We start from the raw sequence: 72089 nt of genomic DNA on the forward strand, positions 1-72089 counted from the left end.
GCACCCAGAGGGCAACAAAGAGAAAACAGTTCCCAAGATAGCATTATCTCAATATTGGAAAGAAGGCAAGAATGAAACACACACACACACACACACACACACCACAAAGTGATAAGATAGGTAAGTAGAAAAACATCCGACACAAAAGGTATGAGATGACATCACAGAGTCCATAGATAGATGTAATAACACTGAACTCAAGCATTAAAAGACAGAGGTTAGCAGACTGGCTTAGAAAACGTAACCAATCAATCTGCTGTCTACAGGAGACAAATTCCAAGTTACAGACAAAAACTGGTTGAGAATTAAAGGTAGAGAAAAATATAACAAACAAATGGCAATGCAAAAGAAGAAGGAGTAGCAATCTCAATCTCTGATATCATTGTACAAGTCATAACAAGGGAGAAAGAAGGGCACTATATAATGCTCAAGGAAACAGTAGACCAAGAACCTGTGAGCATAATAAATATATGTGTGCCCAACTAGAGACCCACAAATTCTTACATCAGACACTCCAAAAGATGAAAAAAGAAATCACAGGCTTAACAATTATAGTAGGTGACTTTAATACACCACTCTCTGAATAACACAGATCACAGGGGAAGGAACTTAACGAGGAAGCTAAGGTTTAAACAACACAATTGGACAACTTGACCTGATAGATATTTTCAGAGCTTTCCACTCCAATGCAAAAAAAACAAAATCACATTTTTTCAATCCCACATGGCATATAGTTGAAGATAGACCACATGCTGGGGCACAAATCAAACCTGAATAAATTCAAACATAGAGATTTTACGAACTTCTCTCTCTGACCACTATGCCATAAGGCTAGAAATCAACAAAAGGATGGTGAAGAAAACAAGGGCAAACAATTTGAAGATGAATAACTCTCTATTACAAAGGTAGTGGGTATTGGCCTAGATCTAGATGAAATCAGGAAGTTTCCAGAAGCCAATAAGAATGAAAATACCACGTACCCAAACCTTTCCTTTATTTGTTTGGTGCTTCCTTCCTCCTACTATCATGACCTCAATTCTACCTTTAAAATAGTATTAGACCAGAACACGCACACTGCTACAGACAAGAGCCTGCAACACATGGAATCCAGGATAGATAAATGCTACAGGACCAACAATGAGAGTAGCGATATCAGTCAGATTAGGAGAGGGTGGGAAGAGAAAAAGGGAATGGACCACAAGGATCAACCTATCACCTCTTCTCAGGGGGATAGACAATGGAAAAGTGGGTGAGGGGCAAGGGAGGATGATCTAAGATATGAAAATAATAATCTATAACTTATCAATGGTTCGTGAGGGAGGGCAGACAGGAGAAGGAAGGGGAAGAAAGGAGGAGCTGATACCAGGGGCTCAAGTGGGAAGAGAATGCTTTGAAATGATGATGGCAGCGTATGCGCAAATGTGCTTGACACACTGGATGAATGTATGGATGGTGATAAAAGATGTAAGAGCCTCCAATAAAAGTATTTAAAAAATTCAAAGAACTTTTGCTTTCAGAAAGACAACATTGAAAAAAACTAAAAGACAAGCTTCAAATTTTGGGAAGAAAATATTTGCAAAATACATATCAGATAGAGAACCTCTTGTATCCAGAATATAATAACAACTTTATGTCAATAAATAGATGGAAAAGGACCCAGTAAAACAGTGCAGTATATTGGATTCAATTTTCCCATATGTAACACTCACACACATGTACAGAAAGATAGCCTATAAGCACAGAAACAAAGACTAGAGCACCACTAATCACCAGTGTCATGGAAATAAAAGCAAGGATGAGATATTACTATAAATTCTCAGATTGTCAAAAATTTTAAATGCTGATAACACCATACCTAAGCAAGACTATGGAGCAACTGGAATTGTCTCATGCTACAAAAAGAAATATAAAGTATTGTCATTTTGGCAAACATTCTCAACAACAGCAATAAAGTAAATAAATACATTTCAAGAGTCTATTGAAAATATTAAATACTCACTTGGAAAATAACCCAAACTTTCCACTCACTTTTAATAACCCAGGACAGATCAAACTACTTCTATATAAACATTTATAATAATATTTCTAAAACACATATTTAATGCCCCCATTTTTAAAAGAGAAAAGTGAAGTGAAGAATATTCATATACAAGGGGGATTAAAATTTCATGGGAACAAACCATTAACTCTTAATTCAATTTTTCACAAATTCTTTGAAGCCCCCTCATGATAGAACACCATCTCCATTAAGAAAGAAAACTACTGATATGCTAAAACATAGAAAAAATTTTAAGACTATTATGTTAAGTACAAGTAGTTAAGCAAAAGTTTAAAATACTCTATTTTTCTGCAAAATCTAATCTGAATTATGGATCACTGAACAGGTCACTGATGACCTATAAAGTCAGATCGAGGAAGAGTTGGCTTGCATATGTTCATAGGGAAAAAAAAACTTTTCAGGAGTAAAAGAAAAGTTTCACACTCTGATTGTGATAACAGTTTTATATTTACAATTGTAGTATCGAAATGATCAAATTATACATTCTAAATTTGTGGTTTGACATATAGTTTTAAAAAGCTGTACTAATTTAAAATAAACCTTGAATGCAACAGATTTATCAACAAAATTAGAAAATGTTTAGGAAACAAACAAATGTTATAAATATACTATACTTAAGGAACATACACAAAGGGATGAAATGGATCATTTAGACATCAAAATATTTCCAACATGAACATTTTACTGGAAAGCTATAAATGCAGACTAGATACTGAAGTCACCACTCCGCTGTCAGTGTGTTGTGTTGTGGTGTTTTGCCTGTGGCTGTAAGGCTAAAAGCTATGCCTGAAGTATTTCAAATGCCAGCAGAGCTCCCAATGACAGACAGACTTCAGTGGAGCTTTAACACTGCGACAGATTAAAAGAGAGAAGAGGAAGTCCATTTCTGAAACCCTTATGAACAGCAGTGAAACATTGCTGAAATAATGTTGGGAAAGGAATCAATTCTTCAGGTTAGAAGGCACCCAAAATATGACTGAGAAAGAGCTCTTTCCTCAAAGTAGAGTTGACCTTAAAGCTGGAGCAAAACTTTCAAGAGTTTCATTTGCTGATAGGCATCACTCAAACTGATAAGGAACAGCTACACACATGCAAACTGGCATTGAATTGTTTTCAATTCATAGCACCCCATAGGACAGGAGACCATGGGAAACCTGGAAGAGAAGGTGTGAGGCCAAAATCTCCATGCTCATATTCATGGAGTTTGGTTTGGAAGGCTGACTTGTGAGATAAAGATAACTCTCAGTACACATTCTCCAAACTAAAAATCATTCCCACATTATCCCTCCACAATAGTGCTACGTTAACAATGCCTCTTACGAACACATGGCTGCTAGCTATGCAGCCAGAGGTTACCTGTCTTTGAGAGCAAACAAGTTCGATTGACCTCCCCAATCAAAGGACATCGACTCCTGATGCCTCCCTCAAATACTGGCCATGGGTTGTTCTCCCGTGAACTCAGAGGCATTCAAAGGTTAAGCCACTCCCCTCTCTGTTTTGTATGTACCTAATAGGGGGCTTGTAAGCCCCAAGACTATATAAACCCATTGGAAAATACATTTGCTCTCTTGTTCCTGACTTCTGAAAAGGTGACCCTCTCTCCCTGCTGTCATCCTTTTTCCATAACTGCACTGGACACCTCAGGACCCATTCAGCCATGAAGCTGGACCCACAGATAGAACTGTCCCTATGGGTTCATTGGCTGTAACTTTACAGATGTAGAAGCCCTCATCTTTCTCCTGAGGAGTGGCCGGTAATTTTGAACTGCTAACCCACTATGTTACCAGAGTTTCTCAGCTGGAACACAAAACATACAAAATATGAATCTTGAAAAATATGAGCCTATCAAAAATGAAGTATAACATACAACAATTGAAATCTTAGGCATCAAGGAGCTAATGCACTAGTATTTGGCCATCTTAAATCAAACAATAATATGGTTTACTAAGCTAGTTGCGGTAGTTGACTTTTGTGTCAAATTAGCTTGATCAGGATTCATGGTGCTTAGCTAGTTAGGGCCTAGTTAATCCCCTATGATTTGCCCTACCAGTATAATTAAGTCCATGAAAGTATCTTCTGTGGAAAGCAAAGCAATTGTAAGAGTATTGGACAGGTCAGAGCCCTGATGCTATTGAAATCAAGTTTCCTCATGGGTGTGGTCTTGTTAAGTGTCATTCAGACCAGTCCAACCCACAGAGGCCCTATGCATCACACAAAGAAAACTGCATCTTCACACTTGTTCCCATGCATGAGCTCACTCACGCAGCAGTACATCGACAAAGAGATGTCAGAAATTCCAGCTGGATTCAAAAGAAGTGACATGAGGAACATCGTTTTTTGACATCAGATAGACCTTTGTCAAAAGCAGAGAATAACAGAATGCTGTGTACTTGTGTTATATTGACTATGGAAAGTTATTTGTCTGTGGATAAAATCCCCAAATTCCAAATGGGGCTTCCAGAACAATTCATTGTTATCTTGTACAACCTATAAGCTGACCTATAAGTAGTTGTTTGAACAGAACAAAGGGATGGTGCATGGTTTAAAATCAGGAAAGGTGTGTGGTAGTGTTGCACCCTTTCACCATCTTTATTTAATCTATATGCAAATGCAAATAATCAGGAAAGCAGGATTGTATGAAGAATGTGTATCAGGATCAGAGGAAGCTTTATTAACTACCTTTGATATGCTGATTATACAACCTTCCTTCATGAGAGGTGAAAGAATGTGAAGTAGTTGCTTATGAAAATAAAGGACTGCATCTTTCAAGATGGATTACATCTCAATGTAGAGAAAACAAAAACCTCACACCCCAACCAACAGTATCATGCTAAGCTAAGAAATGGTTGAAGCTGTCAACGATTTCGTTTTATTTGGATTCACAAACAATACTTATGGAAGCATCAGTTAAGACATCAAATGATGTACTGTATTTGGCAGATCTGCTACACAAGAACTCTTTAAAGTGTTAATGAGCAAAGATATTACTTTGAGGAACTTAAGTCATGGCATCTTTAATCTGCTCCCATGCATTTGACAGCTGGATGATGAATATGGAAGATGAGAGAGAATATATTGCATTTTAATTACAGTTTGGGTGAAGAATATTGAAAGCACCATAGACTGTGAGAAGAAACAAATCTGACTGGCTGGAAGGACAGCCAGAATGCTCCTAAGACACCAGTAAGATGAGACTCCGTTTGTCTCATGCACTTTGGACAGGTATCAGGAGAGCCCGCCTCCTGGACAAGAACTTTGTCCTTGGAAAATGGGGCATCAGTGAAAAAGAGGAAGCCCCTTCAATGAGAGTGATTGACACAATGACTGGAATATTGGTCTCAAACAGAACAACAATGGGGAAGACAGTGCAAGACTGAATAATGTTTCTTTCAGCAATATACAGCATTGCTACGTGTCAGAACTGGTTCAGCGGCTCCTGCGAACAAAACATAGTGAAGTCAAGAGCTCAGTGAACTTAATAATTCCCACTCACTAACATTGAGTCCATTCTGACTCATAGTAACCCTGTAGGAGAGGGTAGAATTTTCCCCGTGGGTTGCTGAGACTGTAACTGTATGGGAATGGAATGCCTCCTCCCTTCTGCAGAGGCACTGGTGCTTTTAAATGATGTGATGAGCAGCTCCGTGCATAACCACAATACCACCAGGGCTCCCAACCTGGGGAATTAGTAACAGAAAATAGTTCATGTAAAAAGGGGGACATTCTTTAAATAATTCTCAGTAACTGATGGAAATATGGATAAACATGGGAAAATATACATGCATAGAATATCAAAATGAAAGACAGAAAAATGATTGGGAAATACAATTGCTAAAAATATTCCAAATTGCTAAAAATATTCCAAATATGGTTGAAAAGTGTAAGCCTATCAGTTTAAGAAGTTAAATAAATCTAAAGCAGAATAAGTACACAAATACTAAAAATGTTATCATATAATAGGTGAAAAAAACTGATAAAAATACTTAAAATAGAAAATAATGGATGTATTAGGTAAAAGGAAAGAATAATTTGCATTACAGATGTTTTCACAAAAAAATTAAGCCAGAAGAGAATGACATCTTTATATATTAAATAAATAAGCAACTAATAAACTAATAGCTCAGTATACAATTTAATATTTGATGAAATTATTCCTCTAACACAAAGATATAAAAGTAAAAATGAAAATGTAAGGCATTTTCCCAAACAAAAGCTGAGAGGATTTTGGAGATCAGAACTCTTTTTTGTTGTTGTTGAGTCAAGGATTTTAAAACTCCACATCAATGCTCATGGATGCAAGAGTCAAGAAATTGCGTACTGCCTTGGGAAAGTGTGTTCTCAGAACTCTTCAGAGTATTGACAAGTCACAACGCCAACTCACGAACTAAAGCATGCCTCACCCAAGCCATAGTATTTCCTTTCCTTTCTTCTTTTACATTTTTATCGTGAATGGCATGAAGGTTTATAGAATTCACTTTTACAATCAACAATTCCTATAAATGTTGTATAATGTCATTGATTGTAATCATTACAATGTCATAGTACTTATCTTGCTTCCCCTGTCTTTCTTGCTTCTTCCGTTCCTCTTTCTCTTGCACCCTTTCCTGACTCTTGAACTTTGTCCTTGGGCAGATGCTTCCCTTTTGCTTCCAAATGATTGATTCTTCTTAGATGTAGATACCTCTGCAGTGTTATTGGTCCCCTAATAGGCCTGTCTATTCTTTGAGTGAACATTGAGCCACAGTTCCAGTCCTGATGGATGACAGAGGTCTCAGGAGGATTCACCAGTCTCTGTCCACTTTTTAAACCTGGTCTCATTTATGACTTTGAATTTTGCTCCTGGTAGTTGGACAACATCTAATCTTTTTGTTTCAGGTTCATTGAAGCTGAGATTCTGGTATCCCATTAGTTGATTGGACTAATTTTATTCATCTTTGCTCTGGGAGAGACCAATGGTTACATCTTAGATTGTTGCTTACAAACTTTTAAGACTCTACTCACCAAAATAGGATTTACAATACTGTCTTTGTGTACTATAACAATTGACCTTGGCGTTCCTTGAAACTATGATCCTGATCCCCCCTAATGTAGCAACTCATTCTTTTTAGGTGTTGAGTTATAACTGAATCTATTTCATAACGTTGCCCCCTGTATGTTCTACTATATTTCTGGGTATATTTGTAGCACAAGTAAATACATATGTAGAAATATTCTATCAGAAACAAAATGATTCTAACAAAAAAGTTGTAAATATGCACTGAATGCAGAGTCTGGGAATGATAAATATTTGAGTAAATACAAAGAATCTTTCAAAGATAATTTTTAAAATGTTTTATTAGGGGCTCCTACAACTCTTATCACAATCCATACATACATCAATCGTGTAAAGCACATCTATACATTCATTGCTCTCATAATTTTCAAAGCATTTGCTCTCCACTTAAGCCCTTGACATCAGGTTCTCTTTTTGCCCCTCCCTCCCCGTTCCCCCCTCCCTCATGAGCCCTTAATAATTTATAAATTATTATTTTGTCATATCTTGCCCGGTCCGACATCTCCCTTCACCCCCTTTTCTGTTGTCCATCCCCCAGGGAGGAGGTCACATGTAGAACCTTGTAATCGGTTCCCTCTTTCCAATCCACTCTCCCTTTACCCTCCCAGTATCGCCACTCACACCACTAGTCCTGGAAGTGTTATTCGCCCTGGATTCCCTGTGCCTCCAGCTCCTATCTGCACCAGTGTACATCCTCTGGTCTAGCCAGATTTGCAAGGTAGAACTCAGATCATGATAGTGGGGCGGGGGAGAAGGGGAAAGGAAGCATTTAGGAACTGGAGGAAAGCTGTATTCTACATCAGTGCTACATCGCACCCTGACTGACTCATCTCCTCCCCTAGACCCCTCTGCAAGGGGATATCCAGTGGCCGACAAATGGGCTTTGGGTCTCCACTCTGCACTTCCCCCTTCATTCACAATGGTAAGATTTTTTTGTTCTGATGATGCCTTATACCTGATCCCTTTGACACCTGTGATCACACAGGCTGGTGTGCTTCTTCCATGTGGGCTTTGTTGCTTCTGAGCTAGATGGCCGCTTGTTTACCTTCAAGCCTTTAAGACCCAAGACACTATACCTTTGATAGCCAGGTACCATCAGCTTCCTTCGTCACATTTGCTTATACACCCGTTTGTCCTCAGTAATCATTTCCTGGAGGTGTGCACCCAATATGATTTTTTGTTCTTTGATGCCTGATAACTGATCCCTTCAGAACCTCGTGATCACACAGGCTGGTGTGTTCTTCCATGGGGGCTTTGTTGCTTCTGAGCTAGATGGCCGCTTGTTTATCTTCAAGCCTTTAAGACCCCAGACGCTACATCTTTTGATAGCCGGGCACCATCAGCTTTCTTCACCACATTTGCTTGGGCTTTTTTTCTGTTGTTATTTTGTCTGTTTGGAGGGCTAGGTGAACGGCAGTCAGGAAAGCTGTTTCAGGGTATTAAGAATTGCAGGAATCACAGGGCAGCTGTCAGCATTGGGCTTAGTTGCTGCAGCCTGGAGAGGGTAACTGTGTTGGTTGTGTGGTTGTTCAGTGCCGTTGAGTTGGCTCACACTCCAGCAACCCTGTGTACACTTGAACTACACACTGCCCGCTGCTGCACCAGCCTCACCCTTGTTCGCATGTGTGAGCCCCTGTGGGAGCCGCTGCATCAAGGGTCTTCTGAGTAAATCTGAATTCAAGTACAATAGTCTACACCCACCTGAGGAGTCCTGACAACCTCACACTGACTTAAAAACTTAAAAAAAAAAGAAAAGACTTTCATCTCTCCCATCATTCAATTATCTCTTCAAATGTCTCTCATTCGAGGAATTTTTCTGAAAAAAAGGAGCTGTGGTGGCATCGTGATTGTGAGTTGAGCTGCAAACTGCAAGATTAGCGGTTCAAAACCACCAGCTGTTCCTCGGGAGAAAGACGGGCTCTGTGCTCCTGTGAAGCGTGACAGGCTTGGAAACCCACAGGGGCAATTCCACTCTGTACTATAGGGTCGCCATGAGCTGGCATCAACTCAAGGACAGTGAGGCAGTGAGTCTGCTTATTTTTATTATTATTATTTTGGATTTGAGACCAAAAATCTGGAAAATATACTCCAGAATTTTCTTTCCTATGGTTGAAAGGCAGTTTAGATGTCCAGGTATGATACCAAATATCAACAAATTGTAGCATGCACAATTTATTCTTTCAGATATTCACATTCTTCTGTTCCTATTTAAATTCCAAGCCAAAGCAACTGCTTGGAAGATGTATGCATTTATTATGTAATTTACATGATCTTATATAGGAATTTGTATGATGTAAATATGCTTCTCACAAAGAGGTATACCCATTCATCTCCAAAAAAAGGAGACATAGCATGACATAATTTGCTTTAGATAGTTTTTTTTAAAAGATTGAATTGGAAAATGTGCTAATGACATCTAACCTTGCTCCCAATAGTAGGTTAAGAAAAGGGAGAAAATGATTAACACACAAGTATTAATATACACGATAAAGCAATGAAAATATCCACAGTTACTGAATTCTCCTTTCTCTAATTAAAACAAAAGTTATTGATATTTATGATTTGTTTTCTTCCAACCATTCAATATTCCTTTCAACTTAGTTATCACATCTAATTTTGAAGGCTCTGACCAATTAGTGAAGTGTTCTAATTAGTGAGCCAATCTAATTTACTCATCTATCTGAATCATTAAAAGACACTCTTAAGATTCTTCTGGATTCCAGAGTTTTACATTCTGCCCTAGTAACCTGTCAGAAACACTGCTTTCCATTAGTAATAAGTTATTTTTCTGTCTGTTAAATAAGTTGTCACCCAACTAAGGTCAACTCATGGTAACCTCATGTGTGTCAGAGTAGAACACGGCTGCACAGGATTTTCAGTGGCTGAATTCTCAGGAAGAGTTCTCCAGACCTTTCTTCTGAGGTGTCTGTGGGTGGACTCAAACTTCCAAAGGTTGTTGACTCTTCATTCCACTCTGAGAGTCCTTTCTGCCTGGATTGGTGAATACTGAATATGCTGTGGACTTCCAGAAAACAAAACAAAAAGCCAAATTTGTCTTGGAAGACTGTGTTAGTCTAGGTACTTTTGAGAAACAAATACACAGAAATGTATGTATAAGAGAGAGTTTTATAGAAAGGTTAAGTGCGCATCAAGAAAATATCCCAACCCAGTGCGGCCCAAGCGACAAGTCCCAATATTAACCCATATGTTCGGCACCAATCCACAAAGTCCTCCTCCATCTCACAAAACACACGCAATGATGCTGACTGCATGAAGAAGGCCTAGACAGTGAACGTGTAAACACCTCAGCGCTGGCAGGGGTCTCCACACGGGTGCTCCAGCACCCAGGGCTGCATCGGGGTAGGTCTATGTGGCTTCTCCTCAGGGATGTATAACAGGAAGTAAGCCTTGCCAGCTGAAGCAGGGAACTGGCTAAGGCAGTTGCACGCTGGTCTGATAATCAGAGAGCAAGGGACCAGAGAACTCAAAAGGCGAGGTTCACCGAACCATTTATCCCCCCATCCTTCAATTAACCCCACATGTGCTTATTGGTCAGGTTGGCACAATAAACTAACGACCTCAAAGACGAACAGTCAGAATGATTCTTAGAAGGGGAGATGGATACTGCACTTTTTTGGAGGGACTTTAGACAAATTGTCAGGAAGAACCCACTGCTGGGAAAGCATATTATGCTTAATGAGGGGGGGGGGAATAAGACCCTCCAGGAGATGGAATGGGCAATGGCCACAAGAATAGGCTCAAATAGAACAATGATTATGGGGACGGCATAAGACTGCGCAGTGTCGTCTGTAGGGCTGCTGGGATTCATAATCTACTACCTATACCTGACAACACTGACAACAGGCTATAAGGTAAACGAAAATGTTGAAGAATCACCATCAATTGCTTGTTAAATGTGTTCACTGGTTGAGGCTATACTCTTTGTGGGGAAAGACACCTCCAAATCACAAAGCCCAAAGTTATTTGAGTGAATCATTGAGGGCAATAAAGAAAGGAAACAGTAATATTCTCCTCATGTATTGATTCCCAGATTCTTACATCTGCATCCTTGAAGAGTGGGTATAATGCATTGGGTGCTGTTTCAGACAATATGTTGTCAGACAGGGAGTCCTATACCTGAACCTCCAATAGATTATTGCACTGTTCTTTCAGGCTACCTCCTTCTGAGTGAAGAGGTAAATATAGGAATATCAGCTTGCTGGTATTAATTACTTAATCATCATGATTTCCTCACTCATTTGTGGGGTGCTTCTGTTGAAGACCAAGCCCCCAGGTATGCACAGATCAATGTCTGCATTTGCTCTTCAGCTCCACCATGGTATTGTTTACTGCCATCCACTCAATATCAACTCGTTGTGACCCCAAAAATGATAGAGAAAACGTGGCCTGATCCTGTGCCATCTTCACAATCATTGGCATTTTACATCCATAACTGTGTCTGTCTTGTCAGTCTATTTCATTGAGGATTTTCCTCAACTCACAGGACCTTTGCTTTACCAAACATGACGTCCATCCACAGTTGGTATCTCTGATGATGCACCCTTTGTGAGTGAGAACTTTGGACATTCTGTGATCCACAGGATTTTTATTCATTCATTCTCAAAATTAGGTCCCCAGATCTCTGTGCTGGTTTACCTAATTCTGGAGGTCCCAGTGAAAGTTTTCACCATGAATGAACCTACCGACCATTGAACTATTGGTGACAAAACTACTAACATTGTGGTAGAATGCAAGCCACAATGGTCTGACAAACTGACAAACGGTGGTGGTGTTCCATCACAGTGCATCATTGGCGTGCTCTTTTTAGTACTAAGTCATCCAATTATGACAAGAGTCAGTCCCTATAATACTAATCCTTTACAAATCTTTCCCTTGCACATTTTAGAAATCCATTTGTCAAGTTGCCTTCACAAGTTATGTGAACTGGAATTACATTGGAAATTGACCTGTATTTACTTTATGGAGTCTAAAAACTTTATAGTATTTATTTATTCTGAATTAAGGTACTCACAAAAGAACAAGCAATTTAACAATAGAGAAACCAAATCAAGCTCACTCTGTCTACTCATAGTGAGTAACCCTAGAGAACAGAGAATAGCCGCCATCTACAGCTTCTAAGGCTATCAGTCTTTACAGAAGCAGATGACCTCACCTGGAACAGCTGGCAGATTTGAACTGCCAAACTTCTAGTTAGTAGCTGAGTGCGTTAACCACTGTACAACCAAGATTCCTTAATTTAATGACAGCACACAATTAGATTTCAGATTAAACAAAAAATATATGTCCTTGCAGAACATTCTAAAGAAATAAAAACCTCACAGTCTTTGAGTATATTCTGACTCCTAATGACCCTATATGGCAGAGTGGACTGTAAATCTTTATGGGAGAGAAAGCCTCTTCTTTCTCCAAAGGCGTGGCTGCTGGTTTCAAACTGCTGACCATGCAGTTGGCAGACCAACAAGAGCCCTCTGTGCTCTCAGGGCTCATGCAAAATGTCCTAGTTGGGTTCAATTTACTGGACTGGGGGCCTGGGAATGGGAATTTTAATTAAGCCCTCTATTGATTCTTTTAAACATTAAAGTTGAGAATCACTGGATAGCTAGGACAGTCTCCTGTCTTAAAATGCAATGAACACCCCCCCTTAATCTGTCTCATTATGCTCTGAATTGTGGTGGGCTCCACTTCAGGAGCCAATCAGCATGTCAGACGGACTCAATTTACAATTTTGATTCAAGGCAATTATGCTCATGACTCTTATTCCCCAGACTCCTCAACTAAGTCCACCTTTGGGATACTAGTTACATTATTTTTTAATAATAAATTTGGTTGCTAATTAACCCCGAGGCAATTCCTCCTGGGCAGTAGCTCTAGTCTCAGGAGTCCAATGATCACCGTGTAGGTTTCTGATGACTACACTACATGATGGCCATCAGACCTTGTGGAGCTGACAGTCCGGGTGGATAGAAAAGGCTAGTTTATTGATGCAGTTGAAGGGAGACCTGCAGATCTGTCTCGAGGTTTTTCTCTCTTCTGCTGCTATTTCCCAAATCTATGGTATGTGGCTAACATTCTATTTTCAGGGAACCACACGGAGCTGATAGCAGCTCTTCTCTAAATTGGAGCAAATAATATAAGCACCTACCGAGAAACAATGACACAGATCTGGTCAGGGGCTTTGTGCACCTGGATCCCAGTGGATGTGCAGTACTTCAGACCATGTCCTCCTCATCACCGTAGGGATCAGTGCTGGCAGGTCAGCTCAGTGGAAGCAAGAAGAAAATCAGGAGCTACTTTCTCAACAAGGTTCTAAGAGTAAGTAAGAGTTCCTTGATGATGCAAATGGCTAACCCTGCTCAGCTGCTACTAAACCAGATTAGAGATCTGAATCCACTAACAGGTGCCTTGGAAGAAAGTACTGAAGATCTACTTTAGAAAAACTATCATTAAAGATCCTGAGGAGCACAGTTTTACTCTCATAAACATGAAGTTACCTTTGAGAGCTACTGGTGGTAAGACTGGTCATTACCCATAATTCTCTGAGTTTTTCTTACACTTCTATTTTCTTTTCTTTCTAATTATTTTGGATTAGTTGGCACATGGTTTAAATGAAACAAATATGTGTTGACTCTATACTCAATTTTCTGTATACTTTGGCTGTATATTTTCAGATGTAACTGAAATCTGATACTTAAACTCTAGTATAGTAAGCCCATTTTGGGAAATTTTAGCTTCTTTATGTTTATCTGAGAAGATAAAGAGCCCACTTCCTTATTTCAGAAGGTGATCTACATAATTTCCCCCCACTCATTGGTTGATGATTTCCCTAAACTCAATGTTTGAGTTTCTGAAAAGTTTTCCAAGTGAAAACACAAATTTTCCACATTTTGAGGTACACCACTTTGAAATAATGAGCTGCTATTTCATCTAGATTGGATGAATTCCCAAAGGAGCATGTGAAGAGTTTGAAGAGTGGGACACGTGAGCATTTTCTGCAGAGATCACACCTGCAAGCCCATGCACAGGTTCTAGAAGATCAGAAATAAAGGTGTTTGGGGGGGAGGTCGTCAAGCCACGGAATCCCAGACTCTGCGTTGAAAGGGTTCTTGAGTGTCTTAATATTCAACTGCTACCTGAAGTCAAAACTCCATCTGCAATAATTTCCTCAGACAAGCAATGAGCCTTTTGCTTTAGCACCTTCTCTGAACTCCATGGGCTTGTTAGACACACTATCCCATTAATTGTTAAATATGGAGACAGTGTTCAAGTTTACTCAAAGTCAGATATAAAAATTAACATTAAGCTTAGGGCTTCTCACCACCAATGGAGAGATCGTTCTTCTTCATTGTATAGTGGGTGCTTATTGGGTAAAGAAATGGTCTTCCTGCTGTTAATCTTGCTATTATGCTGATGATTATATAGGCTGGTGGTTTCTGTTGTCTTCCTGGGAAGCTGGCAGCCGCCTTCTCAGGTGAACTGAGGCGGTTGGATAACCATGCATCACAAACAGAGCAAATCCTATAGTATATTAAGATCATGGAAAATATTAGCACAGTATTTAAACCCTTCACTTAACTAAAATCAGCCATCCACATGGGTCTCACTAACAATATGAATGTAACTTTCTTAGGTATTGTATTTATATAGGCAAGTACTTCAAAATCAAATAATTATTGCTGTATGGTCCATTCTATATACCGTGTTCAGTGGAGGCAGAGTATGGTGGTGGGTGTTGGGGTGGAGGTCAGTAAAGGACAGACTAGCTAGAAGAAGATATCCATGGAACTCCTTGGGGCTAGAGATGAAAGTCTTTCTTTAGCTTTAGCGAAAGTAATGCAAACAGAGAAACAATGACTATTTAGATTCCCCCTAGTATCCTGAAATATAAATTCTTTCTTTCAGAATCAGGTATTAAGTAGGGACATTTAAAAGTTTCTTAATTCTATGAGCTGTGTAAAAGATACACATAATACATATTAAAGTAAGACATTCCTGGTATATACTTCCTTTGTATTTGCATTTAGTAGTCATTTCTTTAAGTAGCCCAAGTGGTGCAAGTGGATGGTAATTGGCTGCTAACCAAAGAACTGGTAGTTTGACCTGACCGTGGGGGTCTGCAGACTCTACAAAGTACAGCCACGAGAACTCTATGGAGCATCTCTCCTCTGGAGCATAAATCACCCTCATGGGTAGGTGCTGACTAAAAGGCAACTAAGAATGATAAAAAATGCAGTATTCTCTTCATACTGAATAGAAATTTTCCATTATAATTAATCATTTACAAAGCAAATTATATAAAGTTACTAGCAATAAATCCAGTAAATTAATAATTATACCTGCTAAATTTAATCAGCAGCTAATATGATAACGGACAAGAATTATTATCTGCAAATTCTAGGGACAGGCAAAACTGACATTTCCCAGTAGGAGATGTGAACAATTCCTCCACAGGAAGTGACGCCACCCCCACGAAGTGTGTCAGGAAATGGTGAGTCTATGGCTGCATGTCGGGGGATTTCGCCTCCACACAGACTTTCTTTAGACCAGATTAGACAGTTAAACAAGGATCCATGAAAAACATTATCTGACTTTAGGCCTAACGAAGAACTTTAGAAATGATCTCTACTGTAAGCATGCTTAAAGACTCGCTGGGGAAAAAGTCCTGCCAGTTCTATTTTTATGAAGTGTGTGGCCGAGAAAACCCTCTGAGCCAGGATCTACTGAACGGCACCCTACAGCAACTACAGAAACAACCACAGTTTGCACAGTATGTTTATTAGCAAAATGTTCAAAAGCAGTTGCTTAGTTCTAACCATACATAAGCGGTTAAAGAATGAGTTTATGGGAGGAGAATGAGACCTGGTCCAGCTGTCACTTGTCTCTTCTCTCTCTTCATGGCCAACTCTCAGCCATTTTGAAACATGATTTCTCAGAGCATCTCCTGGACTCCAACTCAGAATATGAAGTGTGTGTTGTTAAATGCCACAAACCTTAAAAAGTCTCTTTCTTCAATTCTGGCAGCTACTTTTCCCTGGAAAGATCTGTCCTTTTACACCTATTTTACCTCTGGTCTACCTTTGCCTCAGTGCTTGTGTTTCTAGAACCTTCACTAATATGCCGATTTTTCTCTTCTCGGTCTGTCAGAGCATCCTTCTCAACCCTCTGCCCAGAGATCATTTCCCTGTTCCTCTCCCTTGTCCTTTTGTGGTTGGAGATGGTGAAGTCCACCTGTGTGTTTCTGAACACAACACATTCTTTTATTCTGCATTACGACCAGGAGCAGATTTGTAGCACTAAGCACAGTTTTTACCTTTTGAAGACTGTATTCTTGGGCTTGCAGTAAAACATGAAAACACAATAAGCAATGGATAAGAGACACAGAGAAACGATTAGACAATCCTAGAATCATTGGCTGGGGAGATCATGTTTGCAGTCGTACAGAAAGCCTAGAATTCTCATGCCATCAAGCTGGTTCCAAATCATATCGATCTTATCGGACTGAGGAGACCTGCCCCAGTGGGATTTGGAAGCTTCCTAGGGATACAAAGCCTCATTTTCTTCCCTCAGACTGGCTGCTGGTTTTGTACTGCTGGCTTTTCGTGAGGAGCCTAACTTGTAAACACAGTGGTCAATTATTTTGTTGCACAATTAACATTAATTTTTCTGTTACCAGGCATTTTCAGAAGGACTGTCGGAGTTCCTTGAACGTCTGAAATGCCCCAGCCCTGCAGATTCTGTGCGGAATTTCTCACGCAGTGCCACGCTTCTCCATGGACCCTCGCCTCTAGGTTTGCCTCGGATGCTTCCTAGCCATACTGTCCATGGAGGGGATCAACGAGACAGCCATGACAGAGTTTGTCTTCCTGGGCTTCTCGTCACTGGCTGAGTTGCAGCGGCTGCTTTTCGTTGTCTTCCTGCTCCTCTACCTCTTTACTCTGGGTACCAATGCCACCATCGTTTCCACCATCGTGCTCGACAGGGCCCTCCACAGCCCCATGTACTTCTTCCTCGCCGTCCTCTCCTGCTCTGAGACCAGCTACACGTTCGTCATTGTGCCCAAGATGCTGGTTGACCTGCTTGCCCAGAGGAAGACCATCTCCTTCCTGGGCTGTGCCATCCAGATGTTTTCTTTCCTCTTCCTTGGCGCATCTCACTCCTTCCTGCTGGCAGCCATGGGCTATGATCGCTACGTGGCCATCTGTAACCCACTGCGCTACACAGTGGTCATGGGGCACGGGGTGTGTGTGGGACTAGTGGGTGTTGCCTGTGCCTGTGGCTTCACTGTCTCCCTGGTCACAACATCCCTGGTATTTCACCTGCCTTTCCGTTCCTCCAACCAACTGCATCACTTCTTCTGTGACATCTCCCCGGTTCTCAAGCTGGCATCTCACCGCTCCCGACTGAGCCAGATGGTCATATTCATGCTTGGTGTGTTTGTCCTGGTTATTCCACTGCTACTCATCCTGGTCTCATACATTCGCATAATTTTTGCCATTCTGAAAATCACGTCCTCTGTGGGAAGATATAAGGCCTTCTCTACCTGTGCCTCCCATCTCATTGTGGTCATTGTTCACTATGGTGCTGCCTCTTTTATCTACTTAAGACCCAAGTCCAATTACTCTTCAAGCCAAGACACTCTGATATCGGTTTCTTATATCATCCTCACTCCAGTGTTCAATCCAATGATTTATAGTCTCCGAAATAAGGAGTTCAAGTCAGCACTTCGAAGAACAATGGGTCAGATATTATTTCATGTTAATTAAGGAGTCAATTGTGACTATTTAGTTAACAGTTTCCCTCTTCTGTTCCTAGCAAAATGTGGACCTTCACAAGCTTTCTCATTTATGTTTTCAAGTGCACTGGACACAAGGCCATTTTTGCATAAGTGCAAGAAGGCTCACAGAAGACACTTTGCCGTTGTGCTATTGCTAGCACTTTCTCTAACTTGGTTTGTAGACGTGAGAAGGGATTCCTCAGTTTCTGAAACAGATTTCATTGTCGCTTACTGCTTTACATGTTAGTGTTCCAAAAGCTAACAATTCATATGACAGCATGTAGTTACTCAAGTTGGCTAGTTACATGGACCAGAAACAGAAAATCTATATATCTTTACCTTCCCTATTTTCAGTTCTTTTCCTGAAGACAGCAGGAAACAATGTTCCCACCCATCGTATAGCAAACCTTGGTGTCCTGCCTCCACCTTCTCAATCTGTGTTTTAAAATAGCTTTGACCATCTGACTTTACTTACTTTGGTGCTGTTCTTTCTTTGGCTATGATCATAACCTCTTTTCTCTTGTCTCCTTTGTACACAATTATCTCCCATACCATGGTATGAATCACCTTTTAGGTACTAGCAAAATTTCATGTAACTCTAAGCAAAAGGAGCTGAGTAAATATCAGTGAGATAGAAATCTAGAATCCTGGAAAGGTTAAAAATAATCCATAGGAAAATCATTCAGTGACTCTCTTTGCTCTCTAGAGTCAAGCCCAGAGTACCTGGCCAGCAGGCAATTATCATATAGTCTCTGACTGCCTGCCCTGTATTCCCCAATGACCTTGGCTGTGAACCCTGAGGAAGTTCTTGGGTGGTACAGAGTACTTAACTGCCAACATATTGGTTGGGAGTTTGAGTTTTCTTCAGATTGCCTTAAGGATACCTCAGAGCACGACATGGTCAACTACTCATGAAAAAGCAGCCATTGAAAATCGTGTGGAGAACAGTCCTTCTTTGGCATGCCTGGGTTAGAATAGATGTCACCGCAGCTGGTAACTGATTCACTGTGACTATCAATTATTTGCTGTTCCACCACATTTTCTTCATGTGCAATTTCTTCTCTTTGTATTAGTTCTTTTCTTTATTTTATACATTTCTTGTCATATTTTAAGATAATCTCAGCCTGCACTTTCTCTCCAAAGATTTCTTGTTTTATTTTACTTGTGAAATTAGATTCTATTTTTTCTTACTTTTTGCATCATGCCCTATCTTTATTATATTTCTTATTATTTCAGCACATTTATTCATTATTTAATATGTGCCAGAGTCTATTTATTTAATGGAAGTCAAGACTGAACAAAGCATGGGTGCTCTCTAATCTCATAGACTTTTGACTTGGCTTAAGACAGCGTCAATAAACACATAAACTCAAGGAAGAATCTTTACCAAAGATCAGTGTATGGGCTACAGAAAAAAGAGATTCAGAAAACGAACTCTAAAAGATACTAAATTTTAACTAGATGTTGAAAGTCTGTCTCCCTGAAGAATTGACATTTAAGCTGAAACCTGAAGGATGCATAAGTCAGCAGGTAAAGGAGACTGTGGAGACAGAAGGAATCATTTCAGATAGAAGGATCCAAATGCATAAAGCCTTGAAGCAAAAAGAAGTTGGATGAATTGTAGGTAAGCAAAGAGCGCCAGTCTGAGGATCCTTCAGAAAGTCTTACTTCTAGAGTTCAAGTTCATACATTTTTTGGTTCACTTCAAACAAAACATATTTAAACATGTACTCTGATCCATAGCAGACTACATGAATTCTCTCAGGAATAGACTTCGTCTTCTTAGGGTGCCTTCTAAAAAGGAGGTCCTTCAAAACAGCCATCAGAACAGTGGCTTCTGCCGGACTCTGCTAGGTTAGTGAGAGTCAATGCAGAGAGGTCAGCTGAGAAAGTAATTGTGACTGCTATCTTTTGAAGGGGAGGATTTTAAAGAGGGTAATTTAATAGATTTTCTCATAGGACACAGAAATCACAGGGTCTAATTAGGAATGAAGTTAAAGAAAATTGAAAATGACATTAGTGAGGAAAAGGTCAAATTGACCAAAGAAGATTTTCCATTATGACGATTGTTCTGCTCATCACTCAGGGATAGCAAGGGATCTCCTCTGAAAACTTTGTTGAGAAACATTTCTCTATCCACCTGACACCCTTAATCCCTTACATTTTTTTTGTTACCCAAATTCACGGAACTTTTAGAGACAAAACAACCTGTGTCCTTCAAAGATGCCAAAAGTACCATTTTGATGTGTAGCTCAAAGAGTACAGAAATTTTTGGAGAAGAATTAGAGAGATGGGAACACCAACTTCAGAGCTGTATAGATCAAAGATGGAAGATCACATTGAGAAACACATTTCAGTTTTGTTCAATAAAGGTTTCTATGATTTTATAGCATGAATCTTTGACTTAGTCTCATACAATTGGTTCCCTCCACCCCCCTTATCTCTTTGTCTCAGTGTATAATGACTACGAACTTCCACAAACATGGGTTTTGTATCCATTGCCCTGGTAGCATAGTGGTTATGCTTTGAGTTGCTAATCATAAGGTCAGCTGTTTGAAACCACCAGCTACTTTGCAGGTGAAAGATGAGATTTTCTACTCCTGTAAAGCGTGACCATCTCAGAAAGCCACTGGCAATTCTGCTCTGGCCGATTAGGCTTTTATGAGTCACAATTGACTCAGTAGCAGTGAGTTTCATTTTGAAGCAACTTTGCCCCCCCTGTTCCTTGTTTGGTAACTGATACGAACAGATCAAATGTTTCTCTTATTAAGGACCTTGCCTATAATTGGAAAGCAGTTACCAATTATAGGAATCTGATTTCTTACTCTAGCTCTGTGTTTCAAATGAATTATATGGCCCACATCTCTAAAAAGAAAATTCTAATAATCTAATAGTCAAAGCCTCATTCTTTCTCTGTTGTGTTGCTATAAAAACTTCAAGTTTGATTGTCCCCAGTCCATTCTTCACATTACTTCCAGGGTGATCTAAATTTTAGAACAGTGTTTAGCATAAGGTGGACACTATTTAAACACTGACTATCATTTTCCTCAACATCATCTTCTTCCTAAAAGTTAAATTTCATCAGATCATGCCACCTAGTAAAAAATAATAGATTTGTTGAATTATGGTGTTGGTAACAAATGTTGAAATTATTATGGCCTGCTAGAAGAGCAAAGAAATTCATCTCAGAAGAAAGGCAGCCAGAATGTTCCTGAGACCTGAGGATGATGAGACTTCACAGCATCCTGTATTTTGGATATGTGATTAGGAGAGCCCAATCCCTGGAAAAGGATATCATGCTGGGTAAATTAGAGAAAGTAGATTGATTCACTGACTACAAAAATGGGCTCAAACATACAAAACTGTGAGGATGATGCAGGAGCAGGTAGTGTCTTGCTTTATTATATATGGGGTTGCTAGGAGTCAAAGTGATCTGACGATACCTACTGATCAAATGTACATAGTGGCTGTTTGTGCTGTTGACAAAGCTATTTGCTATGAACAAGTCACTGGTCTTGAAAAATTCTACCATGCAATCTCTAGCTTCATTTCTATCATTAAGACCATATTTTCCAACTACTCTTCCTTCTTCTTTGTTTTCAACTTTTGCATTTCAATATCCAGTAATTATCAATGGATCTTGATTGCATATTTGATCAATTTCAGTCTGAAGACATTAATAAAATTCTTCAATATCCTTATCACTGGTTTTGGTTGTTACATGAATTTGAACAATCGTTATATTGATTGGATTTCCCTGAAGACAGATAGATCTAATCCTATTACAGACAATGTTGTACTTCAAGGTGGACCTTTAACTATCCTTTTGGACAATGAATGCAACACTATTCCTCTTGATTGTGTCATTCCAAGACAGTGACCCATTTTATATCCCAATTAAAAATGGCCAATAACAGTTCACTTCATCTGACTAACACCTAGGATATTGATCTTTATTCATTCCACATCATTTTTTACAAGATCCAATTTTCCTAGGTTCATACTTGGCACATTCCAAGTTCCAATTGTGATTAGGTATTTGCACTGGTCTATCTTACCTTGAATTGAGTCCCATCAGGAAGTGAAGACCCCAAAACTCCATACTCACAAGTGTTACTTACTCCATTAGCATCACCGTGGGTAACTCTACTGTGAGAGAGCAGCTTTGTAGCAATCACATTTCTAGGCCCATCATCTGGCGCTATCTGTGACAATGTTCTTCCATTCACTAGGCCTTCAGTATCTGACAATGATCTAAAGCTATGCATAAGGCTTGTAGGGGCTACTTCCTATGAAGTGGGCAGCTGATTGCTGCTTTGTAGTCTGTTTTTAGTCCAGAAGCTCTGTTGAAATATGTTCATAGTGGGTGACGCTTCTGGTATTTGAAATATCAGTTGTGGGATATAAAACAGACTTTTTCCAAGCTTTGTCTCCCCCAAAGATATGGCAAACCTAAAAGGCTGTTTGCCAGCACATGGTGGGAGGTCAGATGCTTAGAAAATTCTCCCTGAAGGCATTCAGCCATCTAGCGTAATCAGACCACTGTGTAGTCCACTGTAGGTGGGGCTCAGACCCTATTGATTGTTTCCCTGGAGAGCTTAGAACAGGTCAAACCTGCTCATTGACTCCCAAAGTTAGGCTGCCATCCTGGATCTAGGATCGGCCCATCTTGTCACATGCATACTCCAATCCCACCCCTTCCTACTGCATAGATACCCTTAGATCTCCCTATCTCATTATTGTATTACCTATAGTACAACCCCTCCCTTTGACATATGTCTTTACCTGTAATCAGGGGACTTGCATGTCCCCCAAAGATATATAAGCCTTGGTTAGAAATAAATCGCTCTATCTCCTGCCATTCCCATCTTCCACATCCCCACATGGACTACCAAGTGGGACTGAGGTGAGCATGCTACTATGAAATGTGTCTGACTCATTTTACTTTCTCTCTTACTCTCTATGACTGTACTGTAATCTTTACATATTGTCGCTGTGCAATTGCGCCTGCTGGGCCTGTGATAATTGTTAGGGACTGGCTACCCTGACAATGAGTGACAGCTTCCAACATAACAGCAGCTCACAAGTCACCATAGTATGCCAAACTGACAGACAAGTGTTGCTACCTGTGGATCAGAACAAACTATGCATAGCCTTGCTCATAATGGGATCTCTAGAACACTTCCTTGTGCCATGTGCAACATGTACGTGGATTAAGAAACAATTGTTAATAGAGGGAGTATTGTAGGGTGTAAAATCAGTAAAGATGAACAGAACGTTTGCATCCCTTCACTATACTCATTTAATAAATATGCTGACCAGAGAAGGTGGATTATATGAACAAGAATGTGCCACCAGGATTGGAGGAGGCTTATTAACAAGTTGAGATAAGCAGATGGAGCAACCGTGCTTACTCAGAGTGAGGAGGACTTGAAGCACTTGCTGATGAGCATAAAGGATTTCAACCTTCAGTATGGATTACAGCTCAATGTAAAGGAGACCAACATCCTCACAACTGGAGCAAGAAGTAACAACCTGCTAAATGGAGAAAAAGTTGAGTTGTCAAGATTTTTCCTTGTGGCATCCACAATCAATTCTCATTAAAGGAACAAGCCAAAAATCAAAAGAGGCATTTTCCTCGTTAGTCTTGAAAAGCCAGGAATTTACTTTGAGGTTTAAGATGTGCCTGACCTAAGCCATGGTATTTTCAATTGTCTCATATGCATGTGAAAGTTGAACTTTGAATAAGTGAGACTGAACAAAAAATGATGTATTTGAATTTGTGGTGCTGGTAAAGTACATAAAAAGCACCATGGACAGCTAAAAGGACACGCAGATCTGTCTTGGAAGAAGTATGGCAGAGTGCTCCTTAGAGGCAAGGATGCTGAGAGTTTGTCTTGCTCACCTTGGACAGGTTGTCAGGAGAGACCCTGAAGAAAGCCAGCCTGCTTGGCAAAGGAGAGGAGCAGTGAAAGAAAGGAAGGCAGCCCTTGAGGAAAGTGGCGGCAAAAATGGGATCCAGACCAGGAACAATTGTAAGGAAGGGCAGGACAAAGTATTCTTTTGTTTTGTTGTGCATAGGGCTGCCATGTTTACTTAATCCACCTAAGAGCAAGAACCCACAGCACAGCAATAGCAAATAGATTGCAGCAAATGGTGACACATTTCAGACCCCCTTTTCTTGATGCATGTTATTTTGTATTGTATTGAACTCTAGGTAGGGTTTAACACTTATTGAACCTAGTTGGCATTTTATTGTGGAAATTATATGTTCTTGGAATGAATTGGCAGATAAATGCTTTCTTTTTTTTCCAAATCATTCTATTGGGAGCTCTTACTGACATCATAACATTTCATAGTTCAGTCACATCAAGGTGTATCGTACGATTGCTACCGCAATCACTCTCAGAATGTTTCCTTCTTCTTGCACTCCTTGATATCAGCTCCCCTTTATCCTGTCCCGGCCCCACCCAACCTCCCCAGGAAACCTTATGTATTTATTTTTGCCTTATACCATCCACTATCATCTTTCATATACAATTGTGTTGTTCACTCCCCTTCACTGGGGTTATACAGTCACCCATGGTATCAGCTCTCCCAAGCCCTTCCTGTACCCTAAGAGCTGGGCAGTTCAATCTTTGTGCTGCGCTCTTAATCTCTGGCCCGCCCCAGATCTCCTCCCTGCTTTGCATCTCTGGTCTTCTTCATATCTCCAACCTGCTCCAGATCCCTGGCCTGCTCAAGACCACCAGGCTGTTTGGGATCTCTAGCTACCAGCCCCATTCTCTCAACTTTCTGTTCTTCACTTCTGCAGTCTGCCATCTTGCATCTGTCAGCACAAACACGCTGACGCTTATCTCCATACGTCCTTATTTAGATAGAAAACTGACCCTGCTTGTTACTGAGCACAAGGTGGATAGATCACTCAGTAGCTGCAGGTGCCTTGTGCTAAGCAGGTGGCCCTGCCAGATGAAAGCTTTCTTTTGGCCCTCCCTGCACCTGACTATTCCTTGCTATTTTCCCATCGCCAAGTTTTCTCTTTGCCGACATCTCTGCTGGTTCTATAAGCACCTGTACAAGTCTTTTGTCCAATCATTTCTCAACACTTACTCCTCCTCTTGAAATAGAGGGTAGAGTGAAAAACTGAAAAGCAGACATTCCTTCCACCAAAGAGTGAAAAAGTAGGAATGACAGGATGGGGCTTTAGGGGGAAGAAGAGCTCCTGGATATTTTCTGCTGACTGTTGACTTCCCAGCCTCCCGATTCCAAATGCATCACTTCACTAGTGACTCTTAAATAGGAAACCAACTAATTCCTTAAGTTTATCTCATGGTTCATCTATTTGGAAAGAGAATCTTGAGGTCCATTTCCCTCTTGAATCATAATTGCTAATTGTAGGGAGATAGGTTCTGTGTTAGGATCATTGTGGTAATGGATCCCTGGGGTGCTGGGTAGCGAAATTACAAAGCAAGGCACTGAAGAAGCTAATGCTGACAGCCACAGGAAAGCATATTAGCTGAACTCATTAGGGTCATGGTTGTGTTGGGCTACGCAGAAGAGGCATGATTATCGCTGTTTTAGGGAGTGAGATGGTAAGTCTTGTGTTACTGGTTGAAAACAAATTAAGAGAATGGAAGGAAGCCCCTGCCATACTTGGGGTGGTGATACTTATGGAAAATTTCTTGAGCATTTCTGTTAGTCCTTAACTCATGTATCTATGAGTTTGAACTTCACTCCTAGATTCAGAGATAGGACAGATACATTCAGCTCTACCCTAGGACTCACAGCCTGGAAATTATGAAACGTGTTAATTTGGGGAAGTTGATTATGAAATGGCTTTAAAATGACTCATTACATTATAGAAAATCTAGAGCACATTATGTCATCTCACATATGCAAAGTCGCCAAGACACTTATCTTGCATTGAATTCACAAAAAGTATTTCTCTAACTTTTTTGCTCATTATAAGTACCTTGCCCAGCTACCTAGCAAATGAAAACTAAAAATAAATCTAAACTTATTGCCACTTAGTCGATTCTAACTCATCTATCCACAAATATTCATGTTAATTTGTTTCATCATTGATTGGCACACCTAGGTCTTTAATATCTACTCTTTGCTAGGAAGTGCGATGCTGGCAGAGGTTGCAGAGATATTTGGTGCCTGCCATATAACTTCTGTTAAATGAACACCATCATGGTCTCTGCCTTTTCAGAGATAAATGATAACAGGTTATTATCTATATCATGAACAGGATCCCTGGTGGTGTAATGGGTTATATATTGGGCTGCTAACCACAGGCCAGCAGTTCAAAACCACCAGTTGCTCCAAGGGAGAAAGTGGAAGCTTCCTAATCTCACGAACAATTATGGTCTTGGAAAAGGTCCGTTCTACCCTGGTCTTTAAGGGTTGCTAAGAGTTAGACTCATTTCAATGGTAGTGAATTTGAGAGTTTATCTATAATGTGAGACCTTCGACAATGAAAGTGTCGTAAAATCGGTAATCTCTGTTTAGTTCGCTAATCTAATCCAAGCACTAATAGAGTGACTGAGACGAAGTACATGCTCAGTAAATATATATTGCTTTGAAAAAAGTGCTATCAAAATCTGACTTGAGAGTGAATTATTTATTTTTGTGCTACCGAGATATCTATTCAAACATAAGCAAAGGTATTACTTTGTTATGACACCACTCACTATATATTTGAGACTGCATGAAATTCCATATAATTAAAATATTGCTATGAAATTTAGAACCTGAAATGAATTTGGATTGTATTAAGAACACCAATTATCGAAAGCATTTAAATAGTTCTCTAAAGAACTATAAATGCTTTAGAACTGCATAAAATTTTGAGTAAAAAAATACTTGGTCCCAGGATTTCCCACCTTTTCCTATTTGAACTGTTCATTTCCCAGGAAGGTTGTTTCTAAGTCAATTGGTCATCCCATTTTTATTCATAGTTCTACCAGCAAGGGAAAATAAAGATTGCCAATACACACACACACACACACACACACACACACACACACACACACACAAATGAAACAAAACATGAATTTTAAGCAAGGGTTACTAATTCTGTGCTCTTTCCCTTCATCTGCCTTTTTTTTTTTTTTGGCTTTCAAAACTGCTGATTGTTGACCATTAGATTGATTCTATAACCCAGTGAATGAACATATAAATCACTGTCGTGGAATGGTTGATTTGTCTTGAGAGGAAAGAGCTCAGTTAAAAAACCAAGAGTGTAAGACATTAATACCACTAATACAGTGCATCCTGTGTAGCAGGCACATTTCAGATAGTATGTACGTGCACATGTAGTCAATCTTAGCGTGCGCCTTTTGTGTTCGGAGGAGAAAACCAACACAGAGAGGCCCCCGAACTTCTCCTATTACCTATTGTAGCTGCTACTTCTCTATAATCTATCTTAAGCCTAATTCTATTGTTTTGATTGACTTCCAAATTTTGCCTATGTAAATAGTTCACTTATATAGCCATATTTTATAGCATATGTATGCATAAATTTCTTATTGTAAGGTAAACTTTCAACTTACTAGAAGAAATTGAATGAATGAATTTAAGAGTCGATATATTTGGTGAATTTCTATGCATAAATTTATAATCAATTTATAGTTTATTAGCATAGATTTTAACTTATATCATATAATCATGTCACCACTAATTTGATGAATATAAAGAATCTTTCCATTTAATTTTAACTTGTAGAATATTTTAAGTAAAGTAAAACTGATTTATATGTCTGATGCATTTTGTCTCTTGTTTTATAGATTGTATGCTTCCATTTTCTACTTTAGAATTAACCTTTTTCTCCATCGGGTTGTAGCATGTAATTTGTTAATATTAACATTCTGATAAATTCGATTATGGTAATTTTTCTAATATTTGGAAATTTCTTAATATTTCAGATTATGTTTTTATATGTAAATTTCACTGTAAATAGTGAAATTGTTGATGATTTACTACTTTCTGATACATTTTACTATTTTTAAGCTCGGATTTTTTAAGTTCTTCATTCAGATACATACTTTTTCTAATCCTTTAAATATTTCATGTTTCAGTGACATATCTATAATCATTTATTTTTGGACATTCTGTTGGTTAAAGATGAAATGGATTCTTTTAGAATTACTTGTTTTGCTATGAGTATGTGTTTATATTGCATTGGTATCATTTTGTACATGAAGATTTAGTCAACTTACTTATGAAATAATATAAATGTGGTGTTTTTCTAAAGGAGTAGCTCTGATAATATTTTCCACATATTCCTTTTAGGGAAATGAATCTGGATAATGGTTTTTATTTCTATTGAGGTCTATCTTATGAATGGTTACTCTAGAAATTATTGTCACCAGGGTTTAAAATTTCCTTACAAATATTTTGCAAAAATCTCTACTGTGACACTTGAGGAGGTCTTGGGAATGGCCATTTCCTTTGTCATTTTGTACTAGATCTGTTTGTGCTTTATCTTATTTTTATTTTTTCTGAATTAAATAGTAACAGTTTCTTATATTTTTCCAAGAACAAATGTATGTGTTATATACTCCAATACTCTGTGTCATATTAATCATTTTCATTGTGCTTTTTAAGTTCCTTTAATAATGAAAATCTCTCTTGTCTTTTATTATTTCCCAATGTTTTATTTTTATTAAAAATTTTTTTTGATATGAATACTTATGGCTAAGAACTCTCTTCTGGTATTGCTTTAATCTTAGTTTATATAGAGAGTACAATTGATATTACTTTCTAGACTTATTTTATTTTGTAATTTTGAGTCAAAAATTATTTTAAAGTATCTTTAAGTTGAGAGGTGAAAGAGTCCTTTTACTTTATTAGTCATTGATAATTTTAGTAATTTTAGTTCAGAGAATATTGTTTACATCATTTCCATATTGTTACATTTTTGAAGTTTTATTTGTGACATAAAATGCTGTCAGTATTCATAAATATTTCATATATTCATAAATAAAGTTTATGTATTTCTTTATTAGAATGAAGTTCATTTTATATCTACAAAATATGCTTCATGGATTTTGAACTTTAAGTTTCCCATTATTAGTGTGTCTATCTGTTTTTCTTTATATTTTAGTTTCTGCCTTATAAAGTTTACACCTGGGCTTTTTTGTATATATTTACATCTATTGTAAATTCTATTGTGAATTATAGCTACTAAATTAAAAATACTTTTTTGTTATTCATTTAATACTTCTGGCCTCAATTAAAAATTTCCAGATCTAAATATCTCAACTCTTACTTTTAAGATTTGTGTGAAATTGATATCATTTGCTCATGTCTTTATTTTTGTCTTTCTGTATCAGTTGACAATAAATGCGTCTCTTCTCTGATGCATAGCGCTAAATGTTGCTTTTATGAGTCTACCTGATGATGTCTGTCCTTAGTGTCTTTTTATAAAGGCCAAATTAACCAAACACATTGTTGTTGCGTTGACTACAACACAAAGACTAAAGGGCAGAGTTGAACTGCTCATAGGGTGTACGTCTTTACAGAAGCAGACTGCCACATCTTTATTTTATGACACTTCTGGTGGGTTCTGACTGCCAAACTTTCAATTAGGAACCTTGTACTTAACACTGTGGCACCTGTGACATAAAACACTATCAGTAGTCATAACTATTTCATATATTTGCAAATAAAGTCTATGTATCTACCTTCAAATATCTCAATGGTTTTTTTTAGGTAAATTGAGGTAAACTTTTTATCCCATAAAATCTATCCATGTAGAATGTACAATTAAAAGATATTTAGAAAATTGGTAAAAATGCAGGACAACTCAAACTTCCTGCCACCCAGTCTATTCTGACCCACAGTAACCCTATAGGGCAGAGTAGAACTGCCATCGTGGGTTTCTGAGACCACAGATCTTTATGGGAGTAGAAAGTCTCATCTTTCTCCTGTGGAGCAGCTGGTGGTTTCAAATGGCTGACCTTGCTGTTACCAGCCTAGCCCACTATGTTACCAGAGCTCCTGGCTGTATCAGAGTTATGCAATCACCACCACACTCTTCAGTTCTAGAAGTCTGCTTTACAGAGTGGAAGTGTGGAGAAGCCTCGCCCAGCCACTCTCTTCGTGGCTTTAGTTCTACCCGCTCAGACTCAGACCTTTCGTGGTTAGCACACCTACTCTGTTTTTCTCATTCGTTCGGGGGTAAGGGGTGGTGGGGAATCAATTCTTAGCAAGTCTTAGCAAGCCATGGAGTAAAACAGGAGGAAATATGAATTGATTTGGTTCAGTAATAATCTTAGTAGCCAAATAAGATTAAACACATTGTAAATCCGAAAGACTGTCACAACCAATAAAATCTTTGTCTCTAAATAGAATCATGCACAGTTGAAAATAAAGAAATAGTTATTTTCAGCAGAACTACCAATGATCTCACTTTTTGGCAGGCTGCTTCTATTGTCTTGTTAATTTAAGAGAAGAAATACCACTGTCTGCGATATCCATGAACCAGCACATGGGTTACCTTATCCTTCTTCTCTATAGGTCATGGCAGAGAACGTCACCATTGTCACGGAGTTCCTGTTGCTAGGCTTCTCAAGCCTAGGTGACATTCAGCTTGCCCTTTTTGTGGTATTCCTCTCTCTGTACCTAGTCATCCTGAGTGGCAATGCCACCATCATCACCATCATCCGCCTGGATAGAAGCCTTCACACACCAATGTACTTTTTCCTTGGCATTCTCTCCACCTCTGAGACTTTCTACACTTTTGTCATCCTACCCAAGATGCTCATCAACCTATTTTCTGTGGCCAGGACAATATCCTTCACCTGTTGTGCTATTCAAATGTTTTTCTTCCTTGGTTTTGCTATTACCAACTGCCTGCTCTTGGGTGTGATGGGTTATGATCGCTATGCTGCTATTTGCCAGCCTCTGCATTACCCCATCCTCATGAGTTGGCAGGTGTGTGGGAAACTGGCAGCTGTCTGTGCCCTTGGGGGTTTCTTGGCCTCTTTTATGGTAGTAAATCTTGTTTTTAGCCTTCCTTTCTGCGGTGCCAATGAGATCAACCACTACTTCTGCGACATCTCACCAGTCATTCGTCTGGCTTGCACCAACACAGATGTCCATGAATTTGTCATTTTCATCTGTGGAGTGCTTGTACTGGTGGTCCCCTTTTTCTTCATTTGCATTTCCTATTGCTGCATCCTGAGGACTATCCTAAAGATTCCTTCAGCTGAGGGGAGAAGGAAAGCCTTTTCCACGTGTTCCTCCCATCTCACGGTTGTCATTGTTCACTATGGATGCGCTTCCTTTATCTACCTAAGGCCTACTGCAAGCTATGTCTCCAACAAAGACAGGCTAGTCACAGTGGTGTACACCATTGTCACTCCATTGCTAAATCCCATGGTATATAGCCTCAGAAACAAAGATGTCCAGATAGCCATCAGAAAAGTTTTAGGAAAGAAAGGCACTCTAAAGCTATAATAAATAAAGTATTATTTGATTCTTAGATTGTATAATAAGTAATTTCCTTCTTTATCACATGTACATTATAACTATAGCCTATTTTTGAAATAGTGGAACTGTATAAGATATATGCCATAAATGTATTGTGTTTTCACTTTCCTTTTAAATCCGATTTGTAGGCTAACACTTTTTGGACAGAATCTCAGGGATGTCCACTTTTAATTTCTGCATTCACTGTAATAACTAAAACTCTAAATTTCACTTGAAGTCATAGTTCCTTTCCTATGGTTTTGGTCTTTTTAAAGTCAGAAAGCCTATACTGGAACAAAGGTATGAGGAGCAATGGGTCAGGAAGGGATCCTTTTCTTGTCTGTATTAGCTATAAGCTACCATACCTCTCTTGGATGACTTCAGTACTGACCATGAAGAAGTATAGCCAGGGCAAATGAAGAAATAGGTAGAAATAGAGACAATTTTTTGACTGCCACTATTATGCTCTCATAAGAGTACTCCCTGGTCATAGCTCATGTTGCAAACTCAGTCTTTCTAATGTGGGGAGATTCATGGGTGTATGGAATAATGTAGGAACTTTCCCTACATTTCTTATGACATGTGTAAGGCTAACACTGAGGGAAATCTTGTGAATTTGTCTCTTAATTCTGAGAGTTCACCACTTATTTGGATGTTTTCTCTTCTGGAGATTTTCTATGGAAAAGTCTTCCTCTAAACGATGTCAAAATGACATTTCCTTCCAATTGTTGCATGCCATTCCCAAAGGAAATCCCATACCTTAGTCTACTTAATGAATTGCAGGGTAAATATCTTTCTTCCTGCTCACATCAGGAAACTCACATCACTTGTCATGGATTCCACATTCATGATTCTCAGGTGGACACAGATATAGATTCATTCTATTTCTTTATCTCCAAGGCACACATGTCAAAGTCTGAAAAATAATTGCATCCTTTTCAGGGAAATACAAATCACAAATTTCAATAATTTTATGTAACAAAATTTCCTGCCCTAATTTTACTGCACACATTTGTTCTTCAAGAACAGTTGATGCATTAACTTACCTTGTGGTTTTGCTCTCATTCACTCTAAAACCACAAAACTCAACTTCCTTTGTGACCCTATGTTACTTACACTCCAGCCCGATTGGTTTTCCTCCAGAATGAGGATTCGTGATGCTTTTTACATGTGCATGTTGAATTCATAAGGTTATTAACTACATCAAAAGTAAAATAGTTGGCCTGACCAGCTTCCGTATTAAAACAGGCTATGAAGAAGGACATTGAAGTTCATTGCAGAAATGTTACAATGCTGGAAGCTGAGCCCTTCAGGGTGGAAGTCATTAAAAATACAGCTGGGGAAGAGCTGCCGCCTCAAAGCAGCATTGACAGGAATGACACAGATGGAATATAATTCTCAGAATCTTCCCTCGCTGATGTGGTATGACTCAAAATAAAAATTAAAAAAATTGAAAACATCCAACAACAAAGAAAACATGAAATATAAAAAGCAAAAGTAGCCCCAAATAGGAAATGATCCAAAATTAAATGAAATGCATACAGTTCGATATTTTAGACAGTGATGTGCAATAGGCTGTTGTTGATCATTTTCAATCAGAAAATCATATCGTTCTACCATACCAAGAATGACCAATTGAAGAAGAAAAACATGGCATTCAAAATAAAAAAAAACTTTTCAAGATTATCCTAGAGTATCCTCTCAGAGACAGGAAAATATCCACACTCTTACACAGATGCTTACTTAATACAATTATTATTCAAATACACTAATGAAATAGATGAAGAATTTGAAGTCTTTAACAACTTCTGCTGATTGAAACTGAGCAAAAATTCCATCAAGATGCATGAGTAATTGAACGTTGGAAACAGAGAATGATGGAAAATATAGCCTTAGATAGAAATGATTTTATTGTCTGATAGAAATTTGCAAAGCCAATGACTTATTCATTGAAAACACCTTTTATTAAAAACATAAACAGAAATGACATATATGCACGTTGAAGGATTTAAAACACAGAAATCAAATAGACTATTCCTTTCGACAGAAATGAAGGAGGGAGTCAATATCATTATTGATGATTATCATTAGTCAGAATAAGGTTAGGGACTGGTTGAAGAACAGACCATCAATTACTTAAGTGTAAATTCATATTAAAGCTAAAGAAAATTAAAGCAAGTCCACAAGAGCCAAACTACAATCTTGAGTATGTCCCATATAAATTTGGGGACCATCTCAAGAGTAGAATTTATGCATTGAAGATGAATAACCAAATGTTAGATAGGTTGTGTAATGACTATAGGACATCATACATGAAGTAACCAAAATGTCACTAAAAAGACCAGAAATCAAATATTAAAATGAATACAAGAAGAGACTGATATTTTCCCTCCACCTTAGAGTAGCTAAAGCAAATGGAAGAAATTAATAAGTAAGAGTTTGAAGAAGCAGTTTAAGAAGACAAAGTAAAGTATTATTATGGAATGTGCCAAGACTGAGTGTCATTAAAATTAAAGCAAAGTGCACACTCAGCATTTTTAAAGCTGAAATAAGTGGAAAAAAAGTCATGCTTCATGTTGCAATATTAAAAATCTCTATGGGCAAAATAACATATTAGGCAGGATGTCAGAATGAAATAGAAGGAATGTACAGAATCACTGTACCCAAAAGAATGGACAATGCTCAAGCATTTCTGGAGATAGATATGATGAAAAATGAAGAAGTCCAAGCAGCTCTAAAGACATTGGTACAAATCAATGCTCCAGATGTTTCTGATGTTTCAACAAATGGATGCAATGTTTGTACGCTCACTCATCTATGCAAAGAATTTGGAAGACAGATACTTTCCCGACCAGCTGCAAAAAATCCATGTTTATGCCCACTATGAAAACATGTGATGAGCGTGAAAATTATCAATCAATATTAATATTCTACATAAGTAAAATATTGTCAAAAATCTCAACCAAACTCACTGCCCTCGAGTCAATTCCTACACGTAGTACCTTTATGGGGCAGAGTAGAATTACTCTCATAGGTTTGCAAATCGGTATATCTTTACTGGAGTGGGGTGCTCCATTTCCTCCCCAAGGAGGATCTGGTGGTTTCTAAATACTAAGCGTGCAGTGGTCAGTCTACCACATAACCTGCTTCACCACAAGCGCTCCTCAAATTTTGCAAAAGATCATTTAAAAATGATTACAGCAGTACACCAACAGGAAACATCCAGAAATTCAAGCTGCATCGAGAAAAGGACATGAAATTAAGGAGATCATTGCTGTATAGAGATCTTGGCTGAAAGTAGATAATATCTGAAAGATGTTTACTTGTGTTTAATTTACTAAGCACAAGCATTCAACTATGGATCATAACAAATTATGGGTAACATTGCGCAGGAAGAGAATTGCAGAATATTTACTTGCACTCATTAACAACCTGAACAGAGACAAAAAAACAAAACATAACCACACTGACATTGAATCAATTTTTTTAAATTAAAAGATCATTTTGGTGGGAGCTCTTATAACAATCCATGCATCAATATTATCAAGCATATTTGTACATATGTTGCCATCATTATTTTCTAGACATTTTCTTCCTATTGAGCCCTTGCTATCAGTTCCTCTTCCCCGCCCCCATGACCCTTTAACAAATTATAAATTATTATTATTTTCATTTCTGATACTGACCACTATCTTCCTTCTCTCATGTTTTCTGTTGTTCGTCCCCCTGTAGGGCACGTGTGTGGTTATGTGTCAATCATTGTGTCGATTCCCCCTGTCTCCTCTCTGCTCCTCACATTCCTTCTACCCTTCTGGTATCGATTTTAACTCATTGTGACTTTGCAGAACAGAATAGAAATTCCCCTCTGGGTTTCTGAGACTAACTAGTTACAGAAATAGGAAGCCTCAGCATCCTCTGGTGGAATATAGACCAAGAGGCAGTTAAATGGAACAAAGGAATACTGCATGGTTTAAAATCAGAAAAGGGGTATATCATGGCATATGCTTTCCCCATACTTATCCAATATGCATGTTGAGCAAATAATCCAAAAAACTGGACGATATGAAGAAGAACACAGAATCTGGGTTGGAGGAAGTTTCATTAATAATCTGTGATATGCAGATGACACAACTTTGCTTGCTGAAAGTGAAGAGGATTTGAGAATCAAAGACTACCTGTTTTAGTACAAGTTAAACCTCAAGATAAAGAAAACCCTCCAAAATTCATAACTGGATCAATAAAAAAGATGATCACAAAGGAGGGAGTTATTGAAGTTGCCAATTATTTAATTTTATTTGTATCCATAGTAGCAGTCAGGAAATCAAATCTGCTGCACGAGTTCTCTTTAAAGTGTTACAAAGCAAATAGTTTGCTTGGAGGTGTGCCTGACCCAAGGCATGGCATTTTAAATTGCTTAAAATCCATGTGAAAGCTGGACAGCGAATCAGGAAGACTAAAGGAGAGTTGATGCATTTGAAGTAGGGTAGTGGTGAAGAATGCATAATGTACTATTGACTCCCAGAAGAACAAACAAATATACCTTGGAAGAACTGCAGCTAGAATGTTCCTTAAAAGCAAGGGTTTTGAAACTATCTAATGTACTTTCTGTGTATTATCAGGAGGAACCAGATCTTGAAGAAGGACATTATAATTGTTATGGGTGAGGGTCAGAAATGGGAGAATTTATACCACAGCAGTGGTATATTGCAACAGCGGTGTATCGTAGCAATAATTGTGTGGATGGTGCAGGAAAGAGAACTGTTTCCTTCTGTTGCAGAGTTGCTATGAATGGGAACCAAGGTGATGAGACACAGCAACAAGAGCACAGGCTTTTGAAATCAACATTTTCTAGAGTAATATTTTATTAGAGAATATTCATTGGAAAATATAGAAGATGCTGTGTAGTCTAGAATGTAAAGTTTCTGAGTATGGAAGATACAGGCATTAGGAAAATGTTCTACATCTGATGCTTCAATGAGAAGGGATAATTAACAGGAAAATCTAGACATGGATTTTATATGTAACATCTTGATAAGCTTTCTGTGTTAGGCCCGGTTTACTAGAGAAACAAATCCAGAGACACTCATATATATGTATGTGAGAGCTTTATATCAATAAATAGTTATATATCAGGAAAACATCCTAACCCAGTGCAGATCAAATCCATAAGTTTGATACTAGTCCATAGATACCTATTCAGACTCACACAGCCACACGTAATGATGCAATATGCAGGAAGATCACAGGCTGCAGAGAGAGAAATCTTGTGGTTCCAGTGGCAGTGGATTCACCACAAGGCTCACAAAGGTGTCAGTTGTGTGGTTGGCAACAGGAAGGTGAGGCAGAGGGTAAGGGGAAGGTTCCCAGGGTCCTCCTTATTAGAAGGTCATGCCCACAAGGAGGCACCAACAGGCTATGACCTGATTGACAGGCTAGACTCCACCACTAGACTTCTTTATCATCAAATTGACATGGAGTTATATAACTACCACACTTTCATAATCTGTAGTCAACTTAGTGTTCAACACAGGTCATGGAATAATTTCTACAACAACCTAATGCTAAGGTAATTTTAAAATGTTTATCTTATGGGTTACTGGTTGTGTTAGTCTGGGTAGACAAGATAAAACGAATTCATAGACACTGACATGTGTTTAAGAAAGAGCTTTATATAAAGAGTAATTGTACACTAAGAAAATATCCCATCCCAGTCTAAATCAATTCCGAAGTCTGATATTAGCCCATAGGTCCAATACCAATCTATAAAATCCTCGTCAGACTCATGAAACACATGCAATGACACTGAATGCAGGAATATCACAGGCCAGTGAGTGGGAAGTCTTGTGGATCTAGAGGCATTGTAAGCATCGCAGTGCTGGCAGGGGTCTCCACGTGGTTCCTTCAGCTCTGAGACTCTGACTGCCATCAGGGTAACTTCATGTGGCTCCTCTTCAGAAGAGTCTCACAGGGAGTGAGCCGAGAGAGAGTGTGTCTCCCACCTCCAAGGAAGAAATATAGGAGTTCCCAGAATCCTCAGGAGAAGTCCCACACAGATGCCTCATTGGCTATCTGCTGATTGACAGGCTAGACTCCACCCCTACACTCTTAATCCTGAAAGTGACACCACATTATGTAACTTCTACACTGGTTGAATAGGGTGTCCCTGGTTACTTATCAGTGGAACTAAGGAGCATTATAATATTTGTCCAAACAAGGTAGAAGCCAGGTCAATGGGTTAATGCAGTGGTCCTCAACCTTCCTAATGCTGCAACCCTTTAACATAGTTCCTCATGTGGTGGTGACCCCCAACCATAACATTATCTTTGTTGCTACTTCATAACTGTAATTTTCGATGGCTATGAATAGGGAAACCTCTGTGAATGGGTTGTTCGACCCCTCCCAAAGTGGTCGCAACCCACAGGTTTAGAACCACTGGGTTAATGGCTAGAGAGAAGCCTTCTTGCAGGAAAAACTGAGAAGAGGCTCTCCCGATTAGAGAATTGTATCCTGAGTATTTCCTCATCCTGGTTTATAAACTGTTCTTTCGCTAATAACCCCTCTTAACTGTGAGCATGAACTGGTTTGTATGGCTGTTGAAATGAATTTTCAAACCCATTAGAGAAACAAAGTGTTATTGGAGGCAGCTGCTTTTTAAATTGACAATAAGGTTTGAAGGTGGAGGTATTTTTTTATCAGCCTCTTAGGAATCAATTGTGGGCTGTTAATGCCCTTTCTCTCATGAAGTTAGGGGAGGCCACATGCCACTGCAATGATTTAAAATTATTATTAATTGGGAGTTAATACAAATATCATTCCATAGTGCAATCACATCATGCAGAGTTGTATAATTTCTACCACATCTGAATTATATAATTGCTGCCACTACCACAAAAAGAACATTCTTTTTGTCCTTGGACTCCTTGACATGACCTCCCTTTACCCCACCCTTGTTCCTATAAACATGCCCCCCCTCTGACACCCCCACCCTTATTCTCCTTGCTGTCCCTGAAGGTTCATCAATCCTGGTTTCATACACTGAAACACAGAAAACATAAGAGTTTCAGGAGGGTGACCTCCAATGACATAACATCTCTGAGATACGCCCTAATGTGAACAAACAAAAACAAAATAAAACAGAATGGCCATCACAGGCTTGCCAGAATAATACTTATCTTAACACGGCATATCAGGTGTTGATATAGCAAGACCTTGCTTGTCTGCCTACCAACAATTTAACATTCTTGGTACAGCATCTTCCGCTCCTCAGATACCATGTATTTTCCAACTTATGTCCTCAGTTTACAGGTGTGTCTGAGGAAGAGTCCAGTTCATTTGGGAGAGTTCCCACCTGGAATCGCACTGATGCAGCCTCCGTGGTATGTGGTGCGCTTTGAAGATCCAGGATTCCATGTCGCAGCATTCCATGGCACCCAGCCTGGATCCTCGGGATGCACCCATAAGCTCGGGTCAGTGTGGCCCATTTAGTGCATACTACCAAAGACACTCCTCACCCTGAGTGCACCCAAGAGCATTTTCATTCATTATTCCCCACCAATGATGATCGGTCTTCCCTCTTTTTCTACCAACACACATGCGTGTGTGTTCCTTCAGATGGGTCTGCTCCCTTTCCCCTCTCCTTACCTGTTTTTCCCATCAGTACCCCTCATCCCACTGTCTGGGGGATCTCATCATAGATTTACATGGCAGCCACTCAGTAGACAACATCCCCTTCCCCTGCCTTGACCATTTGATCCCAGCTGTCAGAAGGTGCCCTCCAGTCAAGTGACCTTCAAAGTACTTATGTAGAACAGAAGGGGTATGGTTCATGGGTGCTGGTCAGACTCTACTAGGCTGCCTGACTCCCCCAGCCAGCTGACTGGGTGCACCACAAGCCTGAGCTTGGTTCTTCTGCTTGTTCCTACTGTAGTAGACTCATACTGTATTTGTGCTTTTTGTGATTGGCTAACTTCACTCAGTATAATGTCTTCCAGATCCCACCACGTCTTGAGGTGTTTCATAGTTTCATCACTGTTCTTTAGTGATGTGTTGTATTCCATTGTGTGTACATATCAGTTTTTTATCCAATTTTATTCTGATGGGAATTTAAGCTGTTTCCAGCTCCATCCTATTGTGAACTGTGCTGCAATGAACATGAGGATCATGTGTCTGTTCGTGATCTGTTCTTATATCTTAAATAGTAGTAATTCATTCAGCCCATGTAAGAGTAATTATAATTACTAAAGTATTTTAAAATATAGTACCTACTTCATCTTATTAGGTAATTCTTGATTTTTAAAAATGTATTAACTATCATTTTAAATAAATCTCTGATGAAAATTGATCTACCAGCAGCTTTTTGTTAAGATAAAGTTATAAATCCTTTCCCTTTGGGACCCACACATACTAAATTTGAATTTCAAATGATATTGCTGCATGGAGAAATCAATTTATTTGATCAATTAATTTGATAACCATTTACCTCAGTAAAAGCTATAGAGTACAGTTAAAACAAATGTGTTAAGACTAACCAATAGTTGATCTATATTTCTCTCTCCTCTTCTTTATAAAAGAGCCCCGGTGACTAGAAACTAGGCTGTAACCCACAAGATCAGTAGTTTGAAACCACCAGGTCTTCCCAAGTTGTAAGAGTTTTTCTTTCAGTGAGTTTTAACTAGTATTCACAATTCCTTTTTACTTCCAATTCTCAAAACCCATGCCAAATATTTTAAGTTTTGATTAATATATATATTCTGATTATTTATTGTCAAATTTCAAATGGACTTGAGAGTTAGCCAGGTAAAATAATCACCTACAATACTCTGTAGGTGAATTTGAAATTTGGTCAAGGCTCAGTGGAGACACGTTGAATGTACTCAGTACGGGGTCAGATACGGTTGCTCAATACTCTCACGATTGCTCGTTTTTGTAGCTGGTGAAGTGACAGTTGACTTGTGCTTAGCTGGGATTAATGGGCTAATACATTTTGTTTCATGGAGGAGTTTAAGGATACAGAAAAATAGAGCAGAGTGTACTGAGATTCCCCTTATACGATGATGAATTGACTGTCCAGAAGAAAATGTTCTAGAATTGATTGTGGTGATGATTGTACAACTTTTCTTGATATGATTGAATTACTGAATTATATGACATGTGGATGAAGTGCCAATAAAACTGTTTTTAAAAAGTGACCTCCACCAATCGTGGTCTTGGGATGATTTTATTTTTCTCAATCTTGTATAATGAATACTATGACCATAATTGGCTGGATTACAGTCCATTGGCTTCTGTAAGGGATACATGCTGACAGCCTCCATCATCCGACGATTCTTTGTTATTGTCTTTGTCCTGATAAGGGCTTTATAATTAGTAAAAGGGTCTCTATAAAACATTTATTTTGTATCTGGGATCTTTTTTTCCTAAGCATATTTCAGCAATTCCAATAGTCTCATCTCCATTCTCCATACCTTTCTTCCTCTCTATTATATTTCAGAAGTGGATATGTGACATGGCTTAACAAGCAATATGTTCTTTTCTCTAATCTAAGAATAAAAATTAAGAAGAGCCAGGGAGAAAAACCCAAAGGAGGTATTTGCCACTGCTGTATATGTTTGTTTGTTTTTTTAAAAATATGATGCCAAGAAAACCTTCACCTCTTTAATCAGTCCACAGAGAATATTTAAGAGGAAACCAACTAGTCCTCATGGTGAATTAGAAAGGGTCTTCTCTTTGGGCAACTTACTCCCCATGGGTATTACCATGGTTCTATTTGATAATTGGGGGAATAATGGACACGCATTGAGCACAATGCTATGATTGGTTCCCTATGGAGTTGAAAAGGAAGCCCCGATGGCATAATGGTTAAAGGGCTTGGCTGATGATCTCAGGTTCTCTAGTTCAAATCCATTATTCAATCTGCAGGGGAAGATGTGGCAGTCTACATTCATAAAGATTTCCAGCCTATTCTGTCCTATAACATTGCTATGACTCAGAATTCACTTGATAATAGTGAGTCTGGTGGTGAATATCTCCATTATCAATCAAAGCATTAAGGCCATGGCTAATACAAAAGAAACAGTGCTCCTTGAGGCAATTCCCAAATTGTCCACAGAGAATACACACAGGTAATACTTTTCTGTGGAGTAATGTGGAGGATTTTCTTATGCTGGTTCAGGGAGTTCTTGAAAAAATGGAAGAAGCTTCCTGAAAAATTATGGTAAGGGATATAATTTTGCCATATCTAACCTGGAAATCTTCACGGAGATTTTCATTTTTTCATTGATAATAAGCATGAGAGTCAAGTATTGTATTTGCATATTAAAATTTAAAATTTTGGCATTTTTGAATTAGTTTATCCATTAATATTCAATGAAAACTAGGAAATGTGATCAAGTGATCAAAAGACCACCTAAATGGATGAAAATGTCAGGACCTACAAGGGGGGCAGGCCATAGATAGGTTGTGATCTTTTAAAAGGAGGATACAGTATTGATTTTAGAACAAAGCAAAATGGTGTAGAATAAATAGAATGTATGGGGAACACAGAAATGAACTGAAATCATTATTAATCAATAGACTATTATCTAAGCATGCTATACCTGGTTTATTTAAATATCAGGTTAAGTTCTAAGCATACAAATTGGTATAAGGTATAGTCTTTATCTTTTATGTTCATAAGTGAATTGGGAAGACAGACAGGAAAAGAAATTTGATATAATGTGTAGAATATTTTTATTAAAGCATTTGAAATAAGCTTGAGAACACTCAGAAGAGAACAGAAAACTCTCTCTTACGGTTAGAAAAAATTCAGCAGAAAATTATCTCTAGCAAGAATATAGAAAGTTTAACAATTTGTGGCCGTAAAAATTGTCAAGAACCATTTGACCAGACAGTGAAAAGACATAGAGTCTAAGGTTGCTCTCTGTTTCGCTCTCATTTTGAAACACAAAGGCATGTATAGGGACTGCACATTTCTGTGCAATTTCTGTTCAATGAATATTAGAGAATTAGGTTGTGGATGCAGCAGAGACAAAGCATCAGTTGCAGTATTCTCTATCTTCAGAATTGATTGTATTCTCTAACAGATGAAAATACATAAAGTTAAGCAATATTTAATTCACCCATTCCATTTGTTGAATGGAAAATTCAATTACCTTCTCTATTTTATTTTGATTTCTTTTTCCTCTAATTAATTTACCCAAACTTTTCTATAAACTGCAACAACCTCACATCTACATATGTGACACTCATTTCTAGTTGCAAATATTGCGTTCCACATCTTGGCTGGGTTGAATAAAGTTAAAGCTTTTCATGGGAAATTGTATTTTCCTGTTTCGTTTCCTATGTAACATAAGTTACATAAAAGATCTGAAAAGATAAGATGACTGAAGGGAGTCATGAAATAGCCGTTGGGTAATGTGGCTCTATTTTCCTTTCAGGAACTGTATCTCTATCTATCTGTATCTCTCTCTATATTTGCATACCAAGTCATCTTTCACCCTAGGGATGGTCCTGTAAGAGAGAAGATAGCAAAGAGAGGAGACCAGGAAAGTAGAAAGGTAAGGAGACCCTGGTCAGGAAGAATGAAAGTGGACTTTTTTATAGTCATATATATATATATATATATACAAAATATATGCATGCTGTGTATTTCTTATTGATAATGTTTGTTGATAAAAAATTAAAAGCTTTGGAAATTAAGTATTTTTTTAAATTCTAGTCCCATTCAGAAAATTTGTTAAAGCTTTGTCTATATAGGTTTTGGGATACAAGTCAAAAAGTAACATTACGAACACATAGAAATGTTTATTTAACACATGTCAACATGTGCAGCAATCCTTTCTTGACACATTTCCATCTTGGTCTATGTCTCTGAAGGCACTATGACTACCCTTCTCACTCTCCTCCAAGGGACCCCGGTGATGCTGGTGGATAGGTTTGGGGCTGCCAACCACAAAGCTCGAACGCATCAGTTGCGCTGAGGACAACTAGGAGGCTGTTTGTACTTTTAAAAGTTTACGGTCTCAGAATCCCCATATAGCGTCACTATGAGTCAAAATCGACTCGATGGCAATGGAAAACCCTTTCCAACAAGTTTTGAACGATGTCCCCTCAAAAGGGTAATCTTGACATCTTCAAGGCTCACAACCCTTGTTCCCATTCAATGTTCTCTGATTTTTAGAAACACAATGAAATCATAAGGGGCGTGATCAAGTCTGTAGAGAAAATTGGAGAAAAGTTTCCCAATTAAATTCTCATAGGACTGTCACTACTACTACGAAAAGATGAGCAAGTCCGTTGTCATTGTAAATGCACACACACACACACACACACACACACACACACCCTCTGTGTGATGTTTCTGACCTATTTGTCACCAATGAAGTTTTTAACTTTTGAAACAAGCTCCCACAATCACCTGTATCTATCAAGATTGTCCCATCCCAGTCCCCCCAAAAGTCACCATATCCTCCCCATGAATCTCTTTTTCTGGAATTTGACCCAATAGATCCCCTTGGAAGTCACTTTTTTGTTTGGAAAAAAAATTGGACATCACCCAAACTAGATTAAGACAAGTGTATTATTGAAAGAATTTCTCTGCAACCATCCATTGATCTTAAATATATTTAAAAATGTTTTAAAAATTATCTTAAGAACTTGAACCCCAATAGTAATACTTTTTGACTTATTCTTGTGCTAGAAGAAAGTGCAGGTAGGTCCTCAGACATTGATACTATTACTCACCGAATGTAGTCTTATACTTTCCATAAAAATAAAAGAACAGCTATTTAAAACCATAATGTAGGAAAAAAAGTGTTTTCGGAATTACACTACCAAAATATAAAGCTGAGAATATGCGTCTTCAGGAAGATGGAAAAGATGGGATTTCTATGAGTAAATGGCTGCGAACTTTATGCAAACACTCATCATCTCATTTGTTGTAAAATCATTGACATAAAAATAACATTTAAACTGAGAATAATTTAATGTACATGTTTATAATGTATATAATAATTTCTAGTATGTGTTTATAGATACGGCTGGATATATATATAGTTGGTTGCTTATTTTATTTTCTTTCCCCTCCTTGTTGTTTTTCATTCAAGCTGGGTAGAGTGGCACTTCACGGTTCTTCAGTTCTACAAATCTTTGCACCTGATTACACTGACTTTGCTATGAGTTAGCAGTGCTCCATGGCCAATTCCTCCTTTGTCACTGAGTTCCTATTGCTGGGTTTCTCCAGCCTTGGGGAATTGCAGCTGGTGCTCTTTGTGGTTTTTCTGCCCCTTTATTTGATCATTCTGAGTGGAAATCTCACCATTATCTCAGTCATCCACCTAGATTCCAACCTGCACACTCCCATGTACTTCTTTCTGTGTGTGCTCTCTACCTCAGAGACCTTATACACAATCGTTATCCTACCCAAGATGCTTATCAACCTGTTCTCTGTACTCAGGACTCTCTCATTCATGAGCTGTGCAGCCCAGATGTTCTTCTTCCTTGGTTTTGCTGTCACCAATAGCCTGCTCCTGGGAGTGATGGGTTATGACCGCTATGCTGCCATATGCCAGCCTCTGCACTACCCCATCCTCATGCGCTGGAGAATCTGTGCCCAACTGGCACTCACCTGTGTTGTCACTGGCTTCCTGACATCTCTGTTGGGAACAGCTCTGGTGTTCAGCCTCCCTTTCTGTGGTTCCAATGAGGTTGATCACTATTTTTGTGACATTTCCCCTGTCATTCGTCTTGCGTGTGCTGACACTCACATCAGTGAACTGATCATCTTCATCGGTGGGGCACTGGTGCTTCTTGTGCCCTTTGCCTTCATCTGCATTTCCTATGGCTTCATTGTTCGCACCATCCTGAGGATTCCGTCAGCTGAAGGCAAGAGAAAGGCCTTCTCCACTTGTGCCTCCCATCTCACTGTGGTTATTGTCCACTATGGCTGTGCTTCTTCTGTCTACCTCCGGCCCTCAGCCAAACACACGTCAGGCAAAGACAGGCTGGTGACAGTGACGTACACCATCATCACCCCACTGTTGAACCCCATGGTGTACAGCCTCAGGAACAAAGATGTTCAGATGGCTATTCGGAAAATGATTGCAAAGATTGGACTTTTCCCTAAGAGTTTATAATTAGAATATTTTAAAATGTTATATATATGTCTGTGAAAGTAAAAATTTAATGACAATATTATTTTTAATACTTAGAGAATCTGGTCTATTTATTTATAGGAATGTGTGTTCTTCATGTGTAAAGTGGGGATAATAATGTTTTTCACGGGGTTGTTGTAATGAATCTGAACAGCTGGAAGTACAGTATCATTCTTCTAACCTTCCTCTGATATTTCTAGATGTAGAATTTCTCAAAAGCCAGCATTCTTTGCCTTTTCGGTAGCTTGTTCACCATCTCTCCCTGCTGATCACGCTCTTGGCCTAAAGTTACACCCAGCCTAAGACGAGGTTCTCAGTTACACCCAGCCTAAGACGAGGTTCTCACACCTGGAGATGGCTTTATCTTTAAACTCACACTGCTACACATTGTGGCAGGGTGAGCGCGTGCGCAACGTGTGTGTGTGTGTGTGTGCGTGTGTGTGTGCAGTGATAGGGTCAATCATTGCGTTAAAGAGCAGAAGACTGAAGATGAGGCACTCTCTAGGTCATGCTGTTCATATTGTTAGGGTTTCAGGGGATAAACTTTGAATATGGAAATGAAATGAATACATGTTTACTTCTACGACTTTGTAGGGGCTTTATTAGAATCAAATGGATAAAGTTGTAAAATGAGAAGCTAACAAATGGCAAGGCTCTCATCATATCAAGGACCATTTATTTGTCCTAACAAAGGGAAACAAAAAGGCCTCATGCATCCGAAGGTGGGTACTGGCAAAGAATGTAAGATGACAGAGACACATCGTTTCAGATATAATACTAAATGACATAACATTAAGTATGGGAGAATCTAGGTCAGTGCTTCTCAATCTGTGGGTTGTGACCCCTTTGGGGTGTGGCCCAATTCATAACAGTAGCAAAATGACAGTGATGAAGTAGGAACAAAATGATTTTTATGGCTGGCGAATCACCACAACATGAGGGACTGTGTTAAAGGGTCACAGCATGAGGAAGGTTGAGAACCACTGGTCTAGGTGGTCATGGAGTCCCATCTTTCACTTGTACAGAATTTCCTTCATCGGTATTTCTGGGGCAAACTAATTTTTCATTAACTGTACATCATTGGTTTCATACAATGTACATTCCCGTTTAATTTTTCTCTCTTTATTTTCCTCCCTAGTTTCAGCTGGAATATCCTCCTGTGACTTTTATAAACTCCAACTCTTATGCTGCACAAAAGGTTTGATCCTGCTTCATAGATGTGTGAGGCAGGATGACAACCAAACTTCTGGTTTTCCATCAGTTATGCATCTTACATTTTAGGAAACACTTTCTGCAGAGCATTTTCTAGATGTGCTGTAGCTTTTTAATATCATTTTAAAGCAGCATTTCAGGGAACTGAATCTCACATTCAATATGTGGCTTCCTTTTTCCATACTCTACCATAACTGTACTCTTTACCATTAATTTAACCTTTAAGTTAAATTATTTTTTATAAAATATTTTGTATAAAATATTTTAAAGTTATAAATTATGTTCTAAATTATTATCTCTTTTGTTGCTATTTTTGTCTTCTGCTATTAAATCTTACAATGATCTTAAAACATGTAAAAAATATATATACCTAGTTTAATAGTAAAGCAATTGAAGGATCTGCAAACCTTTGTGAGTTTAACTTTGAGCATGCTCACTGTTTTCTTCCATTCTCATTTTGTTCTAGCAGGTTTGCAGTGGCTATTTTATAATCGATTTTCCTTTTTATTAGTAATAAGGTTTTTGATATATGTATTTCCTTGCTGACATTTAACCAAATTTTTAATGCTATTTATTGCTTTGTGATAGTTTTAGAATGTGATCGACCTAAGTTCTGTATTTTAGACGTGGTTGAGATTATTTTTTTAAATTTCTTCTGAATCAAGCTTAGTCAGATAATATGATATGGTGTTTTCATTTATATGAAAATTTAAAATATATGAAGTATTATACTAATTTTATTAATACAATTATTTTAATATATTATGCCATTGACATTTTTAAATGTGTGTTTGACACATCATGGGTCCATAGTGTTTAATTAAAATACTTTCCTTGCCTCTAAGGAGTCTTTAGGGCATTTATCAGCACTAAATGAGTGTTGAAGCATTTGCTAGAACTTTGCCTCAGGGGCTACATGGTTGAGACTGGGGAGGACCAGAGAGAAACACTCCTGCCAGCAGGGCTAAAAGGAGGCACTGGGCACCAATTCTGCTTGTACCCTGTTAAACTTCCCGCAATATAGCTCATGAGTATTGTGAAACTAAAAGAAAAAACATGTTCTCAGTCTTTGTGTTTCTTTACTTTCATTATATTTCAATTTTGAACAACAGCAATTGATCACTTTTTTTGGACTCAATTTCTTTCACTCAAAAGAATTTGCAAATGTAACTTGAAAAACCCTAAAACAATAGCAGGGGTGTGAAAAACAAAAAAAATATTTCCACAATTATGAACACGAGAGGAGAGCAGATGAGAAAATATCAAAACCATTCTAAAATCCAAACAGTAAAACAAAATCCCCCTGCCATCAAGTCTAATCTGACTTCCAGCCCCGCTTCAGACGGACTAGAAGCGTGCCCGTGGGTTCCTGAGACGAACCCTCTTCCACAGCAGAAAGCCTCATCTTCCCCAGCACCGTGCGGTCGGCAGTCCAATGTTAACCCACTATGGTCACCAGGGCTCTTTAATCAATTACAAACCAAATAGAAAAAGAAACTCCTCCCACCAAGACGTTTTCCACGCACAAAACCCTGTAATACACAGTTGGCTCAGTGGGTTACAAGACTGTAACTCTTCACTGGAATAGAAAGCCTTGTCTTTCTCCAGCAGAGCAGTTCAGTTTAGCTGCCCAACTCATAACCACTACTGAAACCAAAGCTCCATAGTAAGTGCCAAGGAGTCGATGCCAACTCATAGTGATCCCACAGGGCAAGATGGAACCGCCCTGTGAGTGTCCAAGACTCACTGGCATTTACAGGCATAGAAAGTCCCATATTTCTTCTGCAGAACTGCTGGTTGCTTCTAACTGTGGGCCTTGATGATCTCAGTACAAGGCATAACCAATACACCACTAGGGCTACAGAAACCACTTATGTAAACCAAACTCAGTGCCATGGAGTTGATGCAGACTCACAGGACCCTATAGTACAGGGCAGAGTTTCCCCTGTATGCTTCTGAGACTGTAACTCTTAATGGGAGTAGAAAGATCCCCACCTTGTCTCCATAAACCAATTACAGTGGCATGAACGTAGATTATTGAGTTTATTCTAAGGTAAGAGGAGGGAGCTGAAAACATACACATGTACAGGGGCTGGGTAAGCCAATAAAGTGAACGAATTCACAGCAAAGAAGTCTACTTATGGCCTTAAGAAAAAAAAATTTACCTGCCAAAAAAACTCTATAGATCTGATAGTGACTCACAGTGACCCTGTAGGATGGAGTAGAACTGTCTCGTGAGTTTCCAAGACAGCAATTATTTTTAAATTTTAAAAATAATTTTAATTAGGGGCACGTTCAACTCTTATAACAATCCATAAATACATTCATTGTGTCAAGCGTATGTGTACATTTGTTGCCATCATCATTCTGAAAATATTTGCTTTCTACTTGAGCCATTGATATCAGCTCTTCATTTTCCCCTTCCCTCTCCGCTTCCCCTCCCTCATGCACCCTTGATAATTTATAAATTATTATTATTTTTATCATATCTTACACTGTCTGACATCTCCCTTCACCCACTTTTCTGTTGTCCATACCCCAGGGAAGAGGTTATATGTAGATCCATGTAATCGGTTCCCCCTTTCTACCCCATCTTCCTTCCACCCTCCCAGTATTGCCACTCTCACCACTGGTCCCGAAGGGATCATCTGTCCTGAATTCCGTGTGTTTCCAATTCCTATCTGTACCAACGTACATCCTCTGGCTAGCTGTATTTGTAAGATAGAATTGGGATCAGGATAGTAGGGGGAGGAAGAATTTAGGAACTAGAGGAAGTTGTATGTTTCATCGTTACTATGTTGCACTCTGACTGGCTCATGTCCTCCCCACTGAAGACAAATGTATGCATAAGTAAATGTGGTGAAGAAAGCTAATGGTGCCTGGCTATCAAAAGATATAGCCTCTGTGGTCTTAAAAACTTGAAGATAAACAAGCGGCCATCTAGCTCAGAAGCAACAAAGCCCACATGGAAGAAACACACCAGCCTGTGTGACCATGAGGTGTTGAAGGATCAGGTATCCGGCATCAAAGAACAAAAAAATCATATAATTGTAAATGAAGGTGAGTGCAGCAGAGTGGAGATGCAAAGCCCATCTGTTGGCAAATGGACACCCCTTAGAGATGACAGCAATTCTTTATGGGAATAGAAAGCCTCTTCTTTTCCTGCAGAGTGGCTGGAAGCTTCAAGTTGTGACCTTCCCTTTACAGCCTAAGACATATCTACCCTGCCTACACGTCCATAGGGCTTGGACTGCTAACTGCTAGGTAGAGGCTCAAACCTACCAGCTTCTCTCAGAGAGAAAGATAAGGATTTCTGCTTCTGTAAAGCTTAACAAAGCCGCAGAAATCCTAAGTAAGTTTGGTAATGAGTTAAGAACACATAATGTCTTAGTCAGTGCTTTGCAAATTATCTACAATGAAGAACCATTTTTCTTTTTCATGTCATCACAGGGCAATATTTCAGTACAGTGTAATAGACATTTATTCTTTAAAAATCTGGGCTGGCCTTTGGAAATCACTGGCCTACACCACAGTAAATAGCACTTTTCCAAATCCTCAGAGTTATCTGAGTTGTTTCCAAGAATAGCGTTCAAGACCAATATGTGTTAGTACAATCAACGTAATTTGACAGACGTTTTTTATGGCATGCATTCTCCAAGGGTAAAATTCAACCACCATGATCAGTATGTGCTAGCAGTTTGTTAGGCCATGCACATTTTCAGGCCCCATCCTAGATGTACAGTCAGATCTCTAGGGTTGATGTGATAACCCTGCACGAGAAGATAGGCTTGAAGGTCAAGAAACAGTGGATGACGGCATGCCTCACTGATCTCTGTTAGAAGAGAGTCACAGGCACTAATCTTCCAGGTCAGGTTTGCACAACATTCTGAATAAAATTGACACAACTACTAAAGTGAATGCTTAAATTGGCAAAATTTATGTTATACACATTCTGCCACAATAACACCTCCCCCAAAATTAACTTGTGCCATTTTAGTCAGGCCAGATTGACTCCTTCTCTTTGGGGGTGGTGTTGGGGGGTGGTCTGTTTATTGTAGAACGTCTCACGAGAGGAAAACTACGTCACGCCTGGCTCAGCAGAGGATCAGCAAGAAAGAGAAATATCCTCAAGAAGATTGATGGACTCTTTAGCTGAAACCATGGGCTCAAACACAATACTAATCGTTAGGATGGTGTAAAGGACGGCCATGTTTCATTCTGCTGTACTTGGGGGCTCTGTGAATTAGAACTGGCTTGAGGACACCCAATGGTAACAGTGGAAGCTGACGATTGTATGAAAAGGATGTCACCTTCCCGACAGGCACCTCCAGGCAAAAAGCGTGTTGTGAAGCAGGGTTAAAATGTCTCGTCCTATGAGCCTCCAGTCATAATGGAGGCTCAACCACGGCCATGCTTTGCTCTGTGATCTGTGGGGGCCCCCATGTCAGCACTGATTCAACAACAACTAACAACAACAACAACAACAACAACAACAACACCGTGCCCTCAGATTTGTCTCTCGCTCAAAAAAATCTAAAATATTGACACTGATACTTGACAGAAAAATTAATTTTCTTAAATCATCTAAGAGAGGACATAGAATTTTGCATTAATTTATGACCTTTTAATGACTAGGTAGGAAACAGTTGGGTGACTGTGTTCATGTGTATGAATTTTTAGTAAAGAAATATTTTTAAAGTCATAGATCACATTTTTTCCATAAATTTTAGACTTGGGAGTCATGGTCAACTCATCCCAGATTAAACAAATATGTTGTCCCAGAATTACAAATAGTAATGTGTGCACTGTCCCAGTCCATGTCACAACCTTAGAGAGTGGAATCGCTGAGACACACATGTTCAGTTACTATCGCCGTGGCTTTGTATCAATTTTGTCTACAATAAGCTATGTCTCTAACAAGGACAGGCTGGTAACTAGCTATACATCATTGTTACTCTATTGCTAAATTCCATGGTATGTAGCCCCCAAACAAGGATGTGCAGTTGGCTTTTTTTGAGATAGAAAGAATTGTGGTACCACTGAAAAATGACTATACTTTAGATTCTTTAAGTATTTACATATGTTCTCCTTTGTTATGTGTGTATTAGAGAAATTACCAATTCTTGAAGAATCAGATTGTATAATATACATAGCACAGCATTTATTTTATCCTCATCATCCCATTACATCCAATACACAAGACAAGGCTTTCCTATTTTTGGATGGAATCTCAGGGTGGTCCTTAAATTTAGTTGTCCTGTTTACTATAATAAGGTCTACACTTTTATTTGAAGTTAAAATTTCTCCCTTTCTCTTGATTTGGGGCTCTAGGATGTTGATGTGTAGGAAGCACTTGGACTCACTGAAAGAATGAGGCAATAACAATCTAACCCTATAACACAGAGCACGGCATTATCATAACATTTAATTAAATGTATATATTAATATACCTATTGATAACTATGAAAGTAAAGAACAAAAAATGTTTTGTCCTCAAATTAAAAATTCAGGCGTTCTAGGGCTAACATGTGACCAAAAAATTGGCTCCTGCTGAAACCTGTAGCAGGATACAGTCAAATTTTTATCCATTTCTGAAACATGAATAATGGATTTGCTGGTTGAATAACTATTTACCAGGCTGATTTTACATTCTAGAAATAAATTTTTTTCTATGTATCTGAAAGACCTAGGCTATCTTTGCAATTTTAATATTTTGCCCTCCATTCTTCTTATCCAACCCCCTGAATCCCACTCCCCTACTTTCTGGCTTTCAGAAGTGGAAAAGTGAAGTGTTTTGTTGTTTTTTAAGTAAAGTTTTTTTTAAGGAGCATTTTTTGGTGTCAACCTAAGAATGAGGTTTTCAATGTATTAGGTCGGAGAGTCAAATGAAAGTAGTTTCCTTTGATGTCTATGCCAACCACCTCCAATTGCTACCCAGAACATTTCTATCTTTCTAATGAGACTCCAGAGTAAGGCAAATAATTTCCATGGTGTGTTAGATAGCACCTTCTCTATGTCCAAAAAATTCTCATAGTGTATTACTGTGATTCTCCTTGCTAATTGGAGAATTATGGACAAGCATTGGGAACAAAATGGTAACTTCCTCCCTCTGGAAGTGGGTATCTCAATTACCAATCAAGCTGTTCAGGACAAGGCAATTTTAAAAGGAAAGATCATTGGTGATGCTCATTGAGGCAATTACTAAGCTTTCCATGGAGACAACGCACAGGTCCTGGGAGGGATGTAGAGGATTTTCTTGTGCTGGTCTGAATGGAAGAAAAACCGTACAGCAGGAGAACAAGTGAGGCAATGTGGGCACATTTTATTGGGAAAACTTCACAGATATGTCTAGGAAGTGTTTGAGAGTGAGGATCCATGCATGCCACTGAGCACTAGTACTTGGGTGTAAAAGAATGGGAAACTTCCAATTTGATTTTCTATTGCGAAGAGGAGTGACAGTCTAGCTTTTCTTTCATGTAAAATTTCAAAGTCCCTACATTATAAACTTGACAGAAAGCTCAACTAGATGGTAGAAAATGTGAGGATAGAAACCAAGACCAGAATCAAGATGAAGTCAGGGTGATCAGCTTAGTTTTGTGGAGAGCAGAGTATTAGTCTTTGAAATAGATAAAAGAAAACACTGCATCCAGAGAACAGAATGCACACAGCTCATAGAACACAAGGTGTGTTGACTTAGGAGAGAGATTGTGCACATGGAACCGGGCTTCTCTGAAAAGAAGGCATTGGGATTATTATTAAGTCATCCATATCCTATTCCATTTATTATTAAGCACTTACATCTTATTTATTTATATTGGGCTAGGGTCTGAGGTCATGTCGTAAAATCTGGTGCATTCTGTATTCTTAAAGTTCACAAGTCTACAGGATTGACAGGAAAAGTAATTTGGATATAACATGAGCACATTTTCATTAAAAAATGAAACAACACAAAAACATGAAAGAAGCTTTAGGAGCACCGAACAGCAAACTCTTTGACAAATGAAAACCAGTTCAACAATTGTTGACTTAAAAAATTGTGAAGAGTTAGTGGGCCTCAGATGACAGATGAAAGGCTATTGAAGGTTATGATTCTTTCTCTTTCTCTCTCTTTAAATTGATGTCTAAGATTTTGTCTCTGTGTTTGTCTCTTCTCTCTCCCTCCCTATGTCTCAAGAGTCTTGAAACCCAACTACTCATTCAGGGAGTTCTAAGTAGTTCTGTATGATTTATGTATAATGGCTTAACGTTAATGCATCAGAAGAGGAGTTTGTAGATATAGATGAGGACAGAACATCACGTCCCTTTTGTCTATCTTAAAGAAATTGACTTTATAGATAATGAAGAATTATTGAACAAGTTAATGGATATCGGTTAACTCTTTCCATTTATTAGGCACGTTTTAAAACTATCCTCACTTATCTTCTGTTTTTGTTTTTATCTTTATCATTTCCTCAAGCCTTTATGTAAACGTACAATAGCATCAGATATACACTCTTGGTGTTTTCTATTTGCAAATATTCTCTATGGCACTCTGGGATGTGTTGGTTGAAATCTGTGTTTTCCATGGCAAAGAGCTCTCACATACACTCCAAGGTTGAGTTGCTAATAGATGAGGTAGCTGTTGAGTGATGTGATCTTTCTTCCAGGAACTCCAACATTTTGGGTGGAAAATTACCTTTCACTCTGAATATGATCCTGTAAGAGATATAATTCTGAGAGAGTAGACCAGAACAGTGGACAGGTAAAGAGGTGATATGTTAGGGAGGATGCTATTGCAGATTTTTTAATTTACTCAAACAGCAGGCCGGGTAGTCCGTATTTGTAAAGATTAGTAATGAAACAATTGAAAAGGTATAAGAATAAGAGTTCAAACTCTTGATGTGAATCCCTTTGAGAAACTCTTACCCTGGACTAGGAGTTTAGATCCAGTTAATGGAGAGACCTCAAGACTAACAACAGTGGTTTCATACTAAAATAAGAAAGGTTAGCTAGTGAAATACCAAAGATGCTACTTAAAATCAAAAACAAGAAGGAGATGACAGATTGTAAGAAATAGATCTTTTTTATTCTTTAGTTGATATGTATGTCTGAGAGATTATTCACCCCATATTGTTGAAGAAAAAGTCAGTATTATCTAAGCTGAATGCTCAGGGAACACGTTTGGGAAATACCTGGAATCAAATGTCCTCTACCCATGGATTTAAAACTTAAAGGAGACACTATGATACTTTTTTACTTATTTTCAACAAGATAGTTTTTGGTTATATTCTTGTATGTGGTGGAGATGCACTTTTCTTCAAGACAAATAAAATTTTGGTGGCAAAGAAAGAAGTATTTCATTTAATAACAAGGAAACAGAGGGAGAAACAGTGTAGCATGATTAGCAACTTGTGGGAAGAAATCAATGAGTTTGTGGTATTTTACTTGGGAATAGATAGAATGCTACCATACACACACATACACGAAAAACAGAAATAACTTAACACTTATAGCCTGGGATGCTTTAAGATTTAGGATATAATATGAGAATGATAATTTTCAATTTCATCAGTGTACACATGGAGAAATATATAGCTTTTAATGGAAAGGCAGTTACAGGAAAAATATTAATTCCCTCGAATTTACTACTTATTTTTACTTTATTTTATACATGATTGCTGGATGCTCTTTTTGATAATAGGATCAAACATTTCCACAAAAAAAACAATTCTGCTGTTACAGAGGATGGCTTAGAGTAGTAAAAGATAGAATACAGAGAGCCTGTTTATAAGGCTTTTCAAAATAGTCTAAGTTACATCTGTTTCTCTGTAGAAAGAATGGTCTGGATCCTAGAAGACTTGCAGAACAAAAGTGGATTGGATGGGAAGGACAGAAGAAATGGTGTGTTTTAATAATCCTTACAAAATTTGTAGTTTTGATGGCTAAGATGTTTTTTTGAAGCTTTTTAGTGAGATACATAAATAACCCAAGTGAAGCAATAGCTTTGGGAAGGTTAAACATTATTTGATGGAATACCCCAAATAGGTAAATGTGTGCAGAATAGAGTGGAATAGTTGTCACCCGGGACGGAAAGATGTAGAAGTTGGGACGTGGTTGTGTAGGCAGCACTCGGTCTATTTGTGGGAATCATGGCGACTTTGGCATCCGTATGGGTGATGGCTGCACAACAGCTGATACTGCAATGGTGAAAACTGTCAAAGTTCCAAGTGTTATATACTCTAAATATTTACAACAACATAATTACATAATACATTGCAGTTTTACAATATGCATATGGCCTCGAGTTAATAACATTAAGTATGTCCTAAGCCTTAGGGAGGGTATCTGAGCATCTCTGCTCAGGAATTCAGAGACAGCTACTAGAAATGAGACTGTGTGGAGTGTCCACATCAGTTATATCAAGTGGTGGACAGGTATCCATTCACATGGGCAACCAGCGAATGCTGAACCCAAACTAAATTATCCAACACTATGTTTCTGTAAGGAGAATCCAGGCTTGTTTATGATCCAATAAGTTTGTGAAAGAAGGCAGTACCAGTAATTGTAAATCAAATTAGTGTTAATGAATGACTGAGTGGAAATGATTACCGTATATGGTTTATATAATTACATTATTACTTCAATTATCAGTCCTAAAAGGAAACTATATTATTGAAGGCAAGCTGCAAAGGCAGATAAGTGATGTTTCCCTAAGTTGGAAATAAATATGCATACAGTAAAGGGTAATGAAAAAGAGGCAGGCCTACAATGACATGGAATGACAATGGCAGCAACAATGAGCTTCCGTATACTCATAATTGTCAGGGTGGTGGAGGACCAGGAAGTGTTTTGTTCCATCGTTGAGAGGGTCACTAAGAGCTGGAACTGACTCCTCAGCCCCAACAACAACAGCAACAACAATGAAAAGGAAGTGTCATTGTCTATCAGTAACCTGGATCAATGAATGACCACTGAAAATCATAATTAATTTAGACTCAAAACTTTTGGGGGGGATTCAATTACAGAAACAAAAAATGACTGGTGATTATATCAGTCTGCGAGGCAGTGGGAGAATCAAAGATAGGATTTAGGTAAGCAAACATCTGTTGTTTTAATCGTTTTATTGGGGGGCTCATACAAATTTTATCACAATCATTACATCTATCCCTTGTGTCAAGCACATTTGTTCATTTGTTGCCATCATCATTTTCAAAACATTTTCTTGCTACTTGAGCCCTTGGTAGCAGCTCCTCTTTTTTCCCCTCCCTCCCTCATGAACCCTTGATAATTTATAAATTATTATTGTTTTTTCATGTCTCTCACTGACTGATGTCTCCCTTCACCCACTTTTCTGTTGTCCATCCCCCAGGGTGGGGTTTATGTGGAGATCACTCTGATTGGTTCCCTCTGTCTCCCCCCACCTTTCCCTTACCCTCCTGGTATGGCTACTCTCAATATGATCACTGAGGGGTTTATCTGTCCTGGATTCCCTGAGTTCCCAGCTCTTATCTGTACCAGTGTACATGCTCTGGTCTACCTAGATTTGTAAGGTAGAATTGGGACCATGAGAGTGGGGATGAGGAAGCATTAAAGAATTACAGGAAAGTTGCATGTTTCATCGGTGCTATACTGCACCCTATCTCGTTAGTCTCCTCCCTGCGACCTTTCTGTAAGGGGTGTCCAGTTGCCTATAGATGAGCTTTGGGTTTCCACTCTGAACTCTCTAATTCACAATGATATGATATGATATTATTATTTCTGCAGGTCTATCTAGATAGGATAGGTGGGATAAACAATATGGAGGAGACAGCAACGGGACCAACGGTAAGCAAACATCTGTACACTTCAGATGAACACTTGTCCCCAAATCCAGCTGAATCACATTGTTCCATTAAAAAAAAAGCCCTTTGGGAGTTTATGAGTTTACAATAATTTCTGGTTGTTAATCCTTTTTCTTTCCTATGCATGTTGTTTCTCATGTATAACTGAGTAGCACTAGTTTTTGCTTGTTTTGCATTTAATAAGGGATGATTATTCCTTATTTCTCTGTTCTAAAGCTCTCTAGACTGGATCATACTGCTTTTACTCCATGGGATCAATTCTCAATGGCTAATTCCTCCTTTGTCACTGAGTTCCTACTGATGGGTTTCTCCGGTCTTGGGGAATTGCAGCTGGTCCTCTTCGTGGTCTTTTTCACCCTCTATTTGATCATCCTGAGTGGGAACTTCATCATCATCTCAGTCATCCTCCTGGATCGCAGTCTCCACACTCCCATGTACTTCTTTCTGTGTGTGCTCTCTACCTCAGAGACCTTATACACAATCGTTATCCTGCCCAAGATGCTTATCAACCTGTTCTCTGTACTCAGGACTCTCTCCTTCATGAGCTGTGCCACCCAGATGTTCTTCTTCCTTGGTTTCGCTGTCACCAATTGCCTGCTCCTGGGAGTGATGGGTTATGACCGCTATGCTGCCATATGCCAGCCTCTGCACTACCCCATCCTTATGCGCTGGAGAATCTGTGCCCAACTGGCACTCACCTGTGTTGTCACTGGCTTCCTGACATCTCTGTTGGGAACAGCTCTGGTGTTCAGCCTCCCTTTCTGTGGTTCCAATGAGGTTGATCACTATTTTTGTGACATTTCCCCTGTCATTCGTCTTGCGTGTGCTGACACTCACATCAGTGAACTGGTCATCTTTATCGGTGGGGCACTGGTGCTTCTTGTGCCCTTTGCCTTCATCTGCATTTCCTATGGCTTCATTGTTCGCACCATCCTGAGGATTCCGTCAGCTGAAGGCAAGAGAAAGGCCTTCTCCACCTGTGCCTCCCATCTCACTGTGGTTATTGTCCACTATGGCTGTGCTTCTTCTGTCTACCTCCGGCCCTCAGCCAAACACACGTCAGGCAAAGACAGGCTGGTGACAGTGACGTACACCATCATCACCCCATTGTTGAACCCCATGGTGTACAGCCTTAGGAACAAAGATGTTCAGATGGCTATTCGGAAAATGATTGCAAAGATTGGACTTTTTCCTAAGAGTTTATAATTAGAATATTTAAAAATGTCACATATATGTCTGTGAAAGTAAAAATTTAATGACAATATTATTTTTAATACTAAGAGAATCTGGTCTATTTATTTATAGTAATGTGTGTTCCTCATGTGTAAAGTGGGGATAATAATGTTTTTCACGGGGTTGTTGTAATGAATCTGAACAGCTGGAAGTACAGTCTTATTCTTCTAACCTTCCTCTGATATTTCTAGATGTAGAATTCTCAAAAGCCAGCTTTCTTTGCCTTTTCTGTAGTTTGTTCACCATCTCTCCCTGCTTATCACGCACTTGGCCTAAAGTTACACCCAGCTTAAAACGAGGTTCTCACACCTGGAGATGGCTTATATCTTTAACCTCACACCGCTACACATTGTGGTAGGGTGAGCGCGTGCGCAACGTGTGTGTGTGTGTGTGCGTTTGCGTGTGTGTGTGTGTGTGTGCGTTTGTGTGTGTGTGTGTGTGCGTGTGTGTGTGCAGTGATAAGGTCAATCATTGCGTTAAAAAGCAGAAGACTGAAAATGAGGCACTCTCAAGGTCATGATGTTCATGTAGTTTGGGTTTCAGGTAGTAAACTTAAACTTAGAATATGGAAATGAAATGATTACATGTTTGCTTCTATGACTTTGTAGGGTTTTTATTAGAATCAAATGGATAAAGTTGTAAAATGTGAAGCTAACAAATGGCAAGGCTCTCTTCACTTCAACCAAGGAATTTCTTGATTCCTCAAGGACCATTTATTTGTCCTCACAAAGGGAAACATAAAAAGGCCTTATGCATCAGAAGGTGGGCTCCAGAAAGGCCTGGCGAAGAATGCCCAAGCATACAATCCAACCTTCGGTTGGGGGGCATATACACGACCTAGCACACAAACTTCATTAAGATGACAGAGACACATCATATCAGATATAATACTAAATGACATAACATTAAGTATGGGAGAATCTAGGTCAGTGGTTCTCAATCTGTGGGTCGTGACCCTTTTGGGGGTGGTGGCCAAATTCATAACAGTAGCAAAATGACAATTATGAAGTAGCAACAAAAATAATTGTATGGCTGGTGAGTCACCAAACATGAGGAACTGAGTTAAAGGGTCACAGCATTAGGAAGGTTGAGAACCACTGGTCTAGGTGGTCATGTAGTCCCATCTTTCACCTGTACAGAATTTCCTTCATCGGTATTTCTGGGGCAAACTAATTTTTCATTAACTGTACATCACTGGTTTCATACAATGTACATTACCATTTTATTTTTCTCTCGTCATTTTTCCCCCTAGTTTCAGCTCGGATATACTCCTGTGACTTTTATTTATTCTAACTCTTATGCTGCACAAAAGGTTTGATCTTGCTTCATAGATGTGTGAGGCAGGATGACAACCAAACTTCTGGTTTTCCATCAGTCTTGCATCTTACATTTTAGGAAACACTTTCTGCGATGGAGTTTCTAGATGGGCTGCAGTTTTTTAATATCACTTTAAAGCAGCATTTCAGGGAACTGAATCTCACATTCAATATGTGGCTGCATTTTTCAAGGCTCTAATATAACTGTACTCTTTACCATTAATTTAACCATTAAGTTAAATTATTTTTAATAAGCTATTTGTATAAAATATTTTGTATAAAATATTTTAAAGTTTTAAATTATATTCTAAAATTATTATCTCCTTTGTTGTTATTTTTGTCTTTGGGTCTTAAATCGTACAATGAACTTAAAACTTTAAAATATATATATATATGCCTAGTTTAATAGTAAAGCTATTGAAGGATCTGCAAACCTTTGTGAGTTTAACTTCGAGCATGGTCACTGTTTTCTTCCATTCTCATTTTGTTCTAGCAGGTTTGCAGTGGCTATTTATTAATCTATCTTCCTTTTTATTAGGAATAAGATATTTGATATATGTATTTCCTTCCTGACATTTAACCAAATTTTAATGCTATTTATTGCTTTGTGATAGTTTTAGACTGTGATCGACCTAAGTTCTATGTTATGGAATTTATTGAGGTTATTTTTTTAATTTCTTCTGAATCAAGTCTAGTCAGTTACTATGATATTGGGGTTTTCATTTATATGAAAAATTAATATATATGAAGTATTATACTAATTTTATTAATACAATTATTTTAATATATTATGCCATTGATATTTTTAATGTGTGTTTGACCCATTATGACCCATATTTTTAATGTGTGTTTGACCCACTATGGGTCCATAGTGTTTAATTAAAACACTTTCCTTGCCTCTAAGGTGCCCATAGGGCATTTATCAGCACTAAATGAGTGTTGAAGCATTTGCCAGAACTTGGCCTCAGGGGCTAGATGGTTGAGATTGAGGACCAGAGAGAAACACTCCTGCCAGCAGGGATGAAAGGAGGCACTGGGAACCAATTCTGCTTATAACCTGTTAAACTTCCCCCAATAGAGCTCATGAGTACTGTGAAACTAAAAGAAAAAAACATGTTCTCGGTCTTTGTGTTTCTTTACTTTCATTATATTTCAATTTTGAACAACAGCAATGGATCACTTTTTTTTGGACTCAATTTCTTTCACTCAAAAGAATTTGCAAATGTAACTTGAAAAACCCTAAAACAATAGCAGGGGTGTGAAAAACAAAAATATTTCCACAATTATGAACACGAGAGGAGAGCAGATGAGAAAATATCAAACACATTCTAAAACCCAAACAGTAAAACAAAATCCCCCTGCCATCAAGTCTAATCTGACTTCCAGCCCCGCTTCAGACGGACTAGAAGTGTGCCCGTGGGTTCCTGAGACGAACCCTCTTCCACAGCAGAAAGCCTCATCTTTCCCAGCACCGTGCGGTCGGCAGTACAATGTTAACCCACCATGGTCACCAGGGCTCTTTAATCAATTACAAACCAAATAGAAAAAGAAACTCCTCCCACAAAGACGTTTTCCACGCACAAAACCCTGTAATACACAGTTGGCTCAGTGGGTTACAAGACTGTAACTCTTCACTGGAATAGAAAGCCTTGTCTTTCTCCAGCAGAGCAGTTCAGTTTAGCTGCCCAACTCATAACCACTACTGAAACCAAAGCTCCATAGTAAGTGCCAAGGAGTCGATGCCAACTCATAGTGATCCTACAGGGCAAGATGGAACGGCCCTGTGAGTGTCCAAGACTCACTGGCATTTACAGGCATAGAAAGTCCCATATTTCTTCTGCAGAACTGCTGGTTGCTTCTAACTGTGGGCCTTGATGATCTCAGTACAAGTCATAACCAATACACCACTAGGGCTACAGAAACCACTTATGAAAACCAAACTCAGTGCCATGGAGTTGATGCAGACTCACAGGACCCTATAGTACAGGGCAGAGTTTCCCCTGTGTGCTTCTGAGACTGTAACTCTTAATGGGAGTAGAAAGATCCCCACCTTGTCTCCATAAACCAATTACAGTGGCATGAACGTAGATTATTGAGTTTATTCTAAGGTAAGAGGAGGGAGCTGAAAACATACACATGTACAGGGGCTGGGTAAGCCAATAAAGTGAACCAATTCACAGCAAAGAAGTCTACTTATGGCCTTAAGAAAAAAAAATTTACCTGCCAAAAAAACTCTATAGATCCGATAGTGACTCACAGTGACCCTGTAGGATGGAGTAGAGCTGTCTCGTGAGTTTCCAAGACAGCAATTATTTTTAAATTTAAAAAATAATTTTAATTAGGGGCACGTTCAACTCTTATAAAAATCCATAAATACATTCATTGTGTCAAGCGTATGTGTACATTTGTTGCCATCATCATTCTGAAAATATTTGCTTTCTACTTGAGCCATTGATATCAGCTCTTCATTTTCCCCTTCCCTCTCCGCTTCCCCTCCCTCATGCACCCTTGATAATTTATAAATTATTATTATTTTTATCATATCTTACACTGTCTGACATCTCTCTTCACCCACTTTTCTGTTGTCCATACCCCAGGGAAGAGGTTATATGTAGATCCATGTAATCGGTTCCCCCTTTCTACTCCATCTTCCTTCCACCCTCCCAGTATTGCCACTCTCACCACTGGTCCCGAAGGGATCATCTGTCCTGAATTCCATGTGTTTCCAATTCCTATATGTACCAACGTACATCCTCTGGCTAGCTGTATTTGTAAGATAGAATTGGGATCATGATAGTAGGGGGAGGAAGAATTTAGGAACTAGAGGAAGTTGTATGTTTCATCGTTACTATGTTGCACTCTGACTGGCTCATGTCCTCCCCACTGAAGACAAATGTATGCATAAGTAAATGTGGTGAAGAAAGCTAATGGTGCCTGGCTATCAAAAGATATAGCCTCTGTGGTCTTAAAAACTTGAAGATAAACAAGCGGCCATCTAGCTCAGAAGCAACAAAGCCCACATGGAAGAAACACACCAGCCTGTGTGACCATGAGGTGTTGAAGGATCAGGTATCCGGCATCAAAGAACAAAAAAATCATATAATTGTAAATGAAGGTGAGTGCAGCAGAGTGGAGATGCAAAGCCCATCTGTTGGCAAATGGACACCCCCTTAGAGATGACAGCAATTCTTTATGGGAATAGAAAGCCTCTTCTTTTCCTGCAGAGTGGCTGGAAGCTTCAAGTTGTGACCTTCCCTTTACAGCCTAAGACATATCTACCCTGCCTACACGTCCATAGGGGTTGGACTGCTAACTGCTAGGTAGAGGCTCAAACCTACCAGCTTCTCTCAGAGAGAAAGATAAGGATTTCTGCTTCTGTAAAGCTTAACAAAGCCGCAGAAATCCTAAGTAGGTTTGGTAATGAGTTAAGAACACATAACGTCTTAGTCAGTGCTTTGCAAATTATCTACAATGAAGAACCATTTTTCTTTTTCATGTCATCACAGGGCAATATTTCAGTACAGTGTAATAGACATTTATTCTTTAAAAATCTGGGCTGGCCTTTGGAAATCACTGGCCTACACCACAGTAAATAGCACTTTTCCAAATCCTCAGAGTTATCTGAGTTGTTTCCAAGAATAGCGTTCAAGACCAATATGTGTTAGTACAATCAACGTAATTTGACAGACGTTTGTTATGGCATGCATTCTCCAAGGGTAAAATTCAACCACCGTGATCAGTATGTGCTAGCAGTGTGTTAGGCCATGCACATTTTCAGGTCCCATCCTAGATGTACAGTCAGATCTCTAGGGTTGATGTGATAACCCTGCAGGGGATGATAGGCTTGAAGGTCAAGAAAAAGTGGATGACGGCATGCCTCACTGATCTCTGTTAGAAGAGAGGCACAGGCACTAATCTTCCAGGTCAGGTTTGCACAACATTCTGAGTAAAATAGACACCACTACTAAAGTCAATGCTTACAATGGCAAAATTTATGTTATATGCTTTCTGCCACCATAAAAAAACCCCCACAAATTACCTTGTGCCATCTTAGTCCGGCCAGATTGACTCCTTCTCTTTGGTTGGGGGAGGAGGGGTCTGTTTATTGTAGAACGTCTCACGAGAGGAAAACTGTGTCACGCCTGGCTCAGCAGAGGATCAGCAAGAAAGAGAAATATCCTCAAGAAGATTGATGGACTCTTTAGCCGAAACCATGGGCTCAAACACAATACTAATCGTTAGGATGGTGTCAAGGACGGCCATGTTTCATTCTGCTGTACGTGGGGGCTCTGTGAATTAGAACTGGCTTGAGGACACCCAACGGTAACAGTGGAAGCTGTCGATTGTATGAAAAGGATGTCACCTTCCCCACAGACCCCTCCAGGCAAAAAGCGTGTTGTGAAGCATGGTTAAAATGTCTCATTCTATGAGCCTCCAGTCATAATGGAGGCTCAACCACGGCCATGCTTTGCTCTGTGATCTGTGGGGGTCCCCAAGTCAGCACTGATTCAACAACAACTAGTAACAACAACAATAACACCGTGCCCTCAGATTTGTCTCTCGCTCACAAAAATCTAAAATATTGACACTGATACTTGACAGAAAAATAAATTTTCTTAAATCATCTAAGAGAGGACATAGAATTTTGCATTAATTTATGACCTTCTAATGACTACGTAGGAAACAGTTGGGTGACTGTGTTCATGTGTATGAATTTTTAGCAAAGAAATATCATTTATTTATTTAAACATTTTATTAGGGGCTCATACAACTCTTATTTTCTTTTTTCTTTTTTAACATTTTATTAGGGACTCATACAACTCTTATCACAATCCATACGTCTACATATATCAATTGTATAAAGCACATCCATACATTCCCTGCCCCAAGAGGAACTGATGCAAAGGGCTTAAGTAAAGAAATATTTTTAAAGACAGGTAGATCACATTTTTCCATAAATTTTAGACTTGGGAGACATAGCCAACTCACCCTAGATTAAACAAATATGTTGTCCCAGAATTACAAATAGTAATGTGTGCACTGTCCCAGTCCATGCCACAACCTTAGAGAGTGGAAGCCCGGAGACACACATGTTCAGTTACTATCGCCTTGGCTTTGTATCAATTTTGTCTACAATAAGCTATGTCTCTAACAAGGACAGGCTGGTAACTAAGCTGTACATTATTGTTACTCTATTGCTAAATTCCATGGTATGTATCCCCCAAACAAGGATGTACAATTTGCTTTCCTTGAGATAGAAAGGATGGTGGTACCACTGAAAAATGACTATACTTTAGATTCTTTAAGTATTTACATATGTTCTCCTTTGTTATGTGTGTATTAGAGAAATTACCAATTCTTGAAGAATCAGATTGTATAATATACATAGCACAGCATTAATTTTATCCTCATCATCCCATTACATCCAATACACAAGACAAGGCTTTCCTATTTTTGGATGGAATCTCAGGGTGGTCCTTAAATTTAGTTGTCCAGTTTACTATAATAAGGTCTACATTTATATTTGAAGTTAAAATTTCTCCCTTTCTCTTGATTTGGGGCTCTAGGATGTTGATGTGTAGGAAGCACTTGGACTCACTGAAAGAATGAGGCAATAACAATCTAACCCTATAACACAGAGCACGGCATTATCATAACATTTAATTAAATGTATATATTTATATACCTATTGATATATACATATGAAAGTAAAGAACAAAAAATGTTTTGTCCTCAAATTAAAAATTCAGGCGTTCTAGGGCTAACATGTGACCAAAAAATTGGCTCCTGCTGAAACCTGTAGCAGGATACAGTCAAATTTTTATCCATTTCTGAAACATGAATAATGGATTTGCTGGTTGAATAACTATTTACCAGGCTGATTTTACATTCTAGAAATAAATTTTTTTTCTATGTATCTGAAAGACCTAGGCTTTCTTTGCAATTTTAATATTTTGCTCTCCGTTTTTTTTTATCCAACCCCTTGAATCCCACTCCCCTACTTTCTGACTTTCAGAAGTAGAAAATTGAAGGTTTATTTTTTAAGTGAAATATTTTAAAGGAGGATTTTTTTTTATATCAACCTAAGAATGAGGTTTTCAATGTATTAGGTCGGAGAGTCAAATGAAAGCATTTTCCTTTGATGTCTATCCCAACCACCTCCAATTGCTACCCAGAACATTTCTATCTTTCTAATGAGACTCCAGAGTAAGGCAAATAATTTCCATGGTGTGTTAGATAGCACCTTCTCTATGTCCAAGAAATTCTCATAGTGTATTACTGTGATTCTCCTTGCTAATTGGAGAATTATGGACAAGCACTGGGAACAATATGGTAACTTCCTCCCTCTGGAAGTGGGTATCTCAATTACCAATCAAGATGTTCAGGACAAGGCAATTTTAAAAGGAAAGACCATTGGTGATGCTCATTGAGGCAATTACTAAGCTTTCCATGGAGACAACGCACAGGTCCTGGGAGGGATGTAGAGGATTTTCTTGTGCTGGTCTGAATGGAAGAAAAACCGTACAGCAGGAGAACAAGTGAGGCAATGTGGGCACATTTTATTGGGAAAACTTCACAGATATGTCTAGGAAGTGTTTGAGAGTGAGGATCCATGCATGCCACTGAGCACTAGTACCTGGATGTAAAAGAATGGGAAACTTCCAATTTGATTTTCTATTGCGAAGAGGAGTGACAGTCTAGCTTTTCTTTCATGTAAAATTTCAAAGTCCCTACATTATAAAATTGACAGAAAGCTCAACTAGATGGTAGAAAATGTGAGTCTAGAAACCAAGACCAGAATCAAGATGAAGGAAGGGCGATCAGCTTAATTCTGTGGGGACCAGAGTATTAGTCTTTGAAATAGATAAAAGAAAACACTGCATCCAGAGAACAGAATGCACACAGCTCATAGAACACAAGGTGTGTTGACTTAGGAGAGAGATTGTGCACAGGGAACCGGGTTTTTCTGAAAAGAAGGCATTGGGATTATTATTAAGTCATCCATATCCTATTCCATTTATTATTAAGCACTTACATATTATTTATTTATATTGGGCTAGGGTCTGAGGACATGCCGTGAAATCTGGTGCATTCTGTATTCTTAAAGTTCACAAGTCTACAGGGATGACAAGAAAAGTAATTTGGATATAACATGAGCACATTTTCATTAAAAAATGAAAAAACACAAAAACACGAAAGAAGCTTTAGGAGCACCGAACAGCAAACTCTTTGACAAATGAAAACCAGTTCAACAATTGTTGACTTAAAAAATTGTGAAGAGTTAATGGGCCCCAGATGACAGATGAAAGGCTATTGAAGGTTATGATTCTTTCTCTTTCTCTCTCTTTAAATTGAAGTCTAAGATTTTGTCTCTGTGTTTGTCTCTTCTCTCTCCCTCCCTGTGTCTCAAGAGTCTTGAAACCCAACTACTCATTCAGGGAGCGCTGAGTAGTTCTGTGTGATTTATGTATAATGGCTTAATGTTAATGCATCAGAAGAGGAGTTTGTAGATATAGATGAGGACAGAACATCACACACATTTTGTCTATCTTAAGGAAATTGACTTTATAGATAATGAAGAATTATTGAACAAGTTAATGGATATCGGTTAACTCTTTCCATTTATTAAGGCACGTTTTAAAACTATCCTCTCTTATCTTCTGTTTTTGTTTTTTCTCTTTATCATTTCCTCAAGCCTTTATGTAAACATACAATAGCTTCAAATACACACTCTTGGTATTTTCTATTTGCAAATATTCTCTATGGCACTCTGGGATGTGATAGTTGAAATCTGTGTTTTCCATGGCAAGTAGCTCTCACATAGACTCCAAGGTTGAATTGTTAATAGACGAGGTAGCTGTTGAGTGATGTGATCTTTCTTTCAGGAACTCCAGCATTTTTTTGGGTGGCAAGTTACCTTTCACTCTGAATATGATCCTGTAAGAGATATAATCCTGAGAGAGCCGACCAGAATAGTGGACAGGTAAAGAGGTGATATGTTAGGGAGGATGCTATTGCAGATTTTTAAATTACTGAAGCAGCGTGCTGGGTAGTCCGTATTTGTAAAGATTAGTAATGAAACAATTGAAAAGGTATAAGAATAAGAGTGCAAACCCCTGATGCGAATCCCTTTGAGAAACTCTTACCCTGGTCTAGGATTTTAGATCCAGTTAATGGAGAGACCTCAAGACTAACAACAGTGGTTTCATACTAAAATAAGAAAGGTTAGCTAGTGAAATACCAAAGATGCTACTTAAAATCACAAACAAAAAGGAGATGACAGATATAAAAAATATATCTTCTTTATTCTATAGTTGAGATGTATGTCAGAGAGATTCTTCATCCCAAATTGTTGAAGAAAACGCCAGTATGATCTAAGCTGAATGCTCAGAGAACACGTTTGGGAAATTCCTGGAATCAAATTTCCTCTATCCGTGAATTTACAACTTATAGGAGACACTGGGATACTTTTTTACTTATTTTCAACTAGATTGTTTTTGATTATATTCTTGTATGCGGTGGAGATGCACTTTTCTTCAAGACAAACAAAATTCTGGTGGCAATGTAAGAAGGATTTCATTTATTAACAAAGAAGCAGAGGGAGAAACAATGTAGCTTGATTAGCAACTTGTGGGAAGAAATCAGTGAGTTTGTGGTACTTTACTTGGGAATAGATAGAATGCTACCATACACACACATACACGAAAGACAGCAATAACTTCACACTTATAGCCTAGAAAGCATTAAGATTTAGGATATAGTATGAGAATGATAATTTTCAATTTCATCAGTGTACATATGGAGAAATATATAGCTGTCAATGGAAAGGCAGTTATAGAAAAAATATTAATTCCCTCGAATTTACTGCATATTTTTACTTTATTTTATAGGTGATTGCTGGACGCTTCTTTTTGAAAATAGGATAAAACATTTCCATAAAAAAACAATTCTGCTGTTACAGAGGATGGCTTAGAATAGGAAAAGATAGAATACAGAGAGCCTGTTTATAAAGCTTTTCAAAATAGTCTAAGTTACATCTGTTTCCCTGTAGAAAGAATGGTCTGGATCCTAGAAGACTTGCAGAACAAAAGTGGATTGGATGGGAAGGACGGAAGAAATGGTGTGTTTTAATAATCCTTACAAAATTTGTAGTTTTGATGGCTAAGAGATTTTTTGAAGCTTTCTGGTGAGATACATAAATAACCCAAGTGAAGCAATAGCTTTGGGAAGGTTAAACATTATTTGATGAAATACCCCAAATAGATAAATATGTGCAGATTAGAGTGGAATTATTGTCACCCGGGACCAGAAAGATGAAGAAGTTGGGACGTGGTTGTGTAGGTAGCACTCGGTCTGTTTGTGGGAATCATGGTGACTTTGGCATCCGTATCGGTGATGACTGCACAACAGCTGATACTGCATTGGTGAAAACTGTCAAATTTCCAAATGTTATATACTCTCAATATTTACAACAACATAATTACATAATACATTGCAGTTTTATAATATGTATATGGCCTCGTGTTAATAACATTAAGTGTGCCCTAAGCCTTAGGGAGGGTATCTGAGCATCTCTGCTCAGGAATTCAGAGACAGCTACTAGAAATGAGACTGTGTGGAGTGTCCACATCAGTTATATCAAGTGGTGGACAGGTATCCATTCGCATGGGCAACCAGTGAATGCTGAACCCAAACTAAATTATTCAACCCTATGTTTCCGTAAGGAGTATCCAGACTTGTTAATCATCCAATTAGAATTTGTGAAAGAAGGCAGCACCAGTAATTGTAAATCAAATTAGTGTTAATGAATGACTGAGTGGAAATGATTACCGTATATGGTTTATATAATTACATTATTACTTCAATTATCAGTCCTAAAAGGAAACTATATTATTGAAGTCAAGCTGCAAAGGCAGATAAGTGATGTTTCCCTAAGTTGGAAATAAATATGCATACAGTAAAGGGTAATGAAAAAGAGGCAGGCCTACAATGACATGGAATGACAGTGGCAGCAACAATGAGCTTCCGTATACTCATAATTGTCAGGGTGGTGGAGGACCAGGAAGTGTTTTGTTCCATCTTTGAGAGGGTCACTAAAAGCTGGAACTGACTCCTCAGCCCCAACAACAACAGCAACAACAATGAAAAGGAAGTGTCATTGTCTATCAGTAACCTGGATCAATGAATGACCACTGAAAATCATAATTAATTTAGACTCAAAACTTTTGTGGGGATTCAATTACAGAAACAAAAAATGACTGGTGATTATATCAGTCTGCGAGGCAGTGGGAGAATCAAAGATAGGATTTATGTAAGCAAACATCTGTTGTTGTTTTAATCATTTTATTAGGGGCTCACACAAATTTTATCACAATCATTACATCTATCCCTTGTGTCAAGCACATTTGTTCATTTGTTGCCATCATCATTTTCAAAACATTTTCTTGCTACTTGAGCCCTTGGTAGCAGCTCCTCATTTCCCTCCTCCCTCCCCAATTTTCCCTCCCTCATGCACCCTTGATAATTTATAAATTATTATTGTTTTTTCATGTCTCTCACTGACTGCTGTCTCCCTTCACCCACTTTTCTGTTGTCCATCCCCCAGGGTGGGGTTTATGTGGAGATCACTCTGATTGGTTCCCTCTGTCTCCCCCCACCTCTCCCTTACCCTCCTGGTATAGCTACTCTCAATATGATCACTGAGGGGTTTATCTGTCCTGGATTCCCTGTGTTCCCAGCTCTTATCTGTACCAGTGTACATGCTCTGGTCTACCTAGATTTGTAAGGTAGAATTGGGACCATGAGAGTGGGGATGAGGAAGCATTAAAAAATTACAGGAAAGTTGCATGTTTCATCGGTGCTATACTGCACCCTATCTCGTTTGTCTCCTCCCTGCGACCCTTCTGTAAGGGGTGTCCAGTTGCCTATAGATGAGCTTTGGGTCTCCACTCCAAACTCTAATTCACAATGATATGATATGATATGATATTATTATCTCTGCAGGTCTATCTAGATAGGATAGGCGGGATAAACAATATGGAGGAGACAACAACGGGACCAATGGTAAGCAAACATCTGTACACTTCAGATGAACACTTGTCCCCAACTCAAGCTGAATCACATTGGTCCATTATAAAAAAAAGCCCTTTGGGAACTTATCAGTTTACAATAATTTCTGGTTGTTAATCCTTTTTCTTTCCTATGCATGTTGTTTCTCATGTGTAACTGAGTAGCACTAGTTTTTGCTTGTTTTGCATTTAATAAGGGATGATTATTCCTTATTTCTCTGTTCTAAAGCTCTCTAGACTGGATCATACTGCTTTTACTCCATGGGATCAATTCTCAATGGCTAATTCCTCCTTTGTCACTGAGTTCCTACTGATGGGTTTCTCCGGTCTTGGGGAATTGCAGCTGGTCCTCTTCGTGGTCTTTTTCACCCTCTATTTGATCATCCTGAGTGGGAACTTCATCATCATCTCAGTCATCCTCCTGGATCGCAGTCTCCACACTCCCATGTACTTCTTTCTGTGTGTGCTCTCTACCTCAGAGACCTTATACACAATCGTTATCCTGCCCAAGATGCTTATCAACCTGTTCTCTGTACTCAGGACTCTCTCCTTCATGAGCTGTGCCACCCAGATGTTCTTCTTCCTTGGTTTCGCTGTCACCAATTGCCTGCTCCTGGGAGTGATGGGTTATGACCGCTATGCTGCCATATGCCAGCCTCTGCACTACCCCATCCTCATGCGCTGGAGAATCTGTGCCCAACTGGCACTCACCTGTATTGTTAGTGGCTTCCTGATATCTCTAGTTGGAACAACGCTGGTTTTTAGCCTCCCTTTCTGTGGCTCCAATAAGGTTAACCATTACTTTTGTGATATTTCTCCTGTTATTCGTCTTGCTTGTGCTGAAACTTACATCAACGAACTGGTCATCTTCATCTGTGGGGTCTTGGTTCTTGTTGTGCCCTTCGC

The 72089-nt window shown here is 38.7% G+C and overlaps 5 protein-coding genes across 5 annotated transcripts in view; all 5 read left to right on the forward strand.

Annotated features, from left to right (window-relative positions):
* Window positions 1–16951: 16951 nt before the first annotated feature.
* Window positions 16952–17893, forward strand: LOC142437115 (olfactory receptor 10K1-like). The gene has a single exon (XM_075540406.1). It carries the CDS (start codon window positions 16952–16954, stop codon window positions 17891–17893), a length of 942 nt encoding a protein of 313 aa, XP_075396521.1.
* Window positions 17894–25466: 7573 nt separating this feature from the next.
* LOC142438195 (olfactory receptor 10R2) lies at window positions 25467–31371 on the forward strand. Its single transcript, XM_075540772.1, has 2 exons — window positions 25467–25496; window positions 30430–31371. The coding sequence occupies exons 1-2, from the start codon at window positions 25467–25469 to the stop codon at window positions 31369–31371; spliced, it is 972 nt and encodes a 323-aa protein (XP_075396887.1).
* Window positions 31372–44573: 13202 nt separating this feature from the next.
* On the forward strand, window positions 44574–45515 carry LOC142437117 (olfactory receptor 10R2-like). The gene has a single exon (XM_075540407.1). The coding sequence runs from the start codon at window positions 44574–44576 to the stop codon at window positions 45513–45515; it is 942 nt and encodes a 313-aa protein (XP_075396522.1).
* Window positions 45516–57829: 12314 nt separating this feature from the next.
* Window positions 57830–58771, forward strand: LOC142437118 (olfactory receptor 10R2-like). The gene has a single exon (XM_075540408.1). The coding sequence runs from the start codon at window positions 57830–57832 to the stop codon at window positions 58769–58771; it is 942 nt and encodes a 313-aa protein (XP_075396523.1).
* Window positions 58772–71460: 12689 nt separating this feature from the next.
* Window positions 71461–72089, forward strand: part of LOC142437119 (olfactory receptor 10R2-like) — a 942-nt gene continuing 313 nt past the window's right edge. The window contains exon 1 of the mRNA XM_075540409.1: window positions 71461–72089. This exon is cut by the window's right edge and continues 313 nt beyond it. Within this exon, the coding sequence (XP_075396524.1) occupies window positions 71461–72089 (629 nt within the window).

This window comes from Tenrec ecaudatus, chromosome 1, assembly GCF_050624435.1.
Source record: "Tenrec ecaudatus isolate mTenEca1 chromosome 1, mTenEca1.hap1, whole genome shotgun sequence".
Classification (NCBI taxonomy): domain Eukaryota; kingdom Metazoa; phylum Chordata; class Mammalia; order Afrosoricida; family Tenrecidae; genus Tenrec; species Tenrec ecaudatus.

Coding starts and splice junctions, on each gene's coding strand:
- LOC142437115 (XM_075540406.1), top strand. CDS start 16,952: ATGGAGGGGATCAACGAGACAGCCATGACAGAGTTTGTCTTCCTGGGC.
- LOC142438195 (XM_075540772.1), top strand. CDS start 25,467: ATGATTATCGCTGTTTTAGGGAGTGAGATG. Junction 25,497..30,429: donor CTGTTTTAGGGAGTGAGATG/GTAAGTCTTGTG, acceptor TCTTCTCTATAG/GTCATGGCAGAGAACGTCAC.
- LOC142437117 (XM_075540407.1), top strand. CDS start 44,574: ATGGCCAATTCCTCCTTTGTCACTGAGTTCCTATTGCTGGGTTTCTCC.
- LOC142437118 (XM_075540408.1), top strand. CDS start 57,830: ATGGCTAATTCCTCCTTTGTCACTGAGTTCCTACTGATGGGTTTCTCC.